The sequence below is a fragment of the Coregonus lavaretus genome (assembly GCF_964263955.1).
Source record: "Coregonus lavaretus genome assembly, chromosome: 38".
NCBI classification, from domain to species: Eukaryota; Metazoa; Chordata; class Actinopteri; order Salmoniformes; family Salmonidae; genus Coregonus; species Coregonus lavaretus.
Window position 1 is genome coordinate 7,016,799 of NC_140025.1, and position 63,769 is coordinate 7,080,567.

A 63,769-nucleotide genomic window follows, 5' to 3' on the forward strand; every position below is an offset into this window, starting at 1 on the left:
ATTATCCCTCCATCTCTCTCGTTCCAGTAGTGTAGAGAGATAAAGGCAAAACAATTAATACAAATCTGCGTGTTCCGGTAAAATATTGCTAGCAAAGAATCGCCGAAAGGGTTAACGTGAGACGTTATTAATAAACCACTTCCCTTATTAAAGGGGACCCTGTGTGTGGTGGGAAGTGAGGTTCCCTGTTCAAGTAGGGTGATTTTGCACTAGATGCTAAGCTAACGAAGGGAGAGCAGACATTTTTGTTTTTCCCTTTGTTCCAACGGAAGTTCCGCCCCTCGGGACTCCCGTTTGATTTCAAACCTTTTTCAGGGTTGGTCATTTGGAGAAGGTCCAAATGTATTTGTTCAAACCAATGATACAATTTAAACTTTCTCCACATTAACCTAGATACAGCAACGCTTTTCAGGTTAATTCAAGTTTAATTCCCATACAGCCTATACAGGTATGATTAATCATTATCATTGATTAATCAATTCAATTTGCTTTTGCAAGTTCATTGGAGCCAACTCCTTCACGGGAATCCCATGTGGTTCCAGCCCGTAGGGATAAGTGACCCTGGTGGGGAATGTATACTCACATTTGAGCTGCATTTGAGAAGGATCAATTAAAAGATCTGGCAAAAACTTATGACGGTGAACTTGGAGAACAAACTCTTTAACAAAATCGTCTCCTACAGGAACAACTCCATTTAGCCGAAACTAAATATGACGAAGTCCACACAAAACTAGATCAATTTGACAACCTACTTAAAACCAGGGACAAGCAACTTGATACCCTGCAAGCAGGATTGAATGACACGACTCAAAGCAATAAGGTTCTAGTCCAAAAGCTGCAAACCACAGACGATCAGTTAAAGAACACAATGTCCAAGTTGGATGAAAAAACAGCAGCTCTCATTGAAGTCACTGATCAAATAAATGATGAGAAAACCCAGGTGAGGAAGGTGGAAAAATTGAACTCTAAGCAAGCAGAGAATATCTCATCACTGAATCTCTCGCTACAGACTCAAAACCTTTCCCTGCAAACCATGACAGATAAGTAGCAAGTGCGATACTCACAAGTCTGAAATAAATACTCTAGGAGCCCAAGTGGACTCAGCGATGCAGCAGAATTCCACCCTTAGGTACCGTCTAGAGGAACTCCGAACCAGTCACGCGCTTCAACGTGACTACCCAGCCAAACAACCAAGCTCGCAACTGGAGTTTGTTACACAAAGGAGTGAAGACGACAGAAGGTTTCAGCCTTTATCTTTCTCAGGTGTCCCTCAGTCATTTCCTCTTGGCCGTTTGGTACAGAGTAATATGGTGCCTCCTCGCCAACCAGACCAAGGCTTGGTTTCTCCTCTTGGCCTTTCAGCCAATTCTTACCCACAGGATGATGCAAAACCTCCCCGCGCACTAGGCACGGAATGCCTTGATAAGATCATCAAGACCTTCCGCACCTTTGACCCCGCCCCAGGGAAGCCGAACGACACTGAGACGTTCCTAGCGGACCTAGATGACGCGTTGGATGGCTACCCGAACGCTACAGAGACTAACCGGCTTTACCTGTTGAAGCGAACGTTGAATAGACACGTGACTAGGTTCATCCGCCTACAACAACATTCCATTCAAAACGACAACACGAAAGTTGCCACAGCTTTAAGAATAGAATACAGTGGTTCTGCGACTCGCAAACACGACAGCATGCTGGCTAACAGTGTCAAACAAGCGCCAAGTGAACACCCACAAGCATACTATCATAGGCTTCGTTCAGCTTACTTTGGCTTACTTAATGAAATAGTAATGGAAGAGCTACTACCATTCAAACACATTTTTCTGTCAAACATGTATCCCACCTTCATTAACTACTTGGGCCCTACGGCCGACGTAAGTTTACCAACCTCAGAACTTAGAGAGCTTGCAAGCAAAGCTTTTGAGTCTTCAAAAGTGAGCCGCTCCAAGAGCCCTGACGTCTCGGTTTTCAATATTGAGCAGGAGTACTCACTCCAGTTAGAGGGTTCGGAATCAAGGATAGGAGCGGTGAGTGATGACACACAAAACGGTACCTACCACGAAACAACCAAACCACTAACCTTAGCGGTAAAACTAACTATACCGAACGTTCCCAACCAAACCGGTACCGTAACAATCAACATGGCCGCCACATTCCTGCACCCAACCCACAAAAAGGGTCATGGTACAAGAGTAACAAGGGTGACAAAGGGTTCAATGAACACCGATGCATACACCAATACTCTCGACAAGCTCTGCTAAGAGAACTACAGGAGCGAGACAAATTTGACAAACAGGACAAAGATAAGTCGCCATGACCAGGCGTGGACTCGCCGAACAACAGGTCCGCAGAAATTAACACCATTTGCGAGGACGTGAATGATCAAATTACCCCAGCACTCACTCCAAACCCTATCCAGGGCCTGCTCGATCAAGAAACAAGCCCACGGCTTTTGTTCATAGACTCTGATACAGATGTGGAGACGCACAAGGTAAGCAGCGTCGCAACGGTTGATTCCTCTCCCATTCCGATAGAGGACCCACTGGGTCATGAAGGCGGGTTATCTGTCTTGGAAATCGACACGGATAAACCACAGCTCCGTTCTTCCAACCCACCCCTCTTTGTTGGGGATATGACCAGCAAAACCAACTCGAACAGGCCATACCTCAAAGCAGTCTTAGAGGACTGTTTGACATCTGATGCACTGATAGATTCAGGTTAGACTATTTACCTCATATCTCAAACATTGCTGGATGAACTCAAAAGGGCAGTGGACCCAGCAAAACGTTGGTTAAAAACAGAACGCTGCGACACTACACTTCGAGGTTTCACTCGGGCTACCTCACCTTTAACCAAGCGTCTCCTACTAAAACTGACCTTCAAAGGCGTGTCACTTATCCACCAAGTGTACGTGACTACCATTGACACTGAACAGATGCTGATTGGGATAGATTGAATTGACTGTTTGGTACCACTGATGGATTGGAAAACCAAAAAGTCTGGTCACAAATAACTACGCCATCTCTGTTGACCCCACCGCCTTCATCGAAGAATACATGCAATACATTGTACAACGACGAGGGTTTGACGTCATCAACTGACGTACCCCCGGTGAACTTGGTCATGAGTCCGCCATGTGTGGCAAATGATAGGGTGACAAGTTCAACTTGGAAATTAACCGAACATGGGGTTTTCCTGTGTGGCTTGGGTGAATCACCAGCCGACACATACCGCCCTCCACTGATAGGTGGCGTGTGCCTAAACGGCACAATGATTGAGGATGCCATACTGGCAACCTGGTGGGAAAAATCTGCAATCTGAAATGTTCAACGACATTTCAAAAGCGGCTCACTGCCACCCCCTTGTTCCGAAAACATTCAGATTCCCACTGGGAACAACTCCCCAGACAACACTCACCGCTTTAGGAGTATGAGCGCTTTCACTCCGCATCGGAACCAAGGAAGTATCTCACTACCTACTGGTTGTCGCAAACCTCCCACATACAGTCTGTGACAAAAATACGACCAAGACAGACGTGTGGTTGCTTACTCGAGCAAAACACTCAACCCTGCTGAACACAAGTACTCAGACTGCGAAAAAGTGCTGCTGTCGACAGTCTGGGCGGTCAAGCACTTCAACTGTTATGTCGGTGGACAAAAGGTGATCATAAAAACATGTCACCAGCCAGTGACTTTTCTGAAAAGCCAAAGAATCCGTGAGGGTGCTGTACACAACAGCAGGATAGCGGCTTGGCTCATGACACTGCAGAGCCATGATGTTGTTGTCAATTATGCAAAAGCGGAAAAACCTGCCTTTGGGTGGAGCTTTGGTGGTGTGTCAATGCTGCGGCGACGACGACACCGACATCGCACCACCCCCGTTTGATGTAGCTCCGCTGTTGCCATCAAACCATCACTACTTCGAAGAGAACGTGTGTCTTGGCATGCGAATGGCATTTGTGGATGGCTGTTCTTACCGTCAGCTAGACCACTTGCAAGCTGGTGTGGGACTGGTATGGCACAACGACATTCCGTGCAAACCGCTTCAATTTCAGCTAGGCAACAAGACCAGCCAGTTCGCAGAAGTAGCTGGCGTACTTATCACACAGCAAACTGCGGTAAAACACAACTTGTCAGAACTGGAAATCTGCACCGATTCAAACTATGCTAGACTCACCTTCTTATGCCACTTGCCATTTTGGAAACAAAAGCACATGACTACTTCAAGTGGCAAAGAAGTGAGAAAAAAAAGAGCTCATTCTAGCCTGCGATGACCTCATAACCAAACACGACATACAGGTGTATTGGAAGAAAGTCAAGGGACACTCCAAATCACCTGGTCGTGACAAACTTGGCAACGACCATGCTGACAGCATGGCGAAATCTGGTGCAATTCACGGCACTCCTTGGCTGTTCAAAGCTCGGGACGCAATGATCAAAGAGGCGACCTTGGTGTCTGCAGTAACGCGTAGCCATGTAGCACCGCAAGAATCATCTTCGCACAAACGTAATGTGTTGCTAACTCATTCATTCTTGAATGGTGACCTGGTAGCAATGCAACACCAAGATGAGTCCCTCGCCACTTTGATGGCTTTCTTGTCTGATCCTGTCAATCACCCAGTGCCGAGCTGGCTTTGAAAGGCTCACACGATTTGCATTCGCTGTACGCAACTAAACAGCACCTCACACTTGTAGATGACCTACTGGTTTATGTTTCAGAAACCGACGCCACTCAAAGGTGGGTGGTTCCTAAAACACAGAGGGGGGTAATGATCGCTCATGCCCACGACGAGCCATGTGGGGGCCATAGGGCGATCAAGGCAACATGTGAAACATTGCGACAGGTGGCCCACTGGCCTCACATGGAACAAGACGTGGCACAATACGTGAGGGGGTGTCTAGTTTGCTGCCAGTTTCAACCCTCGAAGCCACTTCACAGAGCACCCTTGCAGTCTTACCCTTGGAGCTCGATCCAGATCGACTGGGTCAGCCCAGTTGCCAGGTCGGCAAGAGGCAACAAGTATCTCCTCACAGTGACTTGCGCATTCACAAAGTGGGTGGAGTGCCTGCCCGCACCCAATAACACAGCAGAATCCACGGCCGTTCTTTTACTCAACCACATTTTCAGTTGTTTCGGCCTGCCAGGAGAAACCGTGGACAGCGACAGAGGAACCCATTTTTCGGCTGCTGTAATGACCGAACTGTGGTGGCTCCTGGGAGTCAAAGCTAAACTCCACATCGCGTACCACCCTAGGAGCTCCGGCAGGGCAGAAAGGAGCAACCAGACAATCGTCAGGATCCTGAGGAAATATGTGGCAACCAACCACAAAGATTGGGACCTCAAACTCCCACTGGTACTGATGGCGATCAGAGCCACACGCAACGGGTCTACGGGAATAACACCATTCGAGATGATGACGGGCCGGCAAATGACGCTTCCACTGCATCTCCTGTACCAACCAGGAGATGTCGCCGCAGCCACCGCCTACACAGCTCACCAATACATGACGGACTTGCGAGCCATCCTCCAGACTACCTTTGCGTACGCTCAAGGAAAGTTGGAAAGAAGTGCAGAAGGTGACAAGAAGCACTACGACAAAAAGGCCTCACACCAGGTGTTCGAGGTCGGGGATAAGGTGTGGTACTACGTATACACCAAACCCGTGGGCGTTGCGACAAAGTTCCTGCCTCACTGGACGAGGCCACACGAGATTGTGGTAAAATGTTCACCTGTGGCTTTTCAAATCAGAAGGTCGACAAAACACCACGTTCAAGTGGGTCCACAGGAACCAAATCAAGTTGTACACTCCCCCCATGGGAAGAGAAGGGATGCAAGCCAGCATCGAATAGATAGAAACCTAGCAAATCAGAGGTACTAAGAAAATTCTTAAGTATCCTTAGCTGATCCCTTCCAGGAAATCAGTACGTTGCACCTAACATATTTTCTTCTCTTCCCAGCTACAAGATATACGTTTCGTTGCCATTGTTGATGTTGGACTGTTCGAAATAGGAAAATCAGCTAAATTTGTTGTCAAAACATTTTAGTTTATAAAAAAAAAATATATATAACTGAAATAATCAGACAAAATCTCTAATTATGCGTTTTTGTAGGATGGAGTTCCTTTGGCTGATCCTGACACTCTGCGCCCTGGTCAAAACCAATCCAGCAGATGTATTCACGAGCGGACCCTCTACGGGAATCGTGCTCCGTGATGATCCAGGACTCCTTATAACCAACTGCAGAGTATACCCGCAGAGGGTGTACGTCCGCCTAGATGCAAAGAACGTGTACCGTAAACACATTCCACCTGCGGCACATTTGAGTTGGGCCGGGGCTGACTGGACCACCCAGGCAGTTAAGCATGCCCAGCTAGACACTGCCCATATGTTGGCCCAACTCCAGAAGTTCACAGTCACCCAGTCAGAATTAGCGGAGCCCAGGCGAGAAAAACTATTTGTCGGGGCTCTACTCTCGATAGGTGCAGCCGTAGGGTCACTATTTGCTCTAGGCAGCACTGCTGTCAACGCAGTCAGTCTAGCCACAGTCAAAAGAAATGTTAGGGAGATTACTGAAGAGATGCCACTTATCCAGCAACAGATGAAATCACAGGCACTCAGGTTGCAACATGTGGGAAAGTCTCTCCAGGACACTATTCTGGTGGTAAACACACATGCTACTCTCCTGAACAAAACCCTCATGTCAGTAGGAAAGCTGGTATAGGTCATGAACCATGACTATGCCCATGTCCATACTTATTTAAAAAAACTTCCAGCTTAACACGTCATCCCACACTCACACAACTCTCACACCAGTGCTAAACCCCTGTTCAGTCAATTAGTCAATCACACAATACTCACATCCACATTCACTTAGTACTATTCTCAAACACACGTATTACTCCTTATGCATCTTCAACGATTCTCTTGTCATTACCTCCTATGCATACATATGTATCTTCAAAGGTTTCTCTAGAGTATATAGTCTCTATCTACAGTGAGGGAAAAAAGTATTTGATCCCCTGCTGATTTTGTACGTTTGCCCACTGACAAAGACATGATCAGTATATAATTTTAATGGTAGGTTTATTTGAACAGTGAGAGACAGAATAACAACAAAAAAATCCATAAAAATGCATGTCAAAAATGTTATAAATTGATTTGCATTTTAATGAGGGAAATAAGTATTTGACCCCTCTGCAAAACACGACTTAGTACTTGGTGGCAAAACCCTTGTTGGCAATCACAGAGGTCAGATGTTTCTTGTAGTTGGCCACCAGGTTTGCACACATCTCAGGAGGGATTTTGTCCCACTCCTCTTTGCAGATCTTCGCCAAGTCATTAAGGTTTCAAGGCTGACGTTTGGCAACTCGAACCTTCAGCTTCCTCCAGAGATTTTCTATGGGATTAAGGTCTGGAGACTGGCTAGGCCACTCCAGGACCTTAATGTGCTTCTTCTTGAGCCACTCCTTTGTTGCCTTGGCCGTGTGTTTTGGGTTATTGTCATGCTGGAATACCCATCCAAGACCCATTTTCAATGCCCTGACTGAGGGAAGGTACATGGCCCCGTCCATCGTCCCTTTGATGCGGTGAAGTTGTCCTGTCCCCTTAGCAGAAAAACACCCCCAAAGCATAATGTTTCCACCTCCATGTTTGACGGTGGGGATGGTGTTCTTGGGGTCATAGGCAGCATTCCTCCTCCTCCAAACACGGCGAGTTGAGTTGATGCCAAAGAGCTAGATTTTGGTCTCATCTGACCACAACACTTTCACCCAGTTCTCCTCTGAATCATTCAGATGTTCATTGGCCAACTTCAGACGGGCCTGTATATGTGCTTTCTTGAGCAGGGGGACCTTGCGGGCGCTGCAGGATTTCAGTCCTTCACGGCGTAGTGTGTTACCAATTGTTTTCTTGGTGACTATGGTCCCAGCTGCCTTGAGATCATTGACAAGATCCTCCTGTGTAGTTCTGGGCTGATTCCTCAGTGAAGCATGGAGGAGGAGATGTGATGGTGTGGGGGTACTTTGCTGGTGACACTGTCTGTGATTTATTTAGAATTCAAGGCACACTTAACCAGCATGGCTACCACAGCATTCTGCAGCGATACGCCATCCCATCTGGTTTGCGCTTAGTGGGACTATCATTTGTTTTTCAACAGGACAATGACCCAACACATCTCCAGGCTGTGTAAGTGCTATTTTACCAAGAAGGAGAGTGATGGATTGCTGCATCAGACGACCTGGCCTCAACCCAATTGAGATGGTTTGGGATGAGTTGGACCGCAGAGTGAAGGAAAAGCAGCCAACAAGTGCTCAGCATATGTGGGAACTCCTTCAAGACTGTCGGAAAAGCCTTCCAGGTGAAGCTGGTTGAGAGAATGCCAAGAGTGTGCAAAGCTGTCATCACGGCAAAGGGTGGCTACTTTGAAGAATCTAAAATCTAAATTCTATCTTGATTTGTATAACACTTTTTTGGTTACTACATGATTCCATGTGTTATTTCATAGTTTTGATGTCTTCACTATTATTCAACAATGTAGAAAATAGTAAAAATAAAGAAAAACCCTTGAATGAGTAGGTGTGTCCAAACGTTTGACTGGTACTGATTTTAATTTTACAAATTCATTTAAATTGACTTACTGAAATCAGTTGAGTTGTCCTTCTAGGTTTCGTAGATGTTGTGTTTCCTCCCAGATGCGTCCCAGAGTGATGGTCTGTTACGGGCAGGTCCTAGTCCTCTTTTAGTGAGACAGGAACTTCCCAAGAATGTGCCACCGGTGTTCCCTCTCAGACCTTCACTGATGGATCACATCGAGAAAATCAAACATCCTGTTCGGTGACGCCAGAATTGTAGTGGAAATTCACAACTAAGAACTCAAACTCAAAGTAATTAAATCAATCTTTACTGGAGAGGTTCACAAACTCAATGCAAGCTTGATGAAAACTCTCTAAAAAGGGTATTCCCTTTCTGTCCTTATATACTGCTACACAAACAAGTCATATAAGCATGATTTACATTATTCATTATTAATGTTGGTTCCTGCATGTGACTGACGAGTCTTCTTCTCTCAAAGCTGGGACCTTGAAACTGAGATACTCCTTTTGGTTCCCAGAGCAATGTTCTGGGCGTATTGCAATTGGTCTGAGGAGGAGGTCACAGTCACCTGCACGAACCAAGATAAAGTGAGAGGAGATGCTGTGTACAATTCAAGGCTATCTCTTCAGACAATAACATTTTCCCTCACACAAGTTTAAATATATAAAATGATATACTGGCGCTGTAAATACAATTACAGTATAAATAATAATGTAGTACTCACTGTACTGGAAACAATTAATACTTTGGTGTTAATTTGGTGATAATGTGTATAAACATAAAGCACTTAACTACTGTAACATTCATGAAATTAATTAATGAAGATGCCTATATTCAAGAATATACAGTGGGAGTAAAGGGCGATATCATCCATCTTTAAAGTTGTATCTTTATTTATTGTTTGATCATTGAAATAAATATATCTCCATTGCCTGCAACACACAGCTGAAGCAGATATACTTGAATGAAAACAAACAAACTGATGACATCAGTATACACCTGTGGTACATTCAAAATAATTAGTTAATGTTGAAGTTGACCTGCACCTACACAGATGAACAATAAACACTCATACATACGAGGCTTCTTGTGCAACAGGGACTGGGGATACAAAGTCAAGTCAAATCCAATGAAAGCAACACTAAACACTTGAGATGAGTTATTCAATAACAATATCATATTCATTCATCAAATCACAAGTACGTTGCCTGAGTACTTTTAGTACAATAGTGTAGGGCTTGAGATTTTGAATGCAATGCCCTCTGTCATTACCAGATTTGTAGTTGCTGTCCCTCCCATAGTCAATGACACAAACATATATACACACAAACAGACTAGTTCTCACCAAAACAACCTGACTTTTCAAGTATACGCTTATACGTTTATTTTACACTCTAAACAGTTAAACAATCAATGTGCGTATCTGCATAAAAAGTGCTCCATTAGTTATGTGTAGGATAGTCTTAGTGTTCTGCTTTCATATAGGCCTATAATGACAACTATTTTATCTACCCAAAATAGGCTTTTGGGTGAGTATGGCAAGATTTAAAGTCCACCATTGTGGAGTTGTTCCGAACTAAAAACATTCATTAAAGTGTAATGCACTGTCAATAACTGTCTATAACTGAAGATAAAATCCATGTAAAACCATATAGCTGACAAATAAGTAAACTTGTGTGATAAGACATGATAGTAACGCCATTGACACTGCTGTATCCATGAAGTGATAAATCAATGTTTCGAAGGGTTTTATGTTTTGCCCTAAAATTTGAATTAGCATAGGTGGGAAACCTGTCTGTAAAGAGCACATGGCTGCTGGTTGAATTGTATTGTGTTGCTCCTGAGAAACTCAGACTGTGGGTTTTGTGCCATGGCTCCACACCTTCTGTAGGGCATTAGGCGGCTCACTTATGATATGTTCTCTTTTTTAAAGTTGCCGACTTGACTTTATTATCAGGTGGAGCAAACGTACACAACAGCTTTGGCTGACACTTAAATAAATAAACCCCTTTCTACTCAAAATTAAAAGAATATAGAACAATCAAGAAAAAACAACTTTTGTCATTTTGAAGAAAAATGTGCAAAAATGTCTAGCTATCAAATAGCAAACCAGCAAAACAAAACTCATTCCACATAATGCCATACTTTCAATTCATATGAAGCAACTAGGCCTAAATCAAAAGACCAGAGGTCCTAAACCATAGATAGCCTGGTCCCAGATCTGTCTGGGCTGTATAGCCAACTGTATAGCCAGTGTCATATACAGCACAAACAGATTTGTGACCAGGCTACCTAGATCTGTGAACATGTGGTAAAGTTTATATAACGCATTCTGCCTCATCAATATAGCCAAACTTAAGCCTAACTGCACAGCGTGTGGACTTTATCCATTTTCTTCAAAAGCTGTGCCAGTGAGAGAGTCACTTGATTTCACTACAGATAAATAGTATTTACACTGAATCCATCTACCTCAGATATTATCTTAATTTCAGGGATATACACACATTACATAAATGTGCACGTTATCTTATGCATACGTTCAGGTTTTACACACTGTTGTACATAAAGAGAAATGTTTTGTGCACTTAAATGTAGAAAATACATTCCACATAGTGCCGACACACACAGAGGGAGAGTTGTGCAGAGTGAACAGTACGACATAAAAAAGGAAACAACCAAAAAAACAAAAAACATCTGGGTAAAAGTCGGTCAAAATATATTTTTTGGACACATTGTCGTCTTTGAAAATACAGAAATACAATACTTTTATACAAAATCAACAATACAGTATTATCAACAGTATACGTGACCTACCACTGACGTGACAAAGGGACCACACACTTACAGTAAATCTTCCAGATAGTTAATGGGGCCATAGAAATAGAATGACTGGAATGGACCAAGCCTCTCAGATCACATATATAATTTCAATGGGAACGTCCGTTCTAGTTATTTAATTTCTATGGATAAATAAGAGTATTAGTTGGCTCATAATAGGCCGTCAATGTTCTTCTCCGATATCTCCTTCTCTTTGTCCTCAGTGGCGCCCCCCGGTGGACTGTACTTGTTATTGTAGTCCTGGAGCATGGTCACAACATCGTGGTGTCCAAAGTGCACTGCCTCTTCCATCGGTGTGTTACCCCACCTTGATGGAACAGACAAGAGACATGGTAAACACTGCTCTTAAATGGACACATTTTATATTAGCTAGGTTTCCATCTAATTGGCGACAGATATTAATGTGAATATTCTCAAATCTGCATAAATAAAATACTTTTACCCCCCTGTGAAGTTCATCATAACTTATTTCACCTGTAGACTAATAAACTGCATGCTTTCCCAAGTCGTAGTGGGAGGACCACACAACATATCATTGTGTGACTCCAAGTTTACATCTATATGATGGTTATTATATAAATATTTGCGCATAAAAGCGTTTCCACCACCATTTCTTGCATAATACATTTTAGAGACAAAAATATCCCATCTTGTCTAGCGTATTTTGTTTTGTCGACATTTGGAAAGTTTACCAACAAATTTGCTGTTTCCATCCAGCCTGTCGGGACATTTCTTATCCAACGTACTTTACTCACATAAAAAAGTTGGATGGAAAACTGGTTACAGACAGACACTGGTTGAAAATATGTCTTCTTGTCCATTGGAGACATTGGATCTTATCTACATTGACAGACACTGGGGGGTCTTTGGGGCCATTGATTCTAAGCTCACCTGTCTTTGGGAACAGGGTTGACCCTACATGCCTCCAACAGGAACTTGACCACCTCCACATGTCCTTCTGCTGCTGCCACATGGAGGGCCGTCCTGGAGTCATAGTCCCTCTGCTCCATGTCCATGGAAGACAGAGCAAACCTGGACACATTCCACAGAAGGACAGGGATGAGTACTTTACAGCAGCCAAAACAGCACACGCCACCTCTAGTCCCCATGTAGACACACAGGGAAACCTTACAAGGTCTCTGTCTGACACAGGGCCAGATTTGGCATTTACTCTCCAAAGATGTCAAAACATGACATATTTCCTTTCATAGCTTATTTTTAAGGGCTTATTGGCCAATATGGAGATAATGCAGTGCTGTGTACCTCCTCAGTGCAGACACATCGCCAGTGTACGCAGCAAAGAGAAGATTGATGACCGACTTCACCTGAAAGACAAAGAGAGGCAGTTTGCATCAGTTTGCCTGTCCACCACTTTCCTTTAGCACCATCAGTATCTTCCAGTGGATGGCACTATTGCTTTAAAAAACACTCAGTCCAACGACAGCCTTTTCAAGGGAATAGGTTGACTACATATACATGAAGGCACCTTGTTGAACATAAGGAAGTAGAAAAAGACAGGAGAAGGAGAGAGAGGCTCCCAGTAAAACCCGACTCACCCTCTGGTCTCCGCCCTCCCTGCGAGGATCCAGCTTCTTGACAAAGTGCTTCAGGTTGTCGTAGTTGTGGAAGTTGCAAAGGGACACCAGATCCTGGAACAGAACTATCACTGTCAGGCTTTCTGCTGGTTTTCATCAATCAATCAATTAGATCATTGAAAGAGAGACAACAGAGTGAAAGCTATCAGTTTCTCGTACCGTGCAGAACTGGATGCCTCGTACACTGTTACCCAGCTTGTCCAGCGGCGGAGACCAGCACATGATACCCATGACGTTGGGCACCACCAGCAGGATGCCCCCTGCCACGCCTGACTTAGCTGGAAGTCCAACCTGCCAGACAGCATAGAGGAAGAGGTTAACAGGGAGTGCAGACAACAGTGTCAAAACATATCAGCATAAATGAACAGCAGTGGATGGACAAACATCATGAAGTGGAAGACCTACTGCAGTGTAATGTGTAATGCTTCAATGGTGGCAGATTGGAGACACAGTGGGAACAACGACAAAGAACAGCAGGCCAAAAACAGGCCAAACAGACAGTAGGAAACAACGCTAAACTAGGGGGAAGGGGGGGTAATAGGAAAATTAGGGGACTGCAAATTAGTATTGTAACTCAAATCTGGTGCAAAGTCTGTTGTACATGGTCCCTGTCAAATCAACAAATGCAGGTATTGAGGGAAGGAACTTGGAGACTCACGTGGAAAGCGAACTGTCCCGAGAAGTCATACATGCCGCAGGAGTGCATGAGGCTCAGGGTGTTCCGTACCGCCTCTGGGCCCAGCACGCGCTCGCCTGTGATTGGACAGAAGCCGCCGTTGGCCAGGGTGGCTGCCATGACGCTAGCGCTTTCACAGGTCACCTCGATGGAGCACAGCTAGAGTAGAATAGAATACTTTGAATATACCATAGGGAATAACAGCTAACAGAGAGAGAAAAACACAAACAGGATGTTTCTCCACTAAAGCCCATTGAAATGATACAGCTTCAAACTTGAACCATGTTGAAGAAAAAATGCTCACTCGATGCCCACACCAATTTACCATGTATACCTACACTGTCATCACCGCCAGTGTGTCTATGTATGCGGATGACTATACACTATACACGTCAGCTACTAAAGTGAGTGAAATCACTGCAACACTTAACAAAGAGCTGCAGTTAGTTTCAGAATGGGTGGCAAGAAATAAGTTAGTCCTAAATATTTAAAAAACTAAAAGCATTGTATTTGGGACAAATCATTCACTAAACCCTAAACCTCAACTAAATCTTGAAATTAATAATATGGAAATTAGCAAGTTGAGGTGACTAAACTGCTTGGAGTAATCCTGATTGTAAACTGTCAGGGTCAAAACCTTTTGATATAACAGTAGCTAAGATGGGGAGAAGTCCGTCCATAATAAAGCGCTCCTTTGCCTTCTTAACAACATTATCAACAAGGCAGGTCATACAGGCCCTAACTACTGTTCAGTTGTGTGGTCAGGTGCCACAAACAGGCCAGCACGGTTGGCCCTTAAATGTACATGGAGAGCTAACATTAATGATATGCATGTCAATCTCTCATGGCTCAACGTGGAGGAGAAATTGACTTCATCACTACTTGTTTTTGTAAGAAGTGTTGACAAGCTGAATGAACCGAGCTGTCGGACACCCATGCAGAGCCCAGACATGCCACCAGAGATCTCTTCACAATCCCCAAGTCCAGAACAGACTATGGGAGGTGCACAGTACTACATAGAGCCATGACTACATGGAACTCTATTCCACATCAGGTAACTGATGCAAGCAGTAGAATCAGATTTTAAAAAACATATAAAAATACACCTTATGGAACAGCGGGGACTGTGAAGAGACACACGCATATGCACACAAACGCTAGCACACACACGTACATTGTAATATTGTTGTATGGTGGTATTATACATTTTGTATTGTAGATATGTAGTGGTGTAATAATGTTATATGATGTACTGTTTTATCTTTTGTTTTATGTGTGATGTAAGTGTCTTAATGTGTTTGGAGTAGCTGCTGCCAAATACAAATACTCACCTGGAAGTAGAGGTCTAAAATGGAAGTCATGTCTGTCCCTTCTGGAAAGCACTAGAAAGAAACAACAGTGATTTGATTTGACAGTCAGACAATGCCTAGTAAATGCCTAGTAAAAATGTCTAAGTGATCTAGAAAAGGTACATTTGACTGATGTAAAATGTGTGTGCTTGTTTCAGCTGTCACCAACCTTCTTCTCCTTCAGATAGTAGCCGATAGCAAAGTTCCGATCCCCAGACTCCCTCTCTGACTGGAATCTGGGTGCAAAGAGAGTTGTGTTGTTAGTTAGCTGTTCTGTTTCAACTAAGTTCAATTCCAATTTGGTTCCAATTCTACTTCCCAAACCAGTAAAGCTATTTGTGTTGTTGACATAGCCACAGGAAGTAGTTTGGGGGTGGGGGCGGCGGCGGTGCAACATCATTGTTTTGCCCGCACTACTGACGGCTATATCGGTCTGCTAATACAGGACTAGTAAAGGCCCAGTGCACTACTTTTATTAATGTTATTACATTCTTTGACGTTATTTTCTTTTAGCAACTTTTCAGGGGGTGCTGCAGCACCCTCAGCACCACTACTTCCTGTGGCTATGGTTTTTGATGTTGTTGAGATCAAGATTTATCACTATGGTTGTTGTTTTTGTGGTGGTTATTCTAAAGCAGAATACAGTACTGATTGAAACTGATAATCATACTAAAAAATCTAATGATGAAAACAACATTGATGATAACTAAGGCATGGCACCTGGCCAATGGTGGTGAGCCAAGGTGCTGAACCAAACCACAACCCCAGTTCTTCCTCTTGAGAACTCACGTGGCATTGCTGAAACCCACATACTCGTTTCCTGCCAGCTTGTTCATGAAGTTCATGACCTGCAATACAAAGTCCAAAGGTCACAAAGTCTACCCATCATTACAAAGATGATCATCTCAAATAGTCAGGGCTAAACATAAAAGAACTGGGTAGCGTTACTTACATAATCAAATTTCTCAGCGTTGCTTGCCCCTTGCTAAAAGAGAAACAGAAAATCACATACTATCAAATTTGATATACAGTATATCACCTAGCTAGTGGGAATACCTTATGACATATTCAAATTATTCCTAGATCAAATTACCATTATCATTACAAAATCTAGCAATAATCATTATTACAAAAACTGTATGTACCCTAAAGAAAATAAGTTTAGTCCTAATATTACAAATATTTAGGATTAGTGGGCAACTAGCTAGTTGGATATGAAGGAGACTAAATGAATCATTAATCAAAGAGTCGAGGGTTTTCAAATGAGAAAATAATCTACCAAAAGACAATCGGCAAAACAATGTGTAGCCCATTCTACCAGACTGTTATGGGGATAAAATGCACCACAGGTAAATACAATTCCTTATATCTGCAATTCTGAATTAGAATATTTAACTCTAATAATACAAATAGGGCAAATAAATCAGTTAAATACATTCAAACAATAAAACACAAAATCAATCCAAAACAAAATGGCACGTTTGTACTATCACAATTTTGAAAAACATATTTTAGGATCCTTGCCTTTCTGTTTATTATCAGGTTATAAGCAGTTTGTAAACCGTTTGTAAAATGCAGGTGACAAATTATTATAACAAATCCAGATGTTGTTCAATAATTTAAAGAAAACATTTACCAACGTCATTGACCTGTGGCAGTGGTCATAATTTCCCACAGATCTTAATGCTGTAAAATATGCAACAACAAATAAACCACAAACGAGGCTTCAAAAATACATTACAACATTCCCATAGTTTAGTCCCAGATTTACCATAGGGAAACCACATTTTGAGAGACAGATCTGGTCTATATTACTGAATACATTAGATTAGAATGTGGTGGCATCCAATCAGTGGATTGATTATTGAGCCCACCATTAGCAACCGTTACAGTGATTGGTTTAAAGTTAAAATGAAGATTTAAGCAGAAAGATACCACATCATTACCCTGTCAAGTCAAATGAGTGCTATCCAAATAACCAAATTACTGATAGGCTACAAATGTAGGATCTTAATTTGATCACTCACAGCAGGAAATGCAAACTTGTAGTGTATTCAAGGTTTAAAAAGGCTTCTACATTTTGTAATTTATTTTCACTTTAAAATGTCAAGACTTGATTTGCCATAACGAAAAATGTATCAACCCCTACAAAAAAATGTCCATTAATTATATAATTCACATAATAATTCACATTTCCTGTTGCTGCAGAATTATATTCATGCTGTAGCAAACTGGCTCAAATTAAGATCCTACATCTGTATATCACTAGGTGTAATCTTTTGTGTACTGTACTATGTACCATATTGAGTACATAGTGTACAGTATGACACAAGTATCAATAAAATAAAATGTTAACATTAATTACTCCTTATAGAGTTGTTATTCCTTATAGGTGTTATTCCTATAAACTCTTAGACAGGATAATCATACAGCACCTTTCCATCAGAGTTCAACCCCAAATCAAACCAGAAAACTCAAGGCTTCATTCAGTAACTTGGCTTGGTTGTGGTTGAGATTGATGAGTAGCCAGGCCTCATCTATCTGGGTCCATATGCCATGTTACGTTGAAATATGGAACAAAGTGCTAGTCTTGTTTTGAAGGTGGTAATGTAGTGCCTACACTGTCTTCATCTAAGACAGACAGTTGTGCTGTTAAACTAGCCCCTACAGCTATATATATATGGGCTTTGGCTACATACAGTAAGAAAAAGGTACCTGCAACAGGTTGCAGCCACTAATTATTGGAGATGTAACCTCATTTCTGCAGAGAAAGAAGATCTAAAGAGCTAAGAGAGAATAGCTAAAAGTATTATTTCTCTGAATACATTGAAGGTGAAAGAGAAGTCATTTGGACAGAGTTTGTATCATTAGCTTAGTTTACGGTATGTGATTGTTGAAAGTTTAGTATGAAACAAACGTAGTTCCTCGTGTGGATATGATACATGGGCTGGTGGTGGGTTATGTAGTAACAACACTACAGAAGACTTATGCACACAACATACATGTATGTGTCCCCTCTTGGTTCTAGTCTTCAGCGAGGCACCTACAACGCATTGGAGGTGAATGTGTTTTACCCTACAATATCTCATAATAAACACACAGAGAATTCATCACAGTTTCAGCAGCAGAGGGTGCACTAGTCCCATACAGTAAGCTATTTCTAACAGCACTTCCTGACTAATAGCCAATAGCAAAGATGTTCTACTCCTCTCAGCCAATAGCCAGCCAGCAAGGCTTTGCCTCTGCCTGGTCACAGACATAAGATTTAAGCAGACGAGGGATGCACAGAACACACCCACATTTTGATCTTTCATTCATATATCAAAGCAGTTTTACCCATGATTAAATGTATGGCTGGGCTGGTTAGACCAATCTGACACGCTAGCGCTGTCTCACACAAACTCAGCCTTGTGTGTACTGTATGGGCTATGTGCATAACTGAAAGGCAGGCAGCTCACTGATGCTTTCACCAAACAAATCCCCTTTCAGCTGAATTATCTATAGTCTTAATCTCTCCATATACAGTACAGTGCAGGCTGGTAATCTGGCTAAAGCAATGAAGTCCCCCCTGTTTTTAAATGTATTTAGAATGTAATTCAATACAACTTTGTCACTCCAGAGGTGACGAGCTACGTCCAGAACTGAACTAACGTATTATGTAACCTAGCATTGGTACAACTACCCACTGTACTGAACAATGGCATGGTTCGACGTTTCTTTTTTTAAACAAATGTTTCCCCCTCAAAAAACATACATTATTATCTGAAATTCAAATGTTATTTACCTTTAGGAGGGACGTGCACACAATAGCGCCGGCGTTAACCATAGGGTTATGTGGTTTATCTGTGGAAATCAGTGTATATTACATTATAACATGTTTACAGATGCAGTGGACAGAGTATACATTCATACACAGCAAGGTTACATTTTCTTCACAATCACCACACATTACATTTACATTTTAGTCATTTAGCAGACGCTCTTATCCAGAGCGGCTTACAGGAGCAATTAGGGTTAAGTGCCTTGCTCAAGGGCACATTGACAGATTTTTCACCTAGTCGGCTCGGGGATTAGAACCAGCAACCTTTTGGTTACTGGCACTACGCTCTTAACCACTAAGCTACCTGCCGCCCTTACTCAACACATTCAATGTTCGAAGCAAATATGCCCAATGATCATGTAACTTTGAACTTGAAGTGAGGAAATTAGCAGAATAACAATCAGATGGATAATGAATGAATGCTAATGGGACCACAGCTGCCTTTGTAATCTAGAGAGCATACTAGTGATATTGAGGTACATAGCCATGAACTCACTGCTCAGTACTAGCTGCACTGTAGGTCTGTTGTGTTACGCCACTTCCCCTTCCCTATCCCCTACACCCTTTAATCTTCTTATGCAATCACACACAAAAACCAGGAAACAACAACATTCCTACCACTGCTAGCAGGTTGCCTAAACTGATTAGATAACATGGCCAATAGGAGAGAGTACATCAAAACCAAAACCGACCTGGGATTTACTGAAACCCTGTACTAAACCTGAGTCACAATCTACAGAGCTAGATAGCATCATTTACCAACCAACACAGCAATCAGAGCAATGAGTTGCATTGCCTTGATTTGATTTGAAAAAGATAAGGCTTGATTTGAGAGAGCTTGACAACTGCTGCTCTCCAGATAGCTTCTGTATGTGCTTTATACTTAAAGCTGAAATCCGCAGAAGGTGAAACATTGACACTGTTCACGGCAGCACAGTTGTTATTGCTTTTGTTTTGTTGATGAAACGGAGGAGAGGAGCATCCAGCATTGTGAAAAAAGAAAAATAAATCGCATTGCATACTTTGCTGTTCTATCGAGCGTGCAACGATGTGCAAATTTGTCAGAGGGAAAAAAACGTATTTGTTGTTGTAATATCGCAAGCTAACGTGGCAGTTTCACCAAGTACGGATTCCAGCTTTAAACTAGGATCTTATCAAAGATATGATACATGAAGTTGTTGTTATTCTCTAGGTCTATGTAGACTATTGCAGATTGAGTAGAGCGTATGGACATTGAGAGCCTATGTACTGATTCTATCCGGCTGCACCAACACCTCTCATTAAGATTACATAACATTACCATGGCAACAGACTGCACCACAGGCTGGATCACCTTTCACTGAATCACATGACAACCCACCCAGAGGGACTACTTTCTATCTATTAATCAACCCGGACAACTGCCTTGTCCAATGTATGTATACAAAATATAAATGATTCTATGAAAGGACATTATCTTTTCACAGGGGTATGCTAGGTTTGAAGTAAAATAGGACCACCTGAGCAGCACTGCATCGTAACTAACACCTCTGTTGTCAGTTCTGCGTGTGAAATGAACATCCACACAGTGAGCAGTGGAGCTCCAGACAGACTGGTGCTGCCTGCGACCATAGAAATACAGAATCTCATTCTGGAGCTCTGTAGGTTTTATGACACCAGCCACTCTAGTATTTTATATTTATATACGTGCGTCCCTCACCTTCCTCGTTAAGGAATAGTTTGTTGAAGCGCAGGCCGCTGGGCTCCTTGCCGATGAAACGGTGCACATAATCTGTCCCGTGGTCGTGCACGGCGATGGCATACTTCAGCGGCTTTACACACGACTGCAGGCAGAACGGGACTTTGGTGTCACCTGCTGTGTGTCTAAAGAAGGGATGGAGAGAGGGGATGAGTGGGGGAACCAGGAGATAAAAGCAATAAGCAGAGGAAAATTGCAACAATATGAATGAATGCCTCATTATGTAGGGTAACTAATGAGCTACTTTACAATGTGTGACATTGTCATTGACATTGTCACAATGTCAGTGACAGGAACAGGAATGCTATAACAGTTTGACAGGAACACTATACTGTAAGTCAAGGAAGTGCTCCATCTTGGTTATAGAAATACAAATGTAGGTTACTACATGTTTACTACTTGTTAAACATGACTATAGCTACTGTACCTTTGTCCATCCACAGTGCATATGGACACGGCCCAGAGGTCCGGGCTGAACCTTGCCAGCTGGGGAATGTAGTCAGCCACCTACACAACAAAACAAAACACAAGGCAACAACATATCAACACTTACCAGTCCCCATGGGCATTTAAACAGGAAATGATCATCACCACCATCACCATGCCGTCTCACTGACCCCGGGGCCTCTCCCTCACCCACCTGTCCCCCTCCCAGGTTTTTGGCATTCTCATAGAGCGCGTCGATTTCGGAGGCGAAGGACACAAAGTCGGGGATAACAAACTTCTTCCTGAAGGCCTGGGTAAGCAGCACGATGTTGCTCTGGACACACCTGGAAGAGAAAAGGAGACGGTGGTGTTTATGTTAGGTACCAGAGTCTCCTTATGATTAGTGTAACACACAGAGTCCTGTGTAACTTCAGTTGGTAGAGCATGGCACTTGCAACGCCAGGGTTGCGGGTTTAATACCTGCTGGGGCCATCCATACGAAACTCTATGCATGCAAGTCGCTTTGGATCAAAGCGTCTGCTAAATGGCATATATTACTACATTGTTATTGTACACATGATACAGGGAATAGATAACTGTGAGGAATTAGCTCATAGATTTGTATAAGATGTTATATGAAATCAGATATCTATTTACCCTGTCCTATCCCTGCTACTGTATGAAATCAGATATCTATTTACCCTGTCCTATCCATGCTACTGTATGAAATCAGATATCTATTTACCCTGTCCTATCCATGCTACTGTATGAAATCAGATATCTATTTACCCTGTCCTATCCCTGCTACTGTATGAAATCAGATATCTATTTACCCTCTCCTATCTCTGCTACTGTATGAAATCAGATATCTATTTACCCTGTCCTATCCCTGCTACTGTATGAAATCAGATATCTATTTACCCTCTCCTATCCCTGCTACTGTATGAAATCAGATATCTATTTACCCTCTCCTATCCCTGCTACTGTATGAAATCAGATATCTATTTACCCTCTCCTATCCCTGCTACTGTATGAAATCAGATATCTATTTACCCTCTCCTATCCCTGCTACTGTATGTGCCCACTGGTGTGTTTACTGTATAGGCTTCTCTTGCCTATAAATAGTTTCCTCCCAGATGGCTTCCAGTCAAAGCTACTGCAGCTCCTCTTAGCATGTTTGTGTAGCTCCTAGTGTGTTGTCTTATGATCTGTATCCTGCAGGGGGGCTTGCCTACAGAGTGGTTTCTCAAGCGGTCACTGGGCTATGTGTGCTATGTCACATGGTATGTCCTAGAGTTGTAAATAGGAACAATCTTTTTGTTGAACTACTTTAATGAAGAAGCAAATATCAGCTGATCTGGAAATGACAGTTCTTGTGATCGTAGAGATGAGTCTCTTGACAAATTGCCATTTATTATTTTTGTAACAAGGATATGTTAAGATTAATGGGATTGATATGACCTTGACAATCTGAAAGGACTAGGCTATAACATGCTTCCTTATAAAGCCTGAAAGATGATGAATCATTCATGATTTGGAATGCATTGAAATGTCCAAATGCTTCTAAGGAACCTGAATAAGTTATGGCCTACATGAACTGTGTTCAAATAAAGGAGGCACACAAATAACTAAATTACAAACAGTGCTTGACATATCAAATGACCACTAAAGCCTTCTGTTCTAGGTCTAGAGGGTTCTGGAACTAGAACTAACTTGTTCTACATCCCAGCTCTAGAGTGTCTTACTTCTTGAAGAGGTGTCGGTCCAGGTTTCCGTCTGAGGTGGTCTTCATGATGACTTTCAGGTTCTCCATACATTCCTTCAGCCGGGGGTCTCCGGTCCGAAGCCCTGTGGCTTTCAGCGCCTGCAGAAAGCATGGTTCATGTCAGGGGGCTGACGATTATCATATGTATTACATGTTTACAACATGTTTATTATGTTTAATGTCATGCTTATAACAAGGTTATAACTTGACAATTTAATGGTATATTACGCTATATTTTTTGAGGGATCCAACGTAAATGTCAAGACTAATAAGGCCTATTGAATAAACTGCTCTTCCATGCCAGATAGCGGGAGATCAACATTTCACCATAGAAATAGAATGAATTCTAATCTAACAAGAATCTAATTCTATGAATGTCAGCCCAAGCAAGGGGCCAGACATGAGTGAACTATTGCTTCCTGGTACAGCCAGAGTAGTAACAAGCCTTATATTCAGATATACAGTATAAGGCTGTGGCAGTAACTATGACACAGCAGGCACCATTGCTATACTACCATCCAGCTGGCCCAACCATGTGGCTGCCTGGTTGGCTCTGGCCTGACACTCACTGTGGTGAATTTGTGAGCTGGGATTTTTTCAGCGCCCCCGGCGATGGTATAGAATAGCAGATCCTCCAGACTGGGCAGGATGCCTGCCTTCCTTCTCCTGACACACACACACACACACACACACACACACACACACACACACACACACACACACACACACACACAAACATACAGTGAGTGAGTAACGGCCAAGGTTCTCTAAAGGCAATTGGGAACTGCAGCAGGGGGCCAGGGTTAACTAGCTATAATACTGTAGAGGAGAGGTGGTGAGTATTTGGCGTTACAGTCCCAGCTTTAAGGAAAGGGTTTGAACACTGCTTCCAAGACACCAGTCAGATAGGTTCAGTTAGAATGTCACTTGAATGGTTCAAGGAGAGTTCAGAGAATTTGAACAGACAATATCTTGTTTGCAAGGATCTTCAAACATAAATAAGGTAAGCTTTGTTGGTTTCATGTCAATTTAAATACATGCATATCAGTTACAAATTATAGTGTCAAGTTTTAGCTAATGCCCGGGGGCTTGAAGTGAGTCATCACCCTATTTACTGACTGGTATTATGCATAGCAGCTCCAAATCCGTTCCACTCACTCTGGGAGAGGAGAGTTAGTACAGTATGTTAGAGGTAGATAGATAGGACAAATACTGTAGTTAGGCCTAAAACGAGGTGTATGTATTTCATAATGATTCACCATACACCAAATCGGATCTCTGAAGGAGGTGGGTGGGAGCTCAGGCTTAGTCAGTCCCGCAATGCATCATGGGACAGACAGGCAATAGAGCTATAGTAACCCAGCTCCGTAGCCTGCCCTAGCGATTAAGAAGACGTCACAACGTTTCAAAAATGATGAAGGGCTTTAATAGAGGTAGAGGGTCAAATCCCCTCATCAGCTACCCAGGAATGACTCAGACTCCGGACACATCATGTCTTTCAGTTTGTTGTTGTTGTTGCTGTTGCTGTTGTTGTTTAATAGGATCTCTTCCATTTTGGGGGTTGTTTAAGCCGTATTCGTTAGTTTTGAGTCCTATTCTTGAATTATTATGATTCTTTATCATTTCCATGTCAAATGTTTTGATAAGGCCTATTTGATTGTGGACATTGGTCCATTTCTGGAGTCATTTCTGGATGGCTGATGCCTGCCAGAGAGGAATGCTAGAACAAACAGTCAGTGGGGGCAGCTGGGGAAGTCAAGCGCAGTCGCTTGTAGAGGCTGAGGACATTTCGAGGTAGAGAAATGAAGAGAGAGCACTCAGCAGCCGCAAGGCTTAGCCTGGAAACACTACAGTACATCTACACGAAAATGAATATATAAATTGAGACATATACTTACACACCAAGGCAAAGCAAGTGGATGAAACGAAAAAGAAGAGAAAATATGAAGAGTAAGTGAGTGGCATTAGAACAAACTCAGTGGCAGATAGGCCTACTGATAGACACACAGATTAATGGATTAACATACACATTCAATATTTAGGCCACGTCCAACACTGCACAACAACAGTGAAAACCATGGCATGGCAGAACCTGAAAAAAAATCTTTATTCCCTTCCAGCAAAGAACACCGTAAAACAAATCATTAAACTGAGGACGTATGTTGTGTTCCAAACTGCCCATATGGACATCACCCTCTCTGCTTCATGTCTCCAAGCCCTTGCCCTCACCCCAGGATAATAGGAAGTCCAAACAGACAGGCTATTAGCAGGTGTGAAACATCTGGACTGGTGCTGATTATGCTCCGTTAATTAATTCTCACTCAGCCTTAGCTGGCCTCCCCTTCCCTTCCCTTCCCTTCCCTTCCCTTCCCTTCCCTTCCCTTCCCTTCCCTTCCCTTCCCTTCCCTTCCCTTCCCTTCCCTTCCCTTCCCTCCTCTCCTCTCCTCTCCTCTCCTCTCCTCTCCTCTCCTCTCCTCTCCTCTCCTCTCCTCTCCTCTCCTCTCCTCTCCTCTCCTCTCCTCTCCTCTCCTCTCCTCTCCTCTCCTCTCCTCTCCTCTCCTCTATCTCCCTGCAGCTTTCTGAGGTCAACTGTGTGCAGCATGTAGAGAGTGTGCCTCATCAGAAGCCCTGCACGGAGCCCGCCACATAGCCTAGCCCTCGGCCTACAACAGCACGCTGCCTGCCCCACTTTTGGGTCTCTCCTGCAAAGAGCGCTTGGTCTCCCTGGCCATAGTTTCTGGTGACCAGAGGCTATGACTTGGTGTCACTGATCCTCATTAATACTTGGGAAAGCTGCCAAGCCTAGCCTACAGTCAGTGCGTTACACACATCTACTGTGCTATTTATACACTGGAGTTCAATTGAGTTCAATAAGTAAGAACAAGGCAGCGTGACTACTTCAACAGTGACCAAATTAAATGAACAATCAATGCAAAATAGAATTATTTATTAATGTGTGGGCTAGCCTGCAATTCTTGAGATGACAGTATTAACATGGTCATAGGCCTAAATGCTCGCAACTTCAAGGCAGAGCTCTGATTAATATGTTTGCGCCTGACACAAACATTAACCGACTTGATTGAGTCCTTATGGCTACCATTTTTATTCTACCCAATTTATCAGCCTGGTTTCACCGCCTCCAAGATGTCACTGCAAATTGGTCCAAAGTGCATTGATCATAGTCTGTTGACAGGAGGGAACCACAAAAATCAATCTGAGTCAGGGCAGTCTGAAGGACTCCATCTCTATTCACTCACAATATGCTGCAGCTGCACACGCTAACACAATGCAACCCAGAAACAGAAAAAACAGCTTTGGTGATGGTACTTTAAAACAGATACAATGCAAAGCCAGAAAAGGAAAAACCTTCAAATGGACCAATAGGCTTAGGCCTATAGACTGTGTATTGATAATTCCTTTCTAGGCACAAAGCTATAGGCCTACCTAGGCTACCTTCCAGCAGAGGACCCATTTGGACTGACTAGGCCTAATGTTTGTGTACCTGTGACTGAACCTACCCTGACGGAGGATGTTGTTGTTGTCAATAATGTACGACAGCTGGTTGACAACAGCTAAAGCAAATTGACCATGGATAAAACAAGAAGGGTGCCTGCTCAGCTGTGGGCAATGAGGCATATCATTACCAGTAGATGCATTTGTGTTCTGGTAAAAAGCAAACTTAATGGATGTGACAGAGAGAGCGAGCCTATTCCTGGCAGCATTAATAGCCTAGGGCGTCTCTACATCTGTCTGCAGTAAAATGCATGAGTAAACTCAGGAGTTCCTGTCCCCATTATCATGTGACTATTTTGTTTTACTCATTAGAGGGACTCCAATCACAGCACTACGTTGAGTGAGTAGGATTAGGATAGGATACCTGCAAACCTCTGTGGGAGAATGAATCAAATTGAGCCATCAAATGTTATGTATGATTAGAAACTGGGTCTAGAGAGAGAACACTCTTCTCGTTCTTCTCTGGGGCTATTGTATTACTGTTCGCTGTACCAGCTCTCCCAGGGTCAAAGGGTTATTGGTGACTATGAAATGATGCTCAAATTAAAGCCACCGACTGGGGCAATAGTAGCAATGCCCAAGTGTGACAGCTGCACAAGGGGATGGGCAGGCTTTGGCAGCAGGGAATTGTTAGGCGAGTCATGTTTTTGAAGTGAGAAATTATGCAATAAACTTGCATTACCCCAATCAGGCTAGTTGGTATGGCCTAATGATTTCACATCTAAATTGGGTGTAAGATCCCTCCAAGCCTAAAATCCCACCCAGCCTATTAAAGCTAGGCCTAAATGCTAGGAAACAGATCCATTGTCAAAGAGATGGTCATCAGGATAATACACTGTAGCCTATGTAAAGCCACATCCATTATAATTCCAAAATGGTAGCCCCCTAGATGACAGCCATCCCCATTCCCAAATCCCCACTGACTGTCACACTAGATCCAAAATGCCATTCTACCCATTCTGATGCAGCAAGCACTTCTCTGCCCAGTCTGCAGCGCCAGATCTGAGACGGTCTCCATGGTAATAGACTTCCAGGATTCTAAAGTGTCTGACTCGGCAAGATTGGCTGAGAGTAGATTTGATCAAATTATTTGCTCATAATGGACATTCAATAGCCTACCCTTTACCCAGGTCTTTTTAAATAGCAAAGTGGTCCCTGTCACCATGGACAGAACTAATATTGGACAGTTGCCTTTGGCAGTACATAAATAGTCTACCTTATCAGCTGGCCTAACACGATGAGAACAAATACTCACTATCTGATAAGATATTCATGATATGCCAGCTCAAATGGAGATTTCCAATGACAAGATGTGTCCAAAACATACAAGTTGTTGAAACACCCAACAACTGTTATTATCATGCCATTATTACCATGCTATATAGCCACCAATACACTATAGAATGAGAGAGGCTGTTCAGTATTCAAGTAGAATGACACTTATAACAGAGAGAACAGGCGGAGAGAGCTTTCTCTAGCAAACAATAAAAACACTGCTTGATGACCGACCTCCAGGTGTCATTGACTGAACACTACAGGCAATCAGGTCTCTATCTCTGGGGAGAATGAAAATCCCTTTCTGATATAGACTAAGGCCTGAAGGAATGTACCTGACTTTACAATTATTCCTGCCAGATATGAACTGTTCTATAGTCATGTTATTATAGGCTCTTACTGTTATAATAGTATTATAACATAATAATTTCTTAACATCCCAAATTAATGCATAACCTTCACCACACAGACTAGACTGCATGACTAAATGAACATAGGTCTAGGCTTATAAAGGGGGCTTATGTGAAATTCACCAACAGTTCCCTGGAAGAAGCTATTCTGCTCGATTAATTTTATGAGGCGTGAGGCCTATCTATGCATGCATCCTCCTAGCTGTATCAACACCAAAAGCAAAGACGCTGTATGAGGCCAGCACAGGTGTGCAGGACTGATGTGATATGGGTCTCATCGACTCTTCAGAACTGAAACTATCAGGACACACTGGTCAGGTTAACAACATCTCTAGACAAATGAGGACTGTATAATTTATTGCAGTTCATTAGAAACCAATCTAGCTTGCTAGACTCAGTCCATGTGATTATTCTGTATAGAACGTAAAGAACTCCCCCACAGGTAAGTATAATTGCATAGCTTAAGATACTGTCTTTCATTCTTTATCAGCTGTACCGGCTAGCTAACGGTACTCACTTCTCGGCAGCTGCCTGCTTGGTGGCGGTGTCATTGCTGGTGGCGGTGTCATTTTTGGTGTCCGTTGGCGGTGGCACCGAACCGTTATGGCTCTTGGTGGAGAGCTTCCGAGTTCCGTGGGTGTTGGTAGTGTATGGCGTAGCTCTCCATCCAACCGCATGCTGGACACACTTTACTTTGGTCACGGATCTGACATCTGTACAGGCGGTGCTAAAGCAATACGCGACTGATGGTGATGTCTTTCTGGCGATACCTGTCAAAGGGCGCTTCAGGTTGGATTGAAACAACTCCTTGAGCACTACCGAAGACCGAAAATGTAACATTTCAATCCTATCAAGCTAAATAGTGGAACGGTTTATAACTCAACTAGCTAGATATTGAATAAATATGAAGCAATATATTCCAAATGCGTTGGGTCTCGGTCGTGAAGAACCGTTCAGTCAGTGAGTCACGATTCTCAGATGTTTTCTAGTGGACAAAAACCTCTCATTCACGCCCAACTCGACTCCTATTGGCTCCTGTTAGCGCGTAAATCACCCTCAGATTGGCTGGTCTTGTTGGCTGTCATTCATGCTAATTTCCCGTGCATCATGGCTTCAAATATACCAGGTGAATGTGACCAAAGATTATGAATATACTGACAAGATACACGTCTCTCCGCCGCCCTAACTATGGGGAGTCGTTGTCCACAAATCGGCACAGCGGGCTGTCTATCCTTTCTTTGGATTGGTGGATACATCTAATTATTGTAATTTATTTTTGAATATTCGATGACGGTTGTTGACGTCAACCGCCTGTATTCAATGGCGAAAGATGCTATGCTACTAGCCTCAATCCATGAGACAACTCGGATATAAAGTGTTTTTTTCTTCCAAAGTTGCCGGGATGTCACGTGTCCTACGTGTAGAAAATAAGCCATTCATTTTTTGTTGTTGACCAAATTCGACACTCTCTCATTGACCTCCATACAGAAACTCCTTGCTTGGTGGGCGAAACAACAAGTGATTATGTTCATTGTATTTAATTACCACACCATGTTTCTGTGCTCAACTAGGTTGAATATTTGCTTAGTGAAAACTACAACTCCCTTCAGCCCAGCGTCCCATATAGTTATTGACTTCATTTCTCTTGTGAATGATTTGATTTCTCTCTAGAGAAACAGCGTGTTGGGCTCACAAAAAATCCTTAACTAAAAGGAATTTAAATAATTGAACCAACTTCGGTCAATTAGTTGTTTAGTAACCAAAATGTCGGTTAATAGCTGTCTATTAAAACTGAGTGGTTCAAACCCTGAATGCTGATTGGCTGGAATATACCCTTGTGGTATATTGGCCATATACCACACCCCATATTGCCTTATTGCTTAATTATTATTTTTTAAATCCATAAAACATATTAATATGCTACAACTGATGCACATCAATAAATAATTGCAACAAACACACTGGAAAACCAGTGAAATCGACTTTAGGCTAACTAAAGCGCGTTAGATAAAGGTCAGTGCTATCCGGTATCCTTTGGATGTCCCTACCCTAAACCCTAACCCCTTACCTTACCCTAACCTTAACCCAACCCTAACCTTAACACTTACCTTTAAAATTTCAACTTCAATGGGGTACGGACTTCCCAAGGATTCCGGATAGCATGTCAGTATGGTTGAAAGTATGGATTATATCCATTGACCTCACGCTCCGCGCAGGTCGAGTAATAATCACAAACAACAAAGTCACGCCAGTGACGTGACCGCGTGGGAGGACGGGCCCGTGGTTCATATTAAACCGTACATCAGACCACGCATTGCCTCTTATTTCTTCTTCAAAATTAGCTTAGCTGTATTGCACAAATTGACTGCTCCGCTGCTCCTGTTTTTCGGATTGTATCTTCCCAGGTGCCTGGAGGGTAAGCTAAACTCTGTGTGAGTTGTGTGTACAGCCTGTGACCTGTGGGTCAGAATGCGAAATTCGCCCTCCAAGGCTGTGTATCCGTCATCCTGGCTAATATAGGATAACCATTGGCCAGAAGGTACCTATCCCTCCAGAGGGAAAGTACCTATCCCTTTTATCAGAGGATATCAGGCTTCCTTGTCTTGTGATGACTTACCAGCTAGTGTGTTTGTTGAACACCGTACTCCTGTGCTAACCTTGTCAAGATATCTTCCACTGCCGTGCTCGTTAGAGGCCACCAGGGCACTAGAACTCTCTGCCATCCCAGGTAACTAAAACTAGCAATAAAACCAGATTCAAAAACCAGATATGATGGGGACTGTGAAGAGACACATACATTTTTGTATATAATGTTGTATTTTGCATTGTATTATGCATTGCATTATGTCATGTAGTGATATGTGATGGGAGCTTCTGCTAAATGACTGAAGTGTCATGTAAATATAGTGTTACAACCTGCAATTTAAATATACTTTTATTTGGATTTCATGTAATGAACATACAAAATAGTCCAAATTGGTGAAGTGAAATGAAACAAAATAACTTGTTTAAAAAAAAATAAAAAAACGGAAAAGTGGTGCGTGCATATGTATTCACCCCATTTGATATGAAGCCCCTAAATAAGATCTGGTGCAACCAACTACCTTCAGAAGTCACATAATTAGTTAAATAAAGTCCACCTGTGTGCATTCTAAGTGTCACATGATCTGTCACATGATCTTAGTATATATATACACACCTGTTCTGAAAGGCCCCAGAGTCTGCAACCCCACTAAGCAAGGGGCACCACCAAGCAAGCGGCACCATGAAGACCAAGGAGCCCCAAACAGGTCAGGGACAAAGTTGTGGAGAAGTACAGATCAGGGTTGGGTTATAAAAAAATATCAGAAACTTTGAACATCCCACGGAGCACCATTAAATCCATTATTAAAAAATTGAAAGAATATGGCACCACAACAAACCTGCCAAGAGAGGGCCGCCCACCAAAACTCACAGACCAGGCAACGAGGGCATTAATCAGAGGCAACAAAGATAACCCTGAAGGAGCTGCAAAGCTCCACAGCGTAGACTGGAGTATCTGTCCATAGGACCACTTTAAGCTGTACACTCCACAGAGCTGGGCTTTACGGAAGAGTGGCCAGAAAAAAGCCATTACTTAAAGAAAAAAATAAGCAAACACGTTTGGTGTTCGCCAAAAGGCATGTGGGAGACTCCCCAAACATATGGAAGAAGGTACTCTGGTCAGATGAGACTAAAATTGAGCTTTTTGGCCATCAAGGAAAACGTTATGTCTGGCGCAAACCCAACACCTCTCATCACCCCGAGAACACCATCCCCACAGTGAAGCATGGTGGTGGCAGCATCATGCTGTGGGGATGTTTTTCCATCGGCAGGGACTGGGAAACTGGTCAGAATTGAAGGAATGATGGATGGCGCTAAATACAGGGAAATTCTTGAGGGAAACCCGTTTCAGTCTTCCAGAGATCAATGACCTGAAGAGAGCTGGGACCACAGTCTCAAAGAAAACCATTAGTAACACACTACGCCATCATGGATTAAAATCCTGCAGCGCACGCAAGGTCCCCCTGCTCAAGCCAGCGCATGTCCAGGCCCATCTGAAGTTTGCCAATGACCATCTGGATGATCCAGAGGAGGAATGGGAGAAGGTCATGTGGTCTGATGAGACAAAAATAGAGCTTTTTGGTCTAAACTCCACTCGCCATGTTTGGAGGAAGAAGAAGGATGAATACAACCCCAAGAACACCATCCCAACCGTGAAGCATGGAGGTGGAAACATCATTCTTTGGGGATGCTTTTCTGCAAATGGGACAGGACGACTGCACCGTATTGAGGGGAGGATGGATGGCGCCATGTATCGCGAGATCTTGGCCAACAACCTCCTTCCCTCAGTAAGAGCATTGAAGATGGGTCGTGGCTGGGTCTTCCAGCATGACAACGACCCGAAACACACAGCCAGGGCAACTAAGGAGTGGCTCCGTAAGAAGCATCTCAAGGTCCTGGAGTGGCCTAGCCAGTCTCCAGACCTGACCCCAATAGAAAATCTTTGGAGGGAGCTGAAAGTCCGTATTGCCCAGTGACAGCCCCGAAACCTGAAGGATCTGGATTAGGTCTGTATGGAGGAGTGGGCCAAAATCCCTGCTGCAGTGTGTGCAAACCTGGTCAAGACCTACAGGAAACGTATGATCTCTGTAATTGCAAACAATGCTTTAGTCCAGGTCTGGGAGGAGATCCCTCAGGAGACCATCCGCCACCTCATCAGGAGCATGCCCAGGCGTTGTAGGGAGGTCATACAGGCACGTGGAGGCCACACACACTACTGAGCCTCATTTTGACTTGTTTTAAGGACATTACATCAAAGATGGATCAGCCTGTAGTGTGGTTTTCCACTTTAATTTTGAGTGTGACTCCAAATCCAGACCTCCATGGGTTGATAAATTTGATTTCCATTGATCATTTTTGTGTGATTTTGTTGTCAGCACATTCAACTATGTAAAGAAAAAAGTATTTAATAAGATTATTTCATTCATTCAGATCTAGGATGTGTTATTTTTGTGTTCCCTTTATTTTTTTGAGCAGTGTATATATGGGGGCTACAACCATCCCAGCTCTGCAGATTTTGCTGCGAAGAGACAGAATCATTAGATCATTTGTTTTGGTACTGTCCATATGTAGCTTGTTTTTGGGTCACAGGTCCAGGAATGGCTGAAGAATTCCAACATTTACCTGGAGCCAACTCTGCAGATAGCACTACTGGGTCATTAGAAAAGTCATAGTCAAATCGATCAATAATATAATAATACTTTTAGCAAAAATGTTTATTTAATTTAAAAATCTGTAGGAACTATGAAAATAGAAAGGTTTAGAACTTTTGTGAAACATCACAGCAGTTGAAAAATATGGCAAATAGAAATCCAATATGGATGGTGTTGATAGATGGGAGGGGTTGAGTGGAGCTGAAGGGTGGGACTGATACCATAACTAATATAAAATATACTGTGTCCGTAAAATGTATATAGGTTCAGAACTTGTGTGAAACAGTTACAAATATATGGCAAATAGAATTCAAACTGGATGGTCTTCAGAAATAGATGGAAGGGGTTGACGGTAGCAGAAGGATAGTAGTAAAAACAAACAAAAGATAACAATTGTAAAATAGATTGTGTCTGTAAAATGTATATAGTATATACAAGCTGGAGTCAAGGAAAAGCAGCCAACAAGTGCTCAGCATATGTGGGAACTCCTTCAAGACTGTTGGAAAAGTATTCCAGGTGAAGCTCATTGAGAGAATGCCAAGAGTGTGCAAAGCTGTCATCAAGGCAAAGGGTGGCTACTTTGAAGAATCTCAAATATAAAATATATTTTGATTTGTTTAACACTTCTTTGGTTACTACATGATTCCATGTGTTATTTCATAGTTTTGTTGTCTTCAATATTAATCTACAATGTAGAAAATAGTAAAAATAAAGAAAAACCCTTGAATGAGTAGGTGTGTCCAAACTTTTGACTGGTACTGTGTGTGTGTGTGTGTGTGTGTGTATATATATACACACATACATATATATATATATACACATACACACACAAAACAATATATGGGGGATTGAAAATCATGCAGACAATTACATTGATGGAAGCTACAATCTGCAATATTAAAGCTGGTCTACCCCTAACAAAAACATACACATTTAAAGTAAGACATGTCAACAAACTGTGCTTTTTTTAGAGACAAAAATCACTACTGCTACATTGTAAACTGAAAAACATGACATTTTCAAAAAAGAAATAAAAAGTATTCTTTATTATCTTGATAAAAAAAATACAATGCATCTTCATATATGGCTTAAGGCATCCAACTCACGGATTGGAGATTGCGCACTGCTGTCAATGACAAGAACATTGTCTATAGTGCTAGTGACGTTGGTTCAGTCTCTTGTACAGGCACCCTATCAGTTTCACCATGCACCATCTTCTCTTCTGATGACTTCTCCAATGTCTGCAAAGCACAGTAAGCAAAGAGCAATATTTAGAAACAAATAATCCCAACAATGTGTTCAAAACATTAAGAACACCTTCCTAATATTGAGTTGTGCAAACACCCCCAGCAGCTTTGCAGTTCTTGACAAAAAACAGTGCGCCTGGCACCTACTACCATACCCTGTTCAAATGCACTTAAATATTTTGTCTTACCCATTCACCCTATGAATGGCACACATACACAATCCATGTATCAATTGTCTCAAGGCTTAAAATCCTTCTTTAACCTGTCTTCTCCCCTTCATTTACACTGATTGAAGAGTATTTAACAAGTGACATCAATAAAGGATCATAGCTTTCACCTGGTCAGTTGTCATGGAAAGAGAAGGTGTTCATAATATTTTGTACACTCAGTGTATATTAGTAATACCCAATGATGTACGCCTGCCTATACATGTGGATATGTCTATGGTAATACCATACAGAACATCATTCACATTATTTCAGAAGAGAATGGTGAGTTGCCACAAAACATTGCCACTACCGACAGGATCACTGCGCACAACATACACAATCATCATGTGTTGAGGGTACATGCACATTGACCAGGCAGGCAAACAAAAGCACAATAAAGCACAGTGGTGTTAAAAACATATGAAAGAGATGGCAAAGGGAAATTGGGGTAAAAAAAAAAAAAACACTGGATCTGCAATTTACCAATTGATGTAGAATCTGAATCATCCCATTAACGCATGTAAGGTGCTGTGGTTGGCATTTAAACACAAGGACAGAGGACTTACTGACTGTATACCCATAAACATAGATCATTTCCCAATATCCATAATGTAGTTTACGAAAGTTCAAATCAGGAAGGCTGGTTAATGATTGTTTGACAACCATCCACCACCAGCTATAATAACTTTAAACGCCCGTCATTGGAACTCCTTTCGCCTAGCATGGGGGGTTTCAATGCCAGCTGCCCAGCAAAGGGTTACCCATCATCAGCATCTGGCTCCGAGGAGCATGGTGTCATGAAGGGGTTTCTGTGAGAAGTACAGGAGGGGGTGTGTTACCCCATGTGGCGTTTTACCCCAAGTTATCCTAACAGGTAGGCCTACATTATATTCACTGTGTTTATGCAATTTTCTGGGGACATAAAATGTATCAATACATGCTAACTAGTTAAAATATCACATTTGGGATCTAGCTAAGGATTAAGCCCATGGTAAAAGCAGATAGGAAACCCCATGCATTAGCCTATGTATTTATAGCCATTATGCTGCATCAGTTGGGCTACAGGTGATAATGCGTATTGCTAATAGCATACCTGATAATATGGACCATGCATAGGCTATATGCATGGTCCAATATGTTAAAATAATTTTACCAATATGTTATTGGGCTCATTTCTGTAGGTGGAAATTCTATTTTAGATTTTAATTCATTTTGGAGTAGAATGTCCTTTTTAGAAGTCACCAGCTTAACTTAGTCCTTCTACATACAATTTCTCAGGGGGGGACCCCGGAACCCCACCCTAAGCGACATTTTCCTCCACTGCTAGAGGCAGGTCCCCTCTGTGGCTTGCAGCTCTGAAGTGTCAAATTATGTTTGGTTCTACTTTCAAGGATTTGTTGTGCAGCTTGCGGCCGAGACCACTTGCTGGAGTGACCTCCGGTATACAATTCCAGTGTAGAGGCTAAAAACCTAGAATGACAAGCTGCTTTTGATAAGCCCCCAGGTTCATAAGGGAACACCTTTGCATCCATAACTCAGTCGAGATCAACACAAACCACTTACATTATTCCCTTGTGTAGTTGTTGAGGGCTGCCTCTTGGCCAGCTGCTCAGCCTCCCAGTCAGTAGCCACCTTAGATTCAGACGTCACGTCCCTCTCATTGGGTTTGGCTTTAGCTGGAGAGGGTTTAGCTTCTTGTGAGTCATTTCCTTCAGTTGTGGCCCCAGCTACAACTGGTTCTTGCTGAATCTCTTCCTGGACGTTGCTAAACAGCCGGTCGTCGTTCCTCAGGGTCTCCACGTATCTGGGAGGGGAGCATTGAGGGGCGTCCCCCCCTGCCTGTGGGTCGTGGTTTGTCCCTCTCAGATGGGCCTTGGGCTCGGGCTTGTCCACGGCTGGAGGAGGGGGGTCCCTGGGCCTGCCGATGCGCAGCAGTCTCGTAATGCCGGGCCGGATGGCTGCCTGGCAGCTACAGTACATAAACACCTGAGGAAGATGGAGGAATATACTGCTTCAGTGACATTCAGGAAACTGGCTAAAACTGGAAACAGTTAGTATGACTGCTGTGTGATAGTCAGGGATGGGTTAAATTCCATTCCATTTCAATACAGAAGTAAATAGAAATTCTCAATCAAGAATTGAAAAGGGCCATTTAGTTTCTTAAGGATTTTTCAACACCAATTCTCTTTCTGAATTGTTTGAATTGAAATGGAATTTACCCAAGCCCTTGTGACAGTGTTTCAAGTGTGTGTGTGTGTACCAGGATGGAAAGCACGATGATGAAGAGCACAGGGATCTGCAGGGTGACCGGTAGGTCCTTGAGGGCAACGAGGAACTCACTGATCCTCTGGCCAAAGTGCTTCTGAGTTTCCGTGAAGAAGTTGGTGATGGTCATAGTGATTTCCTTCAGAGACAGAGATATAATAATACACTATCACACTGCGTCCCATTGGAAATAGGCTAAATGTTACACAGGTTATTGGTCGTCAACAGGGTTAGGGTCAATCCATTTCAGTGCAGTCAATGCAGGAAGGATTCACTCTCATTGTTTCCTTTATTTGGACAGGTAGAACTAGAGACGGATACAGAGAGATGGGATGCATTTAAGGGTTGGAGTTGGGGTTTGAACCCTAGTCTCCGGTAGGGACAGTTTATGTGCCTAGAGCATTACCGCTAGACCAAAGGCTTTGCACTTACTTCCTGTATGGACTGAATTGAAATAGAATTGTTCCCAACCCCGGTTGTCAACTACAGGTTACCTTAGTTGGGGGTACGAGAAGGATTGGGTTGACCATGAGGACTTCGTAGTACATCTTACAGAGATCGTGCTGGAGAGTCATGGCACCTCTGTACCAATCTGGGGTAAAGGCAGGAAGGAGTCCACTAAAGTCTTTCTAAAACTAGCCGCCGAAATTGTCGCAACCCCTATTACTAGCCTGTTCAACCTCTCTTTCGTAACGTCTGAGATCCCCAGAGATTGGAAAGCTGCCGCGGTCATCCCCCTCTTCAAAGGGGGTGACACTCTAGATCCAAACTGTTACAGACCCATATCCATCCTGCCCTGCCTTTCAAACGTTTTTGAAAGCCAAGTTAACAAAACAGATCACCGACCATTTCGAATCCCACCGTACCTTCTCCGCTATGCAATCCGGTTTCCGAGCTGGTCATGGGTGCACTTCAGCCACGCTCAAGGTCCTAAACGATATTATAACCGCGATCGATAATAAACAGTACTGTGCAGCCGTTTTCATTGACCTGGCCAAGGCTTTCGACTCTGTCAACCACCGCATTCTTATTGGCAGACTAAATAGCCTTGGATTCTCAAATGACTGCCTCGCCTGGTTCACCAACTACTTCTCAGATAGAGTTCAATGTGTCAAATCGGAGGGCCTGTTGTCTGGACCTATGGCAGTCTCTATGGGGGTGCCACAGGGTTCAATTCTTGGGCAGACTCTTTTCTCTGTGTATATCAATGACGTCGCTCTTGCTGCTGGTGACTCTCAGATCCACCTCTACGCAGACGACACCATTTTGTATACATCTGGCCCTTCATTGGACACTGTGTTAACAAACCTCCAAACGAGCTTCAATGCCATACAACACTCCTTCAGTAGCCTCCAACTGCTCTTAAACACTAGTAAAACTAAATGCATGCTCTTCAACCGAACGCTGCTTGCACCCGCCCACCCGACTAGAATCACTACTCTCGACGGGTCTGACCTAGAGTATGTGGACAACTACAAATATCTAGGTGTCTGGTTAGACTGTAAACTCTCCTTCCAGACTCACATTAAGAATCTCCAATCCAAAGTTAAATCTAGAATCGGTTTCCTATTTCGCAACAAAGCCTCCTTCACTCATGCTGCCAAACATGCCCTCGTAAAACTGACTATCCTACCGATCCTTGACTTCGGCGATGTCATTTACAAAATAGCCTCCAACACTCTACTCAGCAAATTGGATGTAGTCTATCACAGTGCCATCCGTTTTGTCTCCAAAGCCCCATATACTACCCACCACTGTGACCTGTACGCTCTTGTTGGCTGGTCCTCACTACATATTCGTCGCCAAACCCACTGGCTCCAGGCCATCTATAAATCACTGCTAGGCAAATCCCCGCCTTATCTTAGCTCATTGGTCACCATAGCAACACCCACCCGTAGTATGCGCTCCAGCAGGTATATCTCACTGGTCATCCCCAAAGCCAACACCTCCTTTGGCCGCCATTCCTTCCAGTTCTCTGCTGCCAATGACTGGAACAAATTGCAAAAATCTCTGAAGCTGGAGACACTTATCTCCCTCACTAACTTTAAGCATCAGTTGTCAGAGCACCTTACCGATCACTGCACCTGTACACAGCCCATCTGAAATTAGCCCGCCCAACTACCTCATCCCTATATTGTTATTTATTTTGCTCATTTGTACCCCAGTATCTCTATTTGCACATCATCTCTTGCACATCTATCATTCCAGTGTTAATACTAATTGTAATTATTTTGCACTATAGCCTATTTATTGCCTTACCTCCATAACTTGCTACATTTGCACACACTGTATATATATTTATTTCTGTTGTATTTTTTACTTTGTTTTGTTTTACCCCATATGTAACTCTGTGTTGTTGTTTTTATCGCACTGCTTTGCTTTATCTTGGCCAGGTCGCAGTTGTAAATGAGAACTTGTTCTCAACTGGTTTACCTGGTTAAATAAAGGTGAAAAAAAACACTGCCAATTTTGCTGGTTTTCCTACTTACAAAGCATGTAGAGGTCTGTAATTTTTATCATAGGTACACTTCAACTGTGAGAGACGGAATCTAAAACAAAAATCCAGAAAATCACATTGTAGGATTTTTAAGTAATTAATTTGCATTTTATTGCATGACATAAGTCATGCAATAAACCAGTAAGAATTCCGGCTCTCACAGACCTGTTAGTTTTTCTTTAAGAAGCCCTCCTGTTCTCCACTCATTACCTGTATTAACTGCACCTGTTTGAACTCGTTACCTGTATAAAAGACACCTGTCCACACACTCAATCAAACAGACTCCAACCTCTCCACAATGGCCAAGACCAGACAGCTGTGTAAGGACATCAGGGATAAAATTGTAGACCTGCACAAGGCTGGGATGGGCTACAGGACAATAGGCAAGCAGCTTGGTGAGAAGGCAACAACTGGCAATTATTAGAAAATGGAAGAAGTTCAAGATCACGGTCAATCACCCTCGGTCTGGGGCTCCATGCAAGATCTCACCTCGTGGGGCATCAATGATCATGAGGAAGGTGAGGGATCAGCCCAGAACTACACGGCAAGACCTGGTCAATGACCTGAAGAGAGCTGGGACCACAGTCTCAAAGAAAACCATTAGTAACACACTACGCCGTCATGGATTAAAATCCTGCAGCGCACGCAAGGTCCCCTTGCTCAAGCCAGCGCATGTCCAGGCCCGTCTGAAGTTTGCCAATGACCATCTGGATGATCCAGAGTAGGAATGGGAGGTCATGTGGTCTGATGAGACAAAAATATAGCTTTTTGGTCTAAACTCCACTCGCCGTGTTTGGATGAAGAAGAAGGATGAGTACAACCCCAAGAACACCATCCCAACCGTGAAGCATGGAGGTGGAAACATCATTCTTTGGGGATGCTTTTCTGCAAAGGGGACAGGACGACTGCACCGTATTGAGGGGAGGATGGATGGGGCCATGTATCGCGAGATCTTGGCCAACAACCTCCTTCCCTCAGTAAGAGCATTGAAGATGGGTCGTGGCTGGGTCTTCCAGCATGACAACGACCCGAAACACACAGCCAGGGCAACTAAGGAGTGGCTCCGTAAGAAGCATCTCAAGGTCCTGGAGTGGCCTAGCCAGTCTCCAGACCTGAACCCAATAGAAAATCTTTGGAGGGAGCTGAAAGTCCATATTGCCCAGCGACAGCCCCGAAACCTGAAGGATCTGGAGAAGGTCTGTATGGAGGAGTGGGCCAAAATCCCTGCTGCAGTGTGTGCAAACCTGGTCAAGACCTACAGGAAACGTATGATCTCTGTAATTGCAAACAAAGGTTTCTGTGCCAAATATTAAGTTCTGCTTTTCTGATGTATCAAATACTTATGTCATGCAATAAAATGCAAATTAATTACTTAAAAATCATACAATGTGATTTTCTGTATTTTTGTTTTAGATTCCGTCTCTCACAGTTGAAGTGTACCTATGATAAAAATTACAGACCTCTACATGCTTTGTAAGTAGGAAAACCTGCAAAATCGGCAGTGTATCAAATACTTGTTCTCCCCACTGTATGTGTATGTATATATCTATCTCTCGTGTGTTCGCAGGTGGGAAGAGTTAGCCAAATTCTTTTGTCAATTAGCTTCAGCTGGCTGGTGTGCAACCGTGGCAAATTTGCTTTGACTTTGGATAGCCCATCTCTGGGACAATATTTGTTGCACATCTTTTAGTTGTCTCATTAAATGCTTCCAATATTTGTATACGAATTTCTACAATTTATAGATGGTTTGAGGTTAAGTCGTAAAAATGTAGAGCTATTGACCTTTTAAAATATTGTCCCAGGTACATTGTGTAATTTACTGATGGTCCCCAACTAGCCACATAGGGATATTGGATGTCAAACCAAATTGACATTCGATCAGGTCGCATGCAGCTGCGCTCCAAATTACTTGGGTACTGTCAGCTGTGGGCAGGATTATAATAAACCCAACCCACGGAAAACTGTTACGGTACCCTTCATTCCGTGATATTCCATTCTTTCCTATAATTGCAAATCTGTTTTGGACGAGAATGACTTTATGACTAAATGTATCCTATTTACACTTTGTAGTCAATGATGACACTAGAATATATGTTTCTGGCTCATATTGATGCCACATAGGCCATTTTCAAAATGAGAAGTTGCTTTTTAGGGGCAGTCGCTCCTTAAATAATTGCAATGACAATGAGAACTATTCCTGGCGTTATAATGCCAACGAGTGGTGTCAGTTCTGTTTGTCTTGAGTGTCCAGTAAATGACTGTGCTCTGAATCAGAGTGGTTTAGTCATATCGATGAACACAGAAATGTGCAAGTTAGCTTCATACGCATCTCAGTCAGTCAGTGGAGCAGATCGGACTCGCCTCCTCAAGCAAAGATCAGACACATGCCAGCCAGCACCATTGAGAGCAGTTTTGTTTTTATATGTCCTGTAGATTGTGTGTAGGCTAGTCCTATCTTATGCGTTACAGTATGAACTTCTAAGTCCAGAAAATAAGTTCCCTCACAGAAAAAGAAAAGTTATTTTAATCCCGTGTAGCCTACTTTACAAACTATCAATCATCAATTCCTTTAGGCAAACCACATGTGGTGTGTACGGTTGTAAATCCACTTCATTTTGAGCATCACAGTCCCCTCTGCTACAAATTATCACCTTCATGACTGTCTCGATCTCCACACCAAAGGTGTCCTCAAAGTGCCATCTCGAGGCCTCGAATTCTTGTGGTTTGAGATCCACCAGGATCTGGCTGAGGGCATCGTCCAGAGCCCCCATTCTACAGCTGTCCATTCCCTCCAGAAGCGTCCAGATCTCTGCCAACGCTTGCCGAGACAGTCTTACTTTGGCGTCGTAGTAGAGATCATTCTGGAAATCACTGGGCTAGTGGTTGGAAAGAAATAGAAAATAAATAGTACAAAGTATAGGCATTTGGCATCTACAGATAGCATATTACATCACAAGGTGGTAACTAGGGTTGGGCGATGTCAACCTTTATCCTATCGTGATTATGTACTCAAAACTTTGTGATATACGATGGTATCGCCCCCTATTATAAATACCTCCGCTACAACCACATACTACAACTGGACGAATCATGACAAAAGATAATGTTGAAAGCCTGGGCAGAGGCTAAGTGGAGGCAAATCTTTTCTAATCTTTCTGGTAGAGCGTCAGCATTGCCTCATCTTCCTTTCTTAACGGGCATATTGTTTGTTCCATCTCTCATAAAGCTGTGATTGAGAATAGCCTAAGCCTAGGCTATAGACTAACTTTCATTCTTGTTCTTTTTGAATGCGGCACATTTTGGACAACTTCTTAGGCTATTAAAATATTTGGGAAATAGGCTACTGGTGATAACTTTAACTTGTCTTGACGCTTTTATGATAGGCCTAGCTGGGCAGGTTATTGGCCATTTTGGATTTCAACCTCATGTTTTTTTTTTCTTCCAGACAGCACAAATCATTTATTTTTTAACCCCCTAGAGTCGATGTCCGCATGGAAATCTAATTAGCATAATACAAAATCCCCATCAAAATCTGTCTGTTTAATAACCTAGAGATGTTTTTTTGCATGGGCTGTGTCTCAAACAACGGCATCCGCTCATGACGGCCTTCCGCATCTGCAGTGGAAGGTGGCAAAGCTAAAGCAGTATTTGTCAGACCAGGAGACGTCCCGAAAATCAGTCTTCTCACAAAAACATCTGCGTCCGAACGGTTTGGGCTGCACATTAATATGACCCCTCTATGGAAAGATGAGACTCTCACGAACAGGATGGTGTTCTCCGTTTTGGTATAGGGGTAATTCCACATCTCTCAGATATAGGACCGACACTTCAAAACATACTTCTTTTTGATGTATTTTTTGACATGTATGAATCTGTTATTCAATGCGTTTCTATGGGCTAATAGAAGTTAAAACTTAACGTTTAAGTGCTACTCTACGGTATGGTAATGTTCATGGTAGAGTTCAAATGTAATTATATTATTATTGTAGTCCCATCCTCCACCACAGAGTTCTTGTAAATTACATTTGTTTGTTGCAAGTCAAGTTTCTGTTTGCATGTCCTGATTCGTCACTCTTCCTCCCAAAGTGTGCACTAGTTCAGTGTTCCTCATTCTTGGCCCAGAAGGGCAGCAGTGTGTAAATTGTCATCCCTACCTGTGCTAGAACACCTATTAAAACTACAATAAGACCATACTTGGATAAATTGAGTGAATTAATGGTTGGGTGTGACAACATGCACTAAACCGGAGTATACAGATATCATGAACAATAAAAAAAACTGTCATTGAATTGTGACTAGTGCACTGATCATTAGTTGTACATTGATAATCCGTGTTAGGTTTCCACCCATTTTAACCTTTTTGATAATTAATTTTGTGCTCCTTTTTCACAGGCGGTTCAGGGCTGATGACCTGTCTCCATAGCTGAGAGAAGCCGAGAAGGAATATCACTTTGTCCCCAATACTACTACAAATATTTCTAACTGTACTGATGAGAAAGAGGAAGGCAGACTTATCCATTGTTGCTGAACTGTGTTCAGTCAAGTTTACAGTGACAATTTGTTACCAGCCATATGTTCAATAAGGTATTCTGCAAATAGTTCTGCCAATCTTATGTTGGAAACCATTATCAAGGAAAACGAGTCAAACACTTTGTGGAAATTGTAACCGGTTTCTTGAACACGAACGAGGACAATAATAACTGTTACCTGTAGGACAGTGTCTCTATCACAGGTCTCCAGGTGTACAGTAAGGGGTATATCCTTAATAAAATAATTTGTGATGGTTAATTGTGCAGACTGATTGCTACGTCATGACAAATCCATTAACTAATTAAAAACGTATCTGCTTTATGCCTCTGCATTTTCCAGTCGACACAAGCAAGGAAAAACTTGTGTATATGCAATAATGCCCATGTCTTGCAGCTTTAACAGTATTGAGTCAAGAAACAGCTTTGTCGACTGTCTCACCAAGGGCTAACTCAAAGAATGTTACGGCAAGGTTATGTCCATCTACTCTGTCTCTTCAAATTTGACAAATACACAACATGGAGTTATTGTTACTGGCAATATATACACTACATCACCAAAAGTATGTGGACACATGCTTATCGAACATCTCATTCCAAAATCATGGGCATTAATATAGAGTTGGTCCCCCCCTTTGCTGCTATTACAGCCTCCACTCTTCTGGGAAGGCTTTCCACTAGATGTTGGAACACTGCTGCAGAGACTTGCCTCCATTCAGCAACAAGAGCATTAGTGAGGTCGGCATTCCAATTCATCCTAAAGGTGTTCGATGGGGTTGAGGTCAGGGCTCTGTGGAGGCCAGTCAAGTTCTTCCACACCGACCTCGACAAACCATTTCTGTATGGACCTCGCTTTGTGCACGGGGGCTTTGTCATGCTGAAACAGGAAAGGGCCTTCCCAAAACTGTTGCCACAAAGTTGGAAGCACAGAATCGTCTAGAATGTCATTGTATGCTGTAGAGTTAAGATTTCCCTTCACTGGAACTAAAAGGGGCCTAGCCCGAACCATGGGAAAAAATTGCCCCAGACCATTATTCCTCCTCCACCAAATGTTATGTTTGAATAGTTGACGCTATTCATTGGAGCAGGTAGCGTTCTCCTGGCATCCACCAAACCCAGATTCGTCCATCAGACTGCCAGATGGTGAAGCGTGATTCATCACTCCAGAGAACGCGTTTCCACTGCTCCAGAGTCCAATGTCGGTGAGCTTTACACCACTTCTAAATATTATTGTTATTCCAGGTGACTACCTCATGAAGCTGGGTGAGAGAATGCCAAGAGTGTGCAAAGCTGTCATCAAGGCAAAGGGTGGCTACTTTGAAGAATCTAAAATATATTTTGGTTACTACATGATTCCATATGTGTTATTTCATAGTTTTGATGTCTTCACTATTATTCTATAATGTAGAAAACAGTAAAAATAAAGGAAAATCCTGGAATGAGTAGGTGTCCAAACTTATGACTGGTACTGTAAGTATTCAGACCCTTTGCTATAAGACTCGAAATTGAGCTCAGGTGCATCCCGTTTCCATTGATCATCCTTAAATGTTTCTACAACTTGATTGGTGTCCACCTGTGGTAAATTAAACTGATTGGACATGATTTGGAAAGGCACACACCTGTCTATATAAAGGTCCCACAGTTGACAGTGCACGTCAGAGCAAAAACCAAGCCATTAGGTCGAAATAATTGTCCGTAGAGCTCTGAGACAGGATTGTGTTGAGGCACAGATCTGGGGAAGGGTAGCAAACATTTTTGCAGCATTGAAGGTCCCCAAGAACACAGTGGCCTCCATCATTCTTAAATGGAAGAAGCTTGGAACCACCAAGACTCTTCCTAGAGCTGGCCGCCCGGCCAAACTGAGCAATCGGGGGAGAAGGGCCTTGGTCAGGGAGGTGACCAAGAACCCGATGGTCACTCTGACAGAGCTCCATAGTTCCTCTGTGGAGATGGGAGAACCTTCCAGAAGGACAAACATCTCTGTAGAGTGGCCAGACGGAAGACACTCAGTAAAAGGCACATGACAGCCTGCTTGGGGTTTGCCAAAAGGCACCTAAAGGACTCTGACCACAAGATTCTTTGGTCTGATGAAACCAACATTGAACTCTTTGGGCTGAATGCAAACAGTCACATCTGGAGGAAACCTGGCACCATCCCTACGGTGAAGCATCGTGATAGCAGCATCATGCTGTGGGGATGTTTTTAGCGGCAGGGACTGAGAAACTAGTCAGGATCGAGGAAAAATGAACGTAGCAAAGTACAAAGAGATCCTTGATGAAAACCTGCTCCAGAGCGCTCAGGACCTCAGACTGGGGCGAAGGTTCACCTTCCAACAGGACAACGACCCTAAGCACACAGCCAAGACAACGCAGGAGTGGCTTCGGGACAAGTGTCTGAATGTCTTTGAGTGGCCCAGTCAGAACCCGGACTTGAACCCGATCGAACATCTCTGGAGAGACCTGAAAATAGCTGTGCAGCTACGCTCCCCATCCAACTTGACAGAGATTGAGAGGATCTGCAGAGAAGAATGGGAGAAACTCCCAAAATACAGGTGTGCCAAGCTTGTAGCGTCATACCCAAGAAGACTCAAGGCTGTAATCACTGCCAAAGGTGCTTCAACAAAGTACTGAGTAAAGGGTCTGAATACTTATGTAAATGTGAAATTTCCGTTTTTCTAAAAACCTGTTTTTGCTTTGTCATTATGGGGTATTGTGTGTAGATGGATGAGGGGAAAATGTTATTTAATCCATTTTAGAATAAGGCTGCAACGTAACAAAGTGTGGAAAAAGTAAAGGGGTCTGAATACTTTCCCGAATGCACTGTAAATTGATGTTTACAAAAGGTTGGTTTTGGCTTTGGTTATGTTGCACTGCAGCTATCTAGAAATGACCACAGTAATTTGTGTGAATCAACTTGCTAGCTAGCTTCTTAGCCTGTTAGTTAGCAGTACAGTATGAAGATGGGCAGAAACCGCTTCTCCAATAGAAATCCACGATCACACTTCTAGGCAATACCATGGCGACATTGGCTAGCTAAGCTCATGCGCAGGAACACGTCAGTGTCACTTTCATAAGGTTGGAGTATTAACATGTTCAACTACTTAAGACATTGGCTCTAATCCAGGTTGTGCCTTAAGATTTTCCACTTTATTTTCACAATTTGTCCTTTTCCACTCTCATTGGCTGTGTTCGAGAGCATGAAAAAAACAGTGATGTATTGTGGGAAAATTGTGACTGACTGATCTACAAATAATAATGAGTTGTTATTTATGATGCAAGGTGACTTGTAGATCAGTCAGTCGGCAGTTGCCTGCACTGTCGGCTGCAATATCAAGCCCATAGACTTCTCAAACCCCGGACTGCTTCGCAAGCGTTCCCATAAATATTAATAATAATAATATAAGTATTGCGATGTTGGCCTCTGGGTTTAGAAACTGTAGTTAGGTGCTGAAGATATTAGTTCAGGCGATACATTCGACACATCTAACTTCTGGAATTAGCAATTCAAGCTACTTTATACAGTAAAAAAACTAGTTGCTAGCAAGTTATCCGGGTGCACGGTAGCCTATCTAACATACCTACATGTAGCTAGGATGTAAACAAACTGGATCATTGGGTGAGGCTGACCTGTCACTCCAAAACCGGTTGACCAATAGACGCATCATCTTAGGCTCCCTCTTAACCCCACCTACATGGAATGAATGTGCCAAAACTTAGCAACTGCAAAAACTGAAAACAAAATGAAAACAAAATGCAGGGTAACATACCCAAAGATAGAAAAAATTGCAGGCAAAGAGGGACCCGTTTCACTGAATATATATATTTTAGCATTCATTTACAATTCATTTGTTCTTGCCTTTCAAAATGATTTCCTTGCAATATTATTTATTTTGCTCTCAGTACTTGTGATTTTATTGCTTTCAATATCATTAATTTTGTTTGCAATACTAAGGATTTTGTTCTCGAATTCAAAAGGCTTGCTTGATATTAAAGGCTGAAGACTAATTCCATTCTTCTTCCTCCACACGGCGATGTTCGGACATCTTTGTCTGGTGTAAAAGGAGGCTATTGCAAACATCATCACAAATGTACACTTGGTTAAAACGCTGATTGTTTTGCCCCAATGCAATGTGTCCTCCCGAGTGGCGCAGTGGTCTAAAGCACTGCATTGCAGTGCTAGCTGTGCCACTAGAGATCCTGGTTCGAATCCAGGCTCTGTCGTAGCTGGCCGCGACCGGGAGACCCATGGGGCGGCGCACAATTGGCCCAGCGTCGTCCAGGGAGGGGGGAGGGAATGGCCGGCAGGGATGTAGCTCAGTTGGTAGAGCATGGCGTTTGCAAATATTGTATGCACTAACTGTAAGTCGCTCTGGATAAGAGCGTCTGCTAAATGACGTAAATGTAAATGTAGACTGTGCCCTGCTTGTGCTCCTGCAATATCCTTAGTTAGCCTATAACAGACAGAAGGTTGTAGCCTACATCACAAATTAGCTTACAAATATATATTTTTTCGGAATATTCGTTTCAAATAGCTGCAGGGTTTTTATTTCTGTTATTCAGAAATATGAGGCAGAGACGTAGGCTACATCATCAAGGCGATCAAATTGGTTGAGAGTTCAGAAGAGGGTGAGTAAAGAGAGAAATGTGAAGGGAGGGAGAGGTTGAGCAGCAGCTATGTAAAAACATTTGGTGGGTGTAAAATAACATGCGCAGAATGTGAATCGGATCGATCAGCTCTGGGGAAAAAGATCCAGGGGGGCCTGCGGGATGGTTACATACTGATCCGCAGCCCCGGCTTTTACATAAAGAGCATTAGGGCATCGATTGTTAGTGTTCATACCAGATGAGACAATGCCAAAACATACCAGGCCAAATTTTTCAATCTCCTTCAGAAGCTTGGTGAGGAATTGCTTGAACACAGCGTTGCATGACGGCAGCTGTGAAACCTGTGTAAAGAAAAATTAAATACAAATCAGGAAAGTGACATATCACCTTCTCGCCATTCTGTCATAAGCATTTAATAGATGGCGAGAATAATGTGTATTCGACATGTTTGTATTTTCAACTTCAACTACCTCAACTAGCCGGTGCCCCTGCACATTTACTCTGCACCGGTACCCCCCTGTATATATAGCCTCCCAACTTTTATTTTACTTCTGGTCTTTTTTTCTCTCTCAACACTTTGTTTTATTCTACTTTTTTTATTAAAAATAAATGCACTGTTGGTTAAGGGCTGTAAGTAAGCATTTCACTGTAATGTGTGCACCTGTTGTATTCGGCGCATGTGGCCAATAAAATTTGATTTGATTTGATTTTGTTCAAATAGCTTGCTGCCGCAATAGGAAACATGACAAAGAAAACACCTCGGAAAGGGAAAACCTAGTCAGTTGCACAACTGAATGCATTGAACTGAAATGTGTCTTCTGCATTTAAAAGGTGCACTACGCAGAAAATCGCTCTGCCATTTCCCAGTTGGTAAAATTCTAATAGTTCGCTTCATTTCAGTTTGTGACAAAACAAGCAAGTCTAGTGTAGATAATCATTGTACCATTAAAAACAGTGTGAAATATATTTCCCATAACCAAAAATATTGTATTTTCAGCTGTTTGAAGCTGGTGTACAAATCCGAAAGTAAAAGAGCAAAAAACAAAACTTAAGTGCGCATACAACATACCGTTTCTTAGATTTGCTTTCAATGAGAATGGCCGATCTATAGACCCCTTCCTGTGTTTACAAACATTGCCGCACGAGGGCGATGCACGCACGTTGGTGGCATAACAAGGGGGAGTTCTTATAGAACGCCAGCAAAAAAAAAGCCTATTTTTAACATGCTGCTTATTAGTGCATTTCACACTACTTTTGGATTATAATAAGATTAAGGCTCGTATGAATGTCCTGCTTAATATAATGTTTGTGTCATCGAAAATCAACTGCATTATACTTACACTTCAACCAGTAAAATGGCTCTTTGGCTAGCTGTTGCTACAGCCTATATCAATGAACGTTAGCATTCTAGCTAACAACTGCTGCATCCAAAATAGTTATTTTGCAAAGATCACAACCAAATATAATCTTAGCGACTGTTCAATCGATAATAAAAACATTGTAAGCGTATGACAATCACCAAAACATTATTTTGATTAGAATAAATAAAAACTTAAATCTAGGCTATGTTGACTGGGCGCAGATGGCGATGGCTTTCTTACTGCCGCCAAGAGTCGCGCGCATCTGTGCGTGACGTCAGTGTTTCACGTACTGGAAAAGGGTCTAGAACACACATTTCTATGTGAATTTGTCCATGTCACCTAAAAAGTTACATATTGCAGCCCATTGGTCAAAATATGCGTTTTTGATTGGATACCCTAAATAATAAGATAAAAAAAGGGGGTAGATCAGCTTAAATATTGCAGATAGATTGTAGCTTCCATCAAAGTAATTATCAGCATCATTTTCAAACCCCCATATTTCTTTGTAAATATATTTATAAACAGTACCAGTCAAAAGTTGACACACCTACTCATTCCAGGGTTTTTCTTTATTTTTACTATTTTCTACATTGTAAAATAATAGTTAAGACATCAAAACTATGAAATAACACATGGAATCATGTAGGAATAAAAAAAAAAAAAAGTGTTAAAACTATATTTTAGATTCTTCAAAGTAGCCACCCTTTGCCTTGATGACAGCTTTGCACACGCTTGGCATTCTCTCAACCAGCTTCACCTGGAATGCTTTTCCAACAGTCTTGAAGGAGTTCCCACATGCTGAGCACTTGTTGGCTGCTTTTCCTTCACTCTGCGGTCCAACTCATCTCCATTGGGTTGAGGTTGGGTGATTGTGGAGGCCAGGTCATCTGATGCAGCACTCCATTACTCTCCTTCTTGGTCAAATAGCCCTTACACTGAGGTGTGTGTTGGGTCATTGTCCTGTTGAAAAACAAATGATAGTCCCATTAAGCGCAAACCAGATGGGATGGCGTATCGCTGCAGAATGCTGTGGTAGTCATGCTGGTTAAGTGTGCCTTGAATTCTAAATAAATCAGCAAAGCACCCCAACACCATCACACCTCCTCCTCCATGCTTCACGGTGGGAACCACAAATGCGGAGATCATCCGTTCACCTACTCTGCGTCTCACAAAGACACAGCGGTTGGAACCAAAAATCTCCAATTTGGACTCATTAGACCAAAGGACAGATTTCCACCGGTCTAAATGTCCATTGCTCGTGTTTCTTGGCCCAAGCAAGTCACTTCTTCTTATTGGTGTCCTTTAGTAGTGGTTTCTTTGCAGCAATTCGACCATGAAGGCCTGATTCACGCAGTCTCCTCTGAACAGTTGATGTTGAGATGTGTCTGTTACTTGAACTTTGTGAAGCATTTATTTGGGCTGCAATCTGAGGTGCAGTTAACTCTAATGAATGTATCTTCTGCAGCAGAGGTAAGTGGGTCTTCCTTTCCTGTGGCGGTCCTCATGAGAGCCAGTTTCATCATAGCGCTTGATGGTTTTTGCGCCTGAAATGTTCAAAGTTCTTGAAATGTTTCGTATTGACTGACCTTCATGTCTGAAAGTAATGATGGCCTGTTGTTTATCTTTGCTTATTTGAGCTGTTCTTCATTGAGAAGGAAAGAAATTCTACAAATTAATTTTTGACAAAGCACACCTGTTAATTGAAATGCATCCAGGTGACTACCTCATGAAGCTGGTTGAGAGAATGCCAAGAGTGTGCAAAGCTGTCACCAAGGCAAAGGGTGGCTACGTTGAATAATTTTTAAATATAAAATATATTGACTTGTTTAACACTTTTTGGGTTCCTACAGGATTCCATGTGTTATTTCATAGTTTTGATGTCCTCACCATTATTCTACAATGTAGAAAATAGTAAAAATAAAGAAAAACCCTGGAATGAGTAGGTGTGTCCAAACAAACTTTTGACTGGTACAGTACATACATACATATTTTTTTAAACTATATTTCCTTTTTTATTTTCTGCTAACCTTACCACCCCTCCCCTCCCCTAATATGAGTAAACTAATGAACAACAGTTAGGCTTTTACTTCCAACAATAAGATAATAATTTCAACTTATGGCACCGAGTCAAGGCACGGAAACATGCATTGCATAGCTGCTTGTACTGTACCTCAGCAGGCTTTCTCATGGTCTTTGTGCTTGCGTCGTAGTTCAAAATATCATAGGGATCAATCCATTCTTCATCGTCCATCTGCCCTTGAGCAACGAGCAACAGGCTGCATACAGCAGCAGTGATGATGCACGTCGTGACAGCACTTGTTGACATCTTCTTCGTTTTAAGACGGCTAGCTAGCTAACGTTACTACTATGACATTTGAGGCTACTCTAGCTAACAAGCTATGCTACAGAGAACTTTGTCCTCATAAACCAGAAACACATCGCAATAACGTCAAGCTGTGATCTGTCTTTGGCGATGTTCTTCTTCCTCTTCTTTGGTATTATGGCGTTCGCAACAATTATATATGCATTCCGCCACCTACTGCGCAGGTGGATAATAAAGATCCCAAATGGGAAAAAATGCGGGGTAAAAAGATAAATAATAATAAATAATACTGTATATACACACTGAACAAAAATATAAACTCAACATGTAACAACTTCAAAATATTTTACTTGATCAGAATACTAGTGAGTATGTGACCCCCATTTGCCTCATGCAGCGTGAAATCTCCTTTGCATTGAGTTGATCAGGCTGTTGATTGTGGCCTGTGGAATGTTGTCCCACTCCTCTTCAATGGCTGTGCGAAGTTGTTGGATATCGGCAGGAACAGGAACAAGTTGTTGTACACGTTGATCCAGAGCATCCAAACAGGCTCAATGGGTGACATGTCTGGTGAGTATGCAGGCCGTGGAATAACTGGGACATATTCAGCTTCCAGGAATTGTGTACAGATCCTTGCTACATTGGGCAGTGCATTATCATGCTGTAACATGAGATGATGGTGGCGGATGAATGGCACGACAATGGGCCGCAGGATCTCGTGACGGTATCTCTGTGCATTCATGTTGCCATCGATAAAATGCAGTTGTGTTCGTTGTCCATAGCTTATGACTGCCCATACCATAACCCCACTGCCACCATCGGGCATTATGTTCGCAAACTTGACGTCAGCAAACCACTCGCCCACATGACGCTATACACGCTGTCTGCCGTCTGGTACAGTTGAAATCGGGATTCATCCATGAAGAGCACACTTCTCCAGTGTGCCACTGGCCATAGAAGGTGAGCGTTTGCCCACTGAAGTCGGTTACGACAGCGAACTGCAGTCAGGTCAAGACCCTGGTGAGAACGAGGAGCACGCAGATGCTCTGAGCAGCTTCCCTGAGACGGTTTCTGACAGTTTGTGTAGATATTCTTCAGTTGTGCAAACCCACAGTTTCATCAGTTGTCCAGGTGGCTGGTCTCAGACAATCCCGCAGGTGAAGAAGCTGGATGTGGAGGTCCTGGGCTGGCGTGGTGACACGTGGTCAGCGGTTGTGAGGCTGGTTGGACATACTGTCAAATTCTCTAAAACGGTTTATGGTAGAGAAATTAACATTACATTTTCTGGCAATAGCTCTGGTGGATATTTTTGCAGTCAGCATGCCAATTGCACGCTCTCTCAACTTGAGACATCTGTGGCATTGTGTTGTGTGACAAAACTGCTAATTTTAGAGTGGCCTTTATTTTCCCCCAGCACTGTGTAATTATCATGCTGTTTAATCAGCTTCTTGATATGCCACACCTGTCAGGTGGATGGATAATCTTGGCAAAGGAGAAATGCTCACTAACAGGGATGTAAACAAATTTGTGCACAACATTTCAGAAATAAGCTTTTTGTGCATATGGAACATTTCTGGGATCTTTTATTTCAGGTCATGAAACATGGGATCAACACTTTACATGTTGCGTTTATAGTTTTGTTAAGTATATATTTTTAAAAAATCCATACAAACTATCAATAACGACATTTAAATTAAACTAAAATCAGACTACTTTTCTGTTCTAATTAGGTCCCTACTCAGAAGGATCCTGTGAGGTCGGGACATTTTCTGGCAACAGAAGTCCTTGCAAGTAGCAGTGCTTCTGCCGTGAAGTCTTGGAGGCAAGGGCACAGTCATCATGCAAAAATTCCCAGTCATCATGCTAGGTAAGGGATCCTTTTAAATATGTTTAAGTGATTGATAAGACTGAACTAGATCAATTAATTAAATAATGAATATTATATTGTGTTGCACCTTTAATAAATAGCCTAACAAATGAACAACTCTTACAAGTAAAGTACAAAGACTTTTGATTGTCTTTATTAAGACATCCTCTATCAAATTTCAGCCAGACCGCACAGCCAGCCTGAGCGACCTGCATGCCCAACCCCCACCAGTCTAGTCAATAACTCAACTCTCTCCCCAACACAACTTCCTTCCCATATTTTATAAAAGTTGTATAAAAACACACAGAAACAGTACACCCTCCATATAACTCATATCATAGGCCTAATAGTACTGTAGAGCTCTTTTTACTTGCACACAATATAGCTGGGCCACCCCGTCCTGTCCCTAGGGGTCCAAGGCCCTGCAGTGCCCCAACCCAACACACCCCACTCAGCTTTAGGATCTTAGCGAAACATTCATTATTGGTTTCAGGTGTGTTAGGCCAAGGCCAGAGAGTCAACCAACTGTACGGCAGACACCCAGGGCCAGGACTGAGCAGCCCAGCAGCTAGGGATTGCCTAAATAGGTACAGTGGGGGAAAAAAGTATTTAGTCAGCCACCAATTGTGCAAGTTCTCCCACTTAAAAAGATGAGAGGCCTGTAATTTTCATCATAGGTACACGTCAACTATGACAGACAAAATGAGATTTTTTTCTCTCCAGAAAATCACATTGTAGGATTTTTAATGAATTTATTTGCAAATTATGGTGGAAAATAAGTATTTGGTCAATAACAAAAGTTTCTCAATACTTTGTTATATACCCTTTGTTGGCAATGACACAGGTCAAACGTTTTCTGTAAGTCTTCACAAGGTTTTCACACACTGTTGCTGGTATTTTGGCCCATTCCTCCATGCAGATCTTCTCTAGAGCAGTGATGTTTTGGGGCTGTCGCTGGGCAACACGGACTTTCAACTCCCTCCAAAGATTTTCTATGGGGTTGAGATCTGGAGACTGGCTAGGCCACTCCAGGACCTTGAAATGCTTCTTACGAAGCCACTCCTTCGTTGGCCGGGCGGTGTGTTTGGGATCATTGTCATGCTGAAAGACCCAGCCAAGTTTCATCTTCAATGCCCTTGCTGATGGAAGGAGGTTTTCACTCAAAATCTCATGGCCCCATTCATTCTTTCCTTTACACGGATCAGTCGTCCTGGTCCCTTTGCAGAAAAACAGCCCCAAAGCATGATGTTTCCACCCCATGCTTCACAGTAGGTATGGTGTTCTTTGGATGCAACTCAGCATTCTTTGTCCTCCAAACACGACGAGTTGAGTTTTTACCAAAAAGTTATATTTTGGTTTCATCTGACCATATGACATTCTCCCAATCCTCTTCTGGATCATCCAAATGCACTCTAGCAAACTTCAGATGGGCCTGGACATGTACTGGCTTAAGCAGGGGGACACGTCTGGCACTGCAGGATTTGAGTCCCTGGCGGCGTAGTGTGTTACTGATGGTAGGCTTTGTTACTTTGGTCCCAGCTCTCTGCAGGTCATTCACTTGGTCCCCCCGTGTGGTTCTGGGATTTTTGCTCACCGTTCTTGTGATCATTTTGACCCCACGGGTGAGATCTTGCGTGGAGCCCCAGATCGAGGGAGATTATCAGTGGTCTTGTATGTCTTCCTTTTCCTAATAATTGCTCCCACAGTTGATTTCTTCAAACCAAGCTGCTTACCTATTGCAGATTCAGTCTTCCCAGCCTGGTGCAGGTCTACAATTTTGTTTCTGGTGTCCTTTGACAGCTCTTTGGTCTTGGCCATAGTGGTGTTTGGAGTGTGACTGAGGTTGTGGACAGGTGTCTTTTATACTGATAACAAGTTCAAACAGGTGCCATTAATACAGGTAATCTACATATTTCCGCATAGGTTAACAGCATGAGAGCGGTGATTGGATAGATTCGGAGAGCCTCAGCCATGCTCCTGCCTTCAAAAGACAGGAGAAAAGCAGGCGTGTGCCGTGAACGTTCTGCCACGTTCACGTGCTAGTCTGAACTCTGAAATTTCCCTTGCTAATGCCGCGTTCAAAACAACTAGCAACTCGGAAATCTGACTTGGGTGCATTCAAGACAACTGGGAACACCAGAAAAAATTAACTATCTACGACTGGGAAAATCGGTTTGAACGGTCATCCAACTCAGAATTCCAACTCGGGAATTCTGGCCTCTTACTGGAGCTCCGACTTTCTGACCTTAAGGTCACTGATGTCATGACTGGAACTTGTTTTTTCGAGTTCCCAGTTGTCTTTAATAAAATAACAGTATATATACAGGGGGTACCGGTACAGAGTCAGTGTGCGGGGGCACCGGTTAGTTGAGGTAATTTGTACATGTGGGTAGAGTTAAAGTGACTATGCATAGATAATATACAGAGTAGCAGCAGCGTAAAAAAAGGGGGGGGGGGGGGGGGCAGTGCAAATAGTCAGGGTAGACATGATTAGCTGTTCAGGAGTCTTATGGCTTGGGGGTAGAAGCTGTTAAGAAGCCTTTTGGACCTAGACTTGGTGCTCCGTTACCGGTTGCCGTGCGGTAGCAGAGAGAACAGTCTATGACTAGGGTGGCTGGAGTCTTTCACAATTTATAGGACCTTCCTCTTACACCGCCTTGTATAGAGGTCCTGGATGGCAGGAAGCTTGGCCCCAGTGATGTACTGGGCCGTACGCACTACCCTCTGTAGTGCCTTGCGGTCGCAGGCCGAGCAGTTGCCATACCTCCTCCCTATAGGCTGTCTCACCGTTGTCGGTGATCAGGCCTACCACGGTTGTGTCGTCGGCAAACCTAATGATGGTGTTGGAGTCGTGCCTAGCCACGCAGTCATAGGTGAACAGAGAGTACAAGAGGGGACTGAGCACGCACCCCTGAGGGGCCCCGGTGTTGAGGATCAGAGTGGCAGATGTGTTGTTACCTACCCTTACCACCTGGGGCGACCCGTCAGGAAGTCCAGGATCCAGTTGCAGAGGGAGGTGTTTAGTCCCAGGGTCCTTAGCTTAGTGATGAGCTTGAGGCCACTATGGTGTTGAACGCTGAGCTGTAGTCAGTAAATAGCATTCTCACGTAGGTGTTCCTCTTGTCCAGGTGGGAAAGGGCAGTGTGGAGTGCAGTATGCGGTATGCAAATTGGAGTGGTTCTAGGGTTTCTGGGATAATGGTGTTGATGTGAGCCATTACCTGCCTTTCAAAGCACTTCATGGCTACAGACGTGAGTGCTACGGGTCGGTAGTCATTTAGGCAGGTTACCTTAGTGTTCTTGGGCACAGGGACTATGGTGGTCTGCTTGAAACATGTTGGTATTACAGACTCAGTCAGGGACATGTTGAAAATGTCAGTGAAGTCACTTGCCAGTTGGTCAGTGCATGCTCGGAGTACACGTCCTGGTAATCCGTCTGGCCCTGCGGCCTTGTGAATGTTGACCTGCTTAAAAGTCTTACTCACATCGGCTACGGAGAGCGTGATCACATAGTCATCCGGAACAGCTGATGCTCTCATGCATGCTTCAGTGTTGCTTGCCTCAAAGCAAACATAGAAGTGATTTAGCTCGTCTGGTAGGCTTCTGTAACTGGGCAGCTTGTGGCTGTGCTTCCCTTCGTAGTCTGTAATAGTTTTCATGCCCTGCCACATCCGACGAGCGTCGGAGCCGGTGTAGTACAATTCAATCTTAGTCCTGTATTGACTCTTTGCCTGTTTGATGGTTCGGAGGGCATAGCGGGATTTCTTATACAGTGGGGAGAACAAGTATTTGATACACTGCCGATCTCACTCCGTCTCTCACAGTTGAAGTGTACCTATGATAAAAATTACAGACCTCTACATGCTTTGTAAGTAGGAAAACCTGCTAAATCGGCAGTGTATCAAATACTTGTTCTCTCCACTGTATATATACACACATGTTCTGAAAGGCCCCAGACATGGGGAAAGCGTTGCCGCACAGGTACAGGTTGACAAATAACTCGCAAGGTGGCTAAATGTTATACAGTTAATAAACTAGGATGCCTATCTTCAACGGATAGTACGAACATCCATCCATGCATGCTCTCCTGTCGGAGTTTGACAGCAGAACATCAAACACCATAAATACTTGAAGCAACCACATAAAAACTAACAACTAACTCCTCTCTTCTGGTGTGAACAATTCATTGCCAAAGACTTGGTCAACTTGTGATGCCCAAACCTGGCAGGCCTTTTTGTCTAAGCAGTATGGGTGCTGAGGAACGCTGTTCGTGTTTTGGGACGTCCAGCAGTCAGATGCCTCTTCGATCAAACCTTGCTCGCTCTATGGACAACTGCAGTAGGCTGACGGGGGATCATGGGGCCGGGATGTCTAGCTGCTCTCTTGGCTGCTGGGCTGAACTTATCCTCTGGAGCAGAGGTAACTCTGGGTCTTCCATTCCTGTAGTGGTCCTCATGAGAGCCAGTTTCATCATAGCGCTTGATGGTTTTAGCAACTGCACTTGAAGAAACTTTCAAAGTTCTTGAAATGTTCTGTATTGACTGACCTTCATGTCTTACAAAGTAATGATGGACTGTTGTTTGTCTTTGCTTATTTGAACTGTTCAACTGATTGGCTCAAACGCATTAAGAAGGAAAGAAATTCCACAAATTAACTTTTAAGAAGGCACACCTGTTAATTGAAATGCATTCCAGGTGACTACTTCATGAAGCTGATTATAAAATATATTTTGATTTGTTTAACACTTTTTTGCTTACTACATGATTCCATGTGTTATTTCATAGTTTTGATGTCTTCACTATTATTCTACAATGTAGAAAATAGTAAAAATAAAGAAAAACCCTTGAATGAGTAGGTGTTCTAAAACTTTTGACCGGTAGTGTATACTGTATATATTGAATAATAAAACAAAAATATTCTTTATAATACCGTTTCATAAAGCAAATAAGTAACATAGCTGTGGTAATTCATCAAGGACTGCATCAAACCCGTTACTCCTTCAGTCACGAGCTGGGCTGTGACACCACTAATTTGTCCAGATGCTTATGAATTCTTCAAATGGCCATTTGAAACTCTTCAAACTAGTTGCATGTGTTTTCATTGTGAAATGCTCAAATAGATATCTATAGAAATACCCTAAAATAAAAGATGACATTCTGTATTGTTGCCTCATATTCGTCATCTGTCTGTTTTATGTGCTCTCTCACCATCTAATGGCTGACTTGGCTGTCTCAGTGGCTGTAGGAAATCCAGAAGTATTGTTGCCGTAAGATATATTTTAAATCAACTTCAGTACATAAAATATTCACAAATGATTGTCTAACCATCAACAATAATAAAATAGTCACTATTTTACCTTCTGTTATCTTCAGGGAGGAAGTTGCTGGACAGACATTTGTATATCTGGACCAGGACCACAGAAGCTTGTTGCTTGCATGGAGCGCCTGTGTGCCCGACTGGACAAGTGCAGAGTTCCATGTCCACAGTATAGGTCTGGCCTGGTGTGGTGCCCTTCACCCTGTACTTCTTCTCCCTCACCTGGCAGACATTAGGGAAGAGATGATAGACAACTTATAATGCAAGCTATAAGATACAACAAATAATAAAAGACCACATGATGGGTTTGTGTAATATTACATACCTGTATTCATCACTATGTTACCTGCTCGATGTCAGATGGGTTGACGTTGCTCTCCTGGGCCAGAAAATGTGAGAGGTGGAACGTTTTACAGCGGCCAAGAGCAACTTCAATTACTCAGCCTCATAGGAGGCCTCCAGATGGCATGTCAGCAGGTCAAATAAGGCAGGGCGATTCAACGTTTTCGTAATCTGGAAGATTTTATCTTTAAGGACCCGCATTGCTGCCTCCACAAAGTTTTTTGTGTCGTTCCCTTGGGTTGGCAGCTCCTCCCGATAGTGGTGTGCCCAACACTCTCGACGACTGAACAGTCAATCGAAGTAGGCCATGAGTTTCCTGTACCTGTAATTAGTGTAAAATATTTCATTGAACAATGTCTTGTACTATCACATATTGGTGACAAAATAAATGTATAAGGGAAAATGTATCCCAGATAACAACATATCCCAAACATGGACTGGGCAAATGTAAATTTAAAAAACACTAAAACTGATCAGCAAGTCCTGGTTTTATAAAAAAAAGTTACTGAGAATTAAGCATAAGTTAATAGATTTCACCTCATTATACTACTACACTAACCTGGTAACAACTGGGTTTTGTTTGCCTGCTGATAAAAGGGGCACAACCATCTCATCCCTGGCATACGTTTTCTTTTAGTGATTTATTTGACTTTTTACCCCTTTTTCGTGATATCCAATTGGTAGTTAGCCTTGCCCCATCTCTGCAACTCCCGTACGGACTCGGAAGAGGCGAAGGTCGAGAGCCATGTGTCCTCCGAAACACGACCCCGCCAAGCCGCACTGCTTCTTGTCACACTGCCCGCTTAACCCGGAGGATTGCAACCAACTGAAAGGAGCATACACTGCCACCTACTGTACTGATGTGAGGCCTCCCTATTAATCTAGTTCAATTACTATACAGTATCTAACCCTGTGTTTCCACCTATTGTTCTAGAGTGTGAATTTATTACACTTTGTGACACAAAAAGGAGAAGGGAAAAAGGACGGGGAAAAGGGAAGAAAAATTGCCCTACCAACTACCCCTACACCCATTAAAACCTCACCACTATTTCACCACTTGGCCCTATCTGATCCTACACCAGGCCAGCAGCCTGGTAGGACGGGACACTATCTTTCAACACGCATACTCTGTTTGGGACCTGACGTCCACATTGTGTTGAACAAAATAAATGGAGTTTATTCTTCTAATTTCTGGGATAGGGTAGGAGACCATAAATAGCAAGAGACTAAACAAACAAGGTGTGTGTGTGTGTGTGTGTGTGTGTGTGTGTGTGTGTGTGACCATGTGTGACGTGACAGTGTTCCTGTCTTGACGGCTCATCGCAATATAAAATCAAATCACATTTTATTTGTCACATGCACCGAATACAACAGGTGTAGACCTTACTTACAAGCCCTTAACCAACAATGCAGTTCAAGAAATAGAGAAATAGAGTCACCTCTTTGGGCAAATAGTACCCTAGACTGTCCTGATCATCTTGTTGAGAATTCCAGATAATTCCTCCATCCAAGCAGAAATGTCCCATCCCCATAGTAGGATTTTAGAAGTGCAGATAGACCAAAGCCCAGTCTATTTTACCGTTACTGTGAGTTATGGTATTTTAATATAGATGTTACCATTTTAGTAATCAACTTAGTTAGCTAGTAAAAGGAACTTTTTTTTTTGTCTTTTAGATGGGCGGACCGGAAACCCAGTTACAAAACTCAGGTCTACAGCTGCCATTTTCTGGTAGGAAAGAGAAATGGCCCAGTATTTAGCATAAAAGGTAGCCCATCCACCATGGCAGAAGAGGAAGATCATCCACCATGGCAGAAGAGGAAGATCATCCACCATGGCAGAAGAGGAAGATCATCCACCATGGCAGAAGAGGAAGATCATCCACCATGGCAGAAGAGGAAGATCATCCACCATGGCAGAAGAGGAAGATCATCCACCATGGCAGAAGAGGAAGATCATCCACCATGGCAGAAGAGGAAAATCATCCACCATGGCAGAAGAGGAAGATCCAGACAGTTGATTGGGAAACCAGAACAAACATTGAGACATTGGGTGTTGCGGGACCACTTGTCACATTGTCCAAGGTGGGTATGTGTTATGATAAACAATGCGTTTTCTGTCCAGATAAAGATGGTGATACAGCATTGAAAAAGACCCACCACTGACCAAATGTCACTTTGTTTTCCAGTCCAACAGGAGTGCATCCTCAGACCATCCGGTGCATGGACAACCTGTGCCAGTGTGATCCGAGCACGAGCTTCCAGTTGTGGAGACTACATCACATCGAGCCTGTGGACGGACAGGTCAGTAACTCATCAAATATGATACAATATTGTGTAAGACATTGGATTTGTAGATGCATCGAAATTTTGACTTTATGTCCCCTTTTCCCCTATGTTTTAGACATGAGTCATGACATGCGGAACATCAGGCTCACCCCACGAGAAGCAGTGCATGATCAACGTCACCCTCAGCAAGGAAATCTGCTGGAAGTGATGTCTTACCCCCAGAGTGAGAGAGAACCTCATTTAAAAATCACAGATATAAATTCCCACTGTGCCCATGATCAAATGCAATGTGAATTGTGTTGTATTACTGAATGAAACTGAGGAGATGCACGCAGACCAGCATTTATGATTGAACTTACGTTAACTACATTACTTTAGTTGGCTGCTTTGAGCAAAACTTGAATGTAACATAACCTATTCTAGATGCCTGTTGTTTGCGTATGATCTTTAATCATTGTTCACTTGTTTCTCAACAATGTCAGGTACAGGAAGGGATGACTGGGGCCTCCAGCAAGTAAGACACAGAGGGTAAGAAATTATTTGAACATCACAGATGTACATTTCCAGTGTGCCCATGATAAAGTACTACATTACTTTAGTTGGCTGCTTTGAGCAAAACTTGTATGTAATAAAAGGCATTCAGTGAGCCTAGTGTGTGTATGTGGAATATTTTTGGACCTTTGGCTTCCCTGAAAACAGGTACTAACAGGAGGAGCAATAGGAGTCTGCCAGAGGTCGTCACCCTGAATGGGGATGGAGGCTTTAGTGGTCCACACAACAAAGAAGTAGGTGTCCCTTCCAGTGATGTGGAGCTGCTCTTGGACCTCACGGAGGCTGTAAGACCCTCCCTCCTTGATATATAAATCCTTCGACATCCCTGCACCATAGGGACACTTGACCTCCACCACTGCTGTGGTGCCCACCAGACCATCCGGTGAAGCACCCAGGATCCCAGACCCCAAGACCCAAAACCCTGACTCCTGCACATTCATCCCTGTAGCCATTTTGAACGCCTTGACGTTCTCCTCTTCGTTATCTGGGCCCTACTTTACAGACAACACCCATCCAACGACTGAACACCATGAAATGCATTCGTTGTAAGAAATGTGCTATATAAATAAAGTTTGATTTGATTTATGACATTACAGCTGTAGAATATTTAATTGCAGTTTTTCCATAAACTTTTCATTGTTAACTTGGGATTTTATCACCTGACGTATCAATTATATAGTGGAAACGATCCTTTAAACCAAGACTGTGTGAATGCATGTACCACTCCGAATAAATAAATACTGTGCCTTTGAAGATTTGTCTCAGGTCATGAAACTACAATGAATGTCAATAGATTTTTGGATTATTTCTCATCAATGACAACATTCTAGAACTGAGTTATCACTCATCAAAGTCTGATATCCAGGGTAATCTGGTTAATGATTATATAATTGATTAAGTGGCTCTTTCCTTGTAGAATGTTGACAGCTGTATAAGACACACTGTATTGCTAAGATGCTCAAACATAACATAACAGTTGCCCCTCCCTATAGCTGCACTTCTCCACAAGGTCAGACTTCTAGTGGTCTTCTCCCCTTTTAATGCACTTATGCGCATCCTTGAAAAATGCCATAAGGTCTGAAATATACACCTAAGTCGACATACTGTACAAACAATTATCTTGCCTAAGTAAAACAAAATGATTG

The 63,769-nt window shown here is 42.8% G+C and overlaps 2 protein-coding genes across 2 annotated transcripts; both read right to left on the reverse strand.

The window, feature by feature from the left end:
* Positions 1-11,331: 11,331 nt before the first annotated feature.
* Positions 11,332-28,928, reverse strand: LOC311112243 (glutaminase kidney isoform, mitochondrial-like). The gene is made up of 17 exons (XM_084155289.1): positions 28,514-28,928; positions 23,368-23,464; positions 22,779-22,897; positions 21,248-21,377; positions 21,035-21,114; positions 20,569-20,732; positions 18,834-18,892; positions 16,002-16,034; positions 15,839-15,897; positions 15,219-15,285; positions 15,032-15,082; positions 13,683-13,859; positions 13,184-13,315; positions 12,986-13,078; positions 12,693-12,754; positions 12,321-12,461; positions 11,332-11,736 (listed from the first exon to the last, which is right to left on the reverse strand). Exons 1-17 carry the CDS (start codon positions 28,834-28,836, stop codon positions 11,580-11,582), a joined length of 1,944 nt encoding a protein of 647 aa, XP_084011415.1. The 5' UTR covers positions 28,837-28,928; the 3' UTR covers positions 11,332-11,579.
* Positions 28,929-33,471: 4,543 nt separating this feature from the next.
* LOC311112572 (chloride channel CLIC-like protein 1) lies at positions 33,472-52,395 on the reverse strand. Its single transcript, XM_084155708.1, has 6 exons — positions 52,110-52,395; positions 48,839-48,919; positions 42,100-42,324; positions 36,947-37,090; positions 36,250-36,672; positions 33,472-34,471 (listed from the first exon to the last, which is right to left on the reverse strand). Exons 1-6 carry the CDS (start codon positions 52,263-52,265, stop codon positions 34,379-34,381), a joined length of 1,122 nt encoding a protein of 373 aa, XP_084011834.1. The 5' UTR covers positions 52,266-52,395; the 3' UTR covers positions 33,472-34,378.
* Between the last annotated feature and the right edge of the window lie 11,374 nt (positions 52,396-63,769).

Coding starts and splice junctions, on each gene's coding strand:
- LOC311112243 (XM_084155289.1), bottom strand. CDS start 28,836: ATGTTACATTTTCGGTCTTCGGTAGTGCTCAAGGAGTTGTTTCAATCC. Junction 21,115..21,247: donor AAAACCTGGGAGGGGGACAG/GTGGGTGAGGGA, acceptor TTTGTTGTGTAG/GTGGCTGACTACATTCCCCA. Junction 15,898..16,001: donor ACGCTGAGAAATTTGATTAT/GTAAGTAACGCT, acceptor TTTGTATTGCAG/GTCATGAACTTCATGAACAA.
- LOC311112572 (XM_084155708.1), bottom strand. CDS start 52,265: ATGTCAACAAGTGCTGTCACGACGTGCATCATCACTGCTGCTGTATGC. Junction 36,673..36,946: donor TCATCGTGCTTTCCATCCTG/GTACACACACAC, acceptor CATCTTCCTCAG/GTGTTTATGTACTGTAGCTG. Junction 34,472..36,249: donor CAACTACACAAGGGAATAAT/GTAAGTGGTTTG, acceptor TGTGCTTTGCAG/ACATTGGAGAAGTCATCAGA.